This window comes from Hakea prostrata, chromosome 11, assembly GCF_041222555.1.
Source record: "Hakea prostrata isolate BN-2017 chromosome 11, UWA_Hpros_2, whole genome shotgun sequence".
Classification (NCBI taxonomy): domain Eukaryota; kingdom Viridiplantae; phylum Streptophyta; class Magnoliopsida; order Proteales; family Proteaceae; genus Hakea; species Hakea prostrata.
In genome coordinates, this window is record NC_142610.1 from 21098620 (window position 1) to 21170708 (window position 72089).

The 72089-nt window shown below is 36.9% G+C and overlaps 1 protein-coding gene and 1 pseudogene across 1 annotated transcript; both read left to right on the forward strand.

Annotated features, from left to right (window-relative positions):
* Window positions 1-23944: 23944 nt before the first annotated feature.
* Window positions 23945-24625, forward strand: LOC149000813 (UPF0481 protein At3g47200-like). Its single transcript, XM_089139223.1, has one exon. It carries the CDS (start codon window positions 23945-23947, stop codon window positions 24623-24625), a length of 681 nt encoding a protein of 226 aa, XP_088995349.1.
* Window positions 24626-31714: 7089 nt separating this feature from the next.
* On the forward strand, window positions 31715-32753 carry LOC149000814 (UPF0481 protein At3g47200-like; annotated as a pseudogene).
* Window positions 32754-72089: the final 39336 nt, after the last annotated feature.

Genomic DNA, 72089 nt, shown 5'->3' on the forward strand with positions numbered 1-72089 from the left:
CAACATTGAGTTGTCTGAGGTCCAGATATAAAGTGGTAGTTGAGATTGTTTTTTATTTATTTTTGGGTTTTGATAGTGTAGTTCAAAATATAAACAAAAAAATAAAAAATAAAATTATATTTATGTTAAAACGGACACGTACTATAATTGATCTGGACCATAGACAGCTCAGTGTTGCGCATTAATTAATTGCATCACTGAAGCTCAACCCCTCACACTCACATGAGGGAATGGTAACCACTTTATAGGTATCATGTCAAGACTAGTAGTGTGAACCTACACGTGTGAGATTATAAACATTAGGGTACAGGCATGTTAAGGGCAGAGAATCTAGACTCACAAAATAGACTAGAGATATGATTATTTTTCTTAAATGTATGATAGAGAAGTACGGAGGGGAACACAATTTTCTACACTTACAATCTTAATTTGTGAATTCGGAATAAACTGTAAATCCCTCCATTTATTCAATTATTCATATTTTATGAGACTTATTTACCACAATACCCTCCTAAATATTTTGATTTACGGTTTATTACAATTATGAGTGGTTGAAATGTTTATACCTGTCAACGTGTCGGTTAGATACTGGATAAATTAATTAGGTTTGGTAAGATGATGTCAGCCCTTTGTAAGTATGTGATGTCATTTTTATAATTTCTAAAAATTTATATCTTGAATTTATAAATTTAAGCTGTTCTAAGTAAACGTGGTGTCTCACTTTGTGGTCCGGAGGGATTCAAACATTATGCAACTTGACATTGAAAAAGAAATAAAAAAAAAAAAAAAAAATCTTTTTTCTTAATACGTTGGTTTGCACATAAATAGACCTTAGGGTCCCACATTTTCATATAAAATTTGAACTTTGTCGGAGTTTCTCATTTAATTAAATGTTTCTTTTAAAATCTAAAATCATTGGATAATGCAAATAGACGTATGAGTATTTATTAGACGTATGAGTATTTATTATTTGATTTGTGATCTTCACATGTTTGATTGTAACTAGAAATTCCCTTGAATGCATGTATCTGCATGACTTGCTTACCAATACATCAGAGGATATTCGATTAAGTTGGACCTTGACATTTAATAAGTAATAATTTAAATCATATTTTCCTTATTTAACAACCATAGTATGGATATCTTATCTACACACGTGGCAAAACATGCAGGAAGAAAAATTTAATCTCTATAATTTATAAGTTTACAGCTAAAATTGGGTTTAATAATCTATTTTTATATGATTAAAAAATAAAAAATGTCGCAGATGAGTTGGTGAATAACTTTTATTTTAAGAATCATTTGACCATCGGATATTGACAAATCTGTGGACCCATCAGATGCGTTCACACAAGGAAGATTGAGTTTTCAAGACTCTCAAGTCTCAACCCATGTGAAGGATTCTTGACTTTTCAATATTTTGACTTCAAAAGAATTCTTTGTCACATTGACAATTGATAATGTACTTGCACGTACACTAGAGAAGCAGTGTACTCGCTGTGTCAATTGGTTGACATATCCCCTCCACCTGGCCTACCCCTCTAAGGGTGTCAATATGGTATTGAAACTGTTTAACCATACTATACCGTATCATTTAAAACCGCACTGTACCGTACTGATTCAAATTCGGTACGGCATGTACCGAAACCGTTTTCTGAAATTTGGTACGGTACGGTTTCGATTTTAGAAGGTATAACGTCAATATATAGTGTATACTGTACAGAATTACCAAATACCTTTTTTGATACCGTTTTTAAGGGTAGTTTTGTAATTTTAATTTAATCTTTAAACCCAAATAGGTGAATAACCAAGGTGTATTTCTATTATTTGTTTCCTTACCAAACATGTTGCCTACTTGCCTAATAAGCATTAAACTCCCAGCAGCAAGAGCCAATAAAGCATAGCTTTTCATTTGTATTTGTAATTTTCCAAGCATTTCAAGTATGAAATTTACATGGGTGTTTCGTTATATTGGAAGTCTAAAAAATGTAGTCTTGTATAGAAGAAAACATACAAACATGTAAGCAAGTTTGAATTCCAAAATAGTTAATGTTGTCTCCATTTTTCTGTCTCATCCATGTCTTTCAGGCTGTCTTAAGGGTATGTTTTCCCCTGGCTGTTATTTGGCTTAATCAATCTCTTATCTTTCTTATCTATAATTCTTATTTGTGTTCTTCTCATGTGCTCTCAACTGTGTGAACATGTTGTGTTTGAGTATGCCAATGAGAGGCCAATTATCTTCTCAAGCTTCCAACCCGATGCAACAAGGTTCATTAGCAAAGTGACATGATTTTATACCGAATTCATACCGTACCATATACCGAACCGTTCCGTTTTTGTCGTATCGATTTCATACCAAAACCATACCGAACTATTTTTAAAATACCATTTTCATACCGCACCGAATTTATATGGTACGGTATGGTATTGGTTGGACGGTTTGAAATGTGGTACGGTCTATCGTACCGTATTGACACCCTTATCCACACTCACGCGCATAGAACAAAATTCCATCGAAACTTGCAAAATTTCCGCCGAAATTATCCATTTTGAAAAATGCGAAACGAAACTCATGAGGACTGAAAAAAAGTCCTCAGTTTTGATCGAATCTGTTGAAATTTCCGAAACTTGTCGAAACTTGTCAAAATTTTGTTCAACTCAGTTGGACCAGCTGCTTCATGAGGAAAAAAATTCTCAAATTTCTTGGGAAACTTGGGAAATTTCATTGGAAACTTAGAAAATTTCGTGGAAACTTGGAAAATTTCAAGAAAACTTGGGAAATTTCATGGAAACCTAGGAAATTTTGTGGAAACTTGGGACTTTTTCCTATAAATTTTGTAGCTTTCTCAAATTTTCAATTTTTTTTGTTTATTTCATATTTCCCCAAATACCCCCTCCATCAGGACTTCCCTATGCAAATGGCGTATTCCCTCAAGTTGGTTATCTTAAGTATATTATGATGACCAGACTCATAAAGTTACAATTGTCGATTAACTTGACAACCATAGGTATAAAATGTCATGGGATGTCTATGTTCGTTGGTTGGAGGAGAGGATGTTACATGCATAGTACTACTTAGCTTACAAGATAAATTCACTCTTGACACTCCTCTTAACACTAAGTTGTATTTTCCTTTTATTGTCAACTATTTTGAAGTTAGAAATTATATATTGAATGTTATGTGTTTAAGTAGTTAAGTTTATAATGTACTTGTTGGACAACTTTATATTGATGTTATGTACATTGAATGACATATCTACATTGATTTTTTTAGCAAAATACAACAAATGTATTATTTATACTTTAATTAGCTTAAATACAGGATCCCACCCTAAAATACTCTCTAAAACCTGTCAAAACTTGTACGGAAAAGTCCTCGGTTTCCTCGAAATTTCCCAAGTTTCCACCTAAGTCCCATTTTCACCCGATTGAAACTCGAGTTTTCCTCGAATTTTTTACCATGCTCACGCGTGTGTGACACCCACGCTGTCTTGCCTTACCTTATACAGACAAATCCATCTTTGGTCTACTTTGTTAAGAGTTTGGATCTCAGATTTATCCATCAGGGTAGAGATTTGTGCTATCCTCACACCTCTCTACCATGTATTAGCCGTGGAGCTCATGTTCGAGTGTTGACAAATGAACTAGAGATGGGTCATCACATGGGCTGCACTCTAATTGTACGAAAGAGGATGTGAGGAGAGTACAAACCTTTACCTTGACTAATAAAGGATCCTTGATCCCTTCGTAAGTACTGAAAAATAAGCTTCTCCCCTAGCCCTTCCCATTTTGGGTGGAACAGTCTACTAATTCTTTGAATTCAGTTATCAGATAAAAAGAAGACTCAACCAAAGAAATAAACCCTAGAAGCTTTAAAAAAAAGGTATCTTGAGCAATTGCAATAATTAGCTTAGTTGATAATCTAGTTGATGCCATCACACATAAAATCATAGTCAACTTGATTGAATTGGAATTGGTCATGGTCATGGTCTTGAAGTGAATGATCTTGTTTATATTTAGTTATTACTTATGACCGGGTCAAGATAGCTACAGTATAATTGGAGTACTAATTGACAAAGTTCCCTTAATTAAATAATGGAGACAATAGATGGCCAGATTTTAGTCATTCAGTTGGTCCATATTTGGCAACCGTGGACCAAGCCAGGAGTTGAACCTGACGCTTTTAATCATGGATGTAGCAAGGCCAAATTGGGCTGGGTTTGCAAGAAAACTCAAGCCCAGTCTAGGGTTTCCATTCTTTGGCCCATACTGAAATATCTTAAGTAAAAGACCACAAAAAAAAAAAAAAAAATCTTGTTCAAATCTTGGTCCTTACGTAGCTTTCCTCTCCTCTAGCTTATGGGCTCTTCTGATCTTTGTGGTTCTTACACTCATGTGAGTGTGGCTTTATAGGTGAAAGAATAGGTTGGGTGGAGAGGATCTAGATTCCGTGATAACATTTGAAAGTTTGTAGTAAGTTTTGTTTCATTTGATTTGTGATAGGGTGAGCAATAGTGTAGAATTATTGCAACGAATCAATTATGACCACGTGGAAAGCTAATATGAAAAATGGAAGGCTAATGGAAAATGCTTGGAAGTGTCCATGGCATGGATTCAAAGTTGGGTTTATGTTAAATCTAGACCGTTAATGTGAACGATCATGATTAAGTGAATGAATGTTAAATGACTCAGATGTGGACTGCTGGAAAAGTGCTGCTCCAAAGCAAAAGTCCAACGCTGATGTACCATGATGAACTACCAACCGTTGGATCTTATTGATGGAATTTCTCCCTTCATATTTGCATGAATTTTGCATTTTTTTTTGGGTAAAAAAGATATGTATTAAAGAGAGGAAGACGAAGCCAAGTCTACGGAAATAACTCCCCGCAGCCAAGGAGTAGAAATGGGCCATACAATTGAGTCTTCAATCAACTGGGCCCTTTGGGTTAGGATGTGCGCAATAGAATTTTCCGTCCTAGGTACATATTGAAATATTGAAAAGAGATAGAAGCAAATTTGATATTTCTACACAATGGCAGCAGCAGCCACCCAGATCACAAAAATCGTTCTAGTGAAGAGCACCACCACCGGCGGTGGCGTTGGAGCCGGAGCAGTGCCGCCACCACCATGTTCAACTCAATTGCCTCCAAAGAGAGGTGGAATTCTGAAAGGTATCCTGAAGAAGGCAATCTCAGCTTCCTGTTTGTTAGCATGATTAAAGGAGTTCATTCTTCAGCTCTTTCAGACTCCATGTACGTACGTATCTTTCTTCTTCTCTTCAGCTTCATTTCTTAGTCTTCGTGTCGTCGTTGTCTCTAGCTGTTATCATTATTGTAATCTTGTACCTTGTTTATAAGAGATCCAGTAAATGAGAGGTTCAGAACTGGTTCACAGCACTTTGTGATACTTAAATAAGACCACAAGAAGAAGCAAAACACTTTTTATCACCTGCTTGAGAACAGAGTAGATCCACTCAGGAGCTCCAGATCCTGTTGCAGGGATGTAAATTTCCCTTGTTAAGCGTATGTATGAAGATGGTGATACAATCTCCTGGATTTTGCTAGGCTAATGTATCCCGGACGGTGGTGCCTGTAGTGCCATGTCGGATGGTTAAACATAGTTTTCATTAAATCTCAACCGTAAAAACACAATTGGATAGATTACAAAGAAAAATCAGATTTTTTTTTCCACTTAAGTTAATTATATGTCTACGTGATGTTTTGAGTGGCTGAAATTTAATAAAAACTAAAGCAAATTGCACTGACACTCCAAAATAGAGGTGTTAATTCAAAATAGAGGTCTTAAAACATTAACACCTCATTTTATATTTGAAAAAATATAGACACATCAAAATTGAATTTTTATTAGACACATGAGTCAAATTTGTTAATGAAAACAATTCGACTATTTATTTATTTTTAATTAAAAAAATATCTCTATATATGAAAGAAACGAAGAAAAAAAATAGTATTTAGTTATAATTTAATTTGAACCACTGTGTTTAATAAAAAAATTAATTTTAAGTGTCCGTATTTTTAAAACACAAACAAGACCTCACTACTTACCTCCATTTTAGGTGCCAGTGCAATTTGAGTATCATGGCGTTGCAATACCAGTAGCAATACTCAAAGAACGGAAGTTTGCTGGGTATCGCCGGTTCGCTACTTTTGCCGGAATATCGGCGATGCGTTGAAGGGCTTTCGCCGGAAGCTTCCTTCCTTCCATCATTCTCTACAACTGCAAGTTCTTGAAAGCGGGTATCTCACATCCATCACTCAGATGATGAGAATATTAAAGCTTGGTTGTTCACACCCATCACCCATTCCAAACTTCTTTTGTAAGAGAAAGGGTAGCTCACACCCATCACTCAGAAGAAGAAGAAGATGAGGTTAAAAGAGTTAACAATTTTAGTTGGAATTTTAGTTAACATCGGTGCTGTCAGTGTAAGCTGTTCGTTTTTCAATGGAAACGTGTCAGTGGAACTTTTATAATTGATTGAAATTGTCAAAAAGTGATTTTTTGTCTTGTTAGGAAAGAAAGACCTAAAAGTGGTTGTGGATGTTGAAAAATGTGAGACGTGTGATTTCGTCTTGTGACTATAATTTGAATAATCTACAAGATTATGATTTAGTTTGTTATGATATCATTATCGATGATAACTGAAATTTGTATCTTACCATAAATGCGTGAATTGACAAAGGAGAAAAACAGAACAATCAAAAGTCGTATTGAACATTTTAGAATTGAAAGTTTGAGCCGAAAACATGTAGTCTTATTTAATCCAATTTAATCATGGATCACTAGAAAACTAGAAATTTAATCAAAATACTAAGGGTAAGAAAATTGTCAATTTTGATTAAACTAGCATGGAATTAGACGCCTTTTTCTATTCTTTAAGAAAACCTAAATGATCCACAATAAATTAGGGTTTAAAAATGCAACTGAAACATAGTTAATTACATATGAGCTGCCTATTTTGACTTCCTGACCATTAATTATTGAAATTTGAACTGTACATTTTGGAAACTCCTTAGTCAAAATCTAAATAAGAATGTAGATCAAATGGAATGGTGTAGATTAAAAGTTTTGTTAAGTGAGATTGATTGTAGATTTTTCTTTACAAGTAACAACTATAAGTGATCTAAATTTGATTTTTTTATTGTAGAGAACTAACTTTTATGCTTTTATTTCTAAATGCAAAAAGAAATTCAATAGAAACAAAACATAAAATAAATAGAGTCAAAATCTCTTTAGGTTTCAACTCCTCTAAATATAGAGTTTCAACAAGAATAAAAAAGGTGCACTTGAAGGTAAAAGAAAAATATCATTCAATTAGAAGAAATACCTAGCAAGACTCATAAATCAACATTATTTTGAATTTATACGGTAAAGGAATTAAGGAGTTGGTTTTTTAGAACATTCAATCTTTTTCTCTCATTGTTTTTCCTCCATCTTCAAGTGCTTCCTTGTCAAGTAAGTTCTTTGGAGAGCTAAGACTATGCATATCTGACCCTTAATTCCCAGATTTATGTAGTGACTAGTGACCTCTGATGGCCAAATTGTTAAAAGTTTAGGGTTGGCTAAGCCTCAGCAGTCAAATCTAATGAGGAGAAAGGAAAAGTTTTACGCGATGTTTTGAGCGTTTGAGATTTAATAAAAATTATAGCAAATTGCATTGACATCCCAAAATGGAGGCCTTAGAGTACTGACACCCTATTTTATGTTTAAAAAGCATAGAGACTCGAAAATGAATTTTCATTAGATATGTTTATCAAATTTATTATAGAAAATAGTTAAATCACTAAAAATTATCTGTTTTCTATTGAAAGCGTGTCACTGGAACGCTCGTAATTGATGGAATTGTCAAAAAGTGAATTTTTGTCTTGCTAGGAAAGGAAGAGGACCACATCATATTAAAGACTAAAAGTGGTCATGAATATTGAAAAAGGTGACAAGTTTGTTTTCGTCTTGTGACCTGATTTGCAATTTGACCAACAGAATTGGGGAAAAAGAAGAGAGCCTGAATTAAAAAAAAAAAAAGAAAGTAATTTATAATAAATAAAAAAATAAATCCAATGCAAACAAAGTTCGCGACCAATTTTCCTTGCATGAACAACAGTACAACACTCATACTCTTAAGAAAAGCATTGAGTGATTCAATCAAATAAACTCCACGTTTACCTAAAAAAGTTTCAAATAAATTTGTAAATAAATTCATATAATTTGAACAAGATTATGATTTAGTTTGCTATAATATCATCGTCGATGATAACTGAAATTTGTACTCCACCATGAAAGCGTGAATTGATAAAGAAAAAAAAATAGCACAATCAGAAGTCGTATTGAACATTTTAAAATTGAAAGTTTGAGTCTAAAACTTGTAGTTCTATTTAATCCAATTTAGTCACCAATACTAACGATAAGAAAATTATCAATTTTGATTCAGCTACCATGGAATTAGAAGCCTTTTTCTTTCTTTAAAAAACCTTAATGATTCTCAATTGAAATAAACCAATTCAAATTAAGGTTTAAAAATGGAACTGAAACATAATTAATTACATATGAGCTGCCTATTTTAACTTCTGATCATTAATTAAATTACATATGAGCTGCCCATTTTGGAAACCCCTTAGTCAAAATCTAATTAAAATCAATTAAAAACCTTGATTAAATGGAATGGTTTAGATTAAAAATTTTGTTGAATAAGACTGGTTATAGATTTCTCTTACAAAATAATAACAAGTGAACCAACTTAGAGTTTTTATTGTAGCAAACCAAGTTTTATGCTTTTATCTCTAAATGGAAAAAAGAAGTTCAATAATAAAAAAAATGAAAAAAACTCATAAAAGATCGAGTCAAAATCTCCGTAGGTTTCAATCTCTTCTAAATATAGGGTTTCATTCCATTTAGTTACCCAACAAGAATAAAATGGGTGCACTTGAAGGTAAAAGAATGGTATCCTTCAATTAGTGGAAAGACCTAGCTAGATTCATAAATCAATATTATTTTGAGTTTATATTGTAAAGGAATTAAGGAGTTACTTGTTTGGAACATAATATTCTATATTTTCCTCTTATTTTCCCCCTCCATCTTCCTTGTCGAGCAATTTCTTTGGTGAGGTCAGGATTATGAATATCTAAGCCTTAATTTCCAGTAAAATTGCTGGGATGTTGTGTAATTAATGCACCACACCTGCAAACGATTGGTCGAGATCGAGATTTCTACCAAGTTTTCGATTTCGATCGAAACCGTTGAAAGCATGGATTGCACAACACTGAAGTCGAGCTCAATTCCTAGACTTATGTAGTCATTAGTGACCTCTGCTGGCCTTGTTATAAATTTGGGGTTGGCTAAGCCTCGGCAGTCAAACCTAATGGGGAGAAAGGAAAAGGTCCCTGATGAAGAAGAAACAAACCTGCATTTAATGTTTTGGCAACCCTCATGAAACACCACCACATGATCAGGAAATCCGCAATAACCTGGACATCTTCTCCACCTGTTACGACTTTCATCAAAGTCTTCAAAGAGAACATCATTTTCATCTGTTTCTCTCTCCAATTTCGTCGCATCCGAGACCTCCATGTCATGGCAGCTAGTTTGCACTGAAAACAACCAAGTATATATGTTCTAATCTGGGCACTCCGATCTTGTGATGTTATCTTGATTCTTGACACTCATTCAGTATTAATGACCAGCAAGTGGAAATGAAGAAAAGTAGGTTCTTCCAGTGATTTCTGCTAGGCTAGAACCATTGCATTGGTCCACACGTTCTCTTTCATTTGAACTATATCGTCAACTGCAACTGCAACTGCAAGAGAGAGAGAGAGAGGCTTGTGGCTTGCAGGCATGGTTTATAGCTATAGGAAGCTTCGTGTATAAGATACATGGTTCAATTTCATTCGAAGATTAAGCGCGTGGAATTCATCGCATGGGGAGCCAAAGAATTACTGCCACGTAGGGATGACGAACCAGTAAATCATAGGATCTAATGGTGAGATTTCTCATCACTACATATTTGCATGAATTCTTGCGTAAAAGATTCAGCTAGAACTTGGACAAGGCAACCCTTCCCTTAACTTCGCGCACACTCATCTCTCTACGCAATGGCAGCTGCCGCCGCCCAGAATGCTAAAATTTTTCCGGTGAGAAAGAGCACCACCAACTGTGGTGGTGCTGGAGCAGGAGCGGTACCAGTGACACAGCCAGGACTAACACGCTTGCCTCCCAAGAGGGGTGGAATTCTTAAGGGCATCTTGAAGAAGGCAATCTCAGCTCTGTGTTTCTCAACATGAAGGAGAAGGAGAAGGATCTATTTCATCTGTTTCAGTTCTTACTTAGATTGGTTATATGATATCATTGTATTGTAATGTTACAGCTGCCACTATACATCTTTTTCTTGTAGTCTTGTTCCCTTATTTTCAGCTGCTTTGCTCCTACATCTTATATCTTCATGATATGTAAAACCACTGATTGTTATTCGTAAATTACTTTATTTTTGTTCTGTGTTTTGGTAATAAATTGTTCTCTGGTTATGAAAAATTCAATCAATGCCCAACAATTTGTCGGTGCCGGAATCCTCTAGCCGAACACGAAGACCAAAGAAGCATGACGGATGGTTTTGCTGGACCTGGGCTTCAGGTAACTCTGATTCTTAATTAAGACATATCAGTGAAACGAAACAGTTATACTCATGGAACTGGCCTGTTAGTGGAGAATCAACTCAAGAACCACAAATCCTCGTAGAGGTACAGGATTTTCAAAGTTCATATTGGATCTTCAAAGATCCGAGCTCTACTTTTTGTTGATAAGAAGAAAAGTTTCATTAAATCAAAAGCACTTACAGCCATAATTTTGAGTTGCATTAACTGTTCCTATTAGTTCGGAATCAGATAGTGCTAACTTTTCAAACAAACCTTAAAGCATTGGGGATGAGAATTTGTCAAATAGTACATGTTTGGTTGTCTTAGCAATCTTAATTAACATAGCTATATGGTGTAAAGGCCATGTCCCAAAATTTGGTTTTGGTAACAGATCCGAGCTCTACTTGGGTGCAAAATGCGTAGCACTGTGAAGTCTATGGTTCAGATCAAAATTTGTGGTTCAGACGAAATCTAGATCTCTTGTTTCTCAATTAAACTTTACCAAAAAAAAGAAAGAGAGATTACTTACGCCAAATGAGACAAAACGAGTGGTCAAGATTTTGTTTCGACCACAAATTTCAATTTGGTCCATAGGCTGCACGGTGTTGCCGCATGATTGTACCAATTTTGCAAAGATCTAGTTTGGAGAGACCAACATAAAAAAGATTTTCACTTTTTCAGTTCCTAAGCAGACCTTTGGGTTTCAATTTCTCACCGTGGCATTGGCTTGGTCAAAGAAAGCAAATTTTGAATGCAAAGTGGTTTAAAAAATTAAGGGTAATTTTCATATGGACTCTGAGGTTTAGTCTAAGTCACTTTTAATCCAATTTAAGTTTACTTTTGCATATGGTTCCCCTGTAGTTTCAAAAAATGATTAAATAAAGACAAGCTTAACAGAAATCGTTAGTTTAATAATTTTTATGACAAAAATACCCTTATTTTTTTCTTCCGTTTTTAATAAGTTTATTTCTTTTATTCAATATATTAAAACAAAAAAAAAAACAATTTAAAAAACACGTTAACAAATAACTCTCTTTCAAACGAAAGTGAATATCCTGGTTGAAGCTTTGAAGCCCTATTCTCTCCAACATCTCAAAACGAATAAATGGTCTACACGGCCGAATCCACATGTGAGACAGCCGGAGAGCTGCCGCTAATGCTTCTACACAAATCTACAAGAAGAGGAGATGAAGATGAAGACGAGCAGTCGGAGAAGAAGGAAAAGCATGAAGATGAAGAGAGAAAGTGGAAGCAGCAGTGGCAATTGCTAAAATGGAACAATTTCAAAATCACACAACTGAGCTAAGCAAAGAAGAGATATCTCCACCTCCTTCCTCCTCCAGTCCAAAAACCCTAGAATCTCTACATATTGATGAAAAAGAAAAAGAAATGCACTCTTACCTTCTCAAATGCATAAACTCCTTTCTTTCCCATTGAAATACATCTTAATAAATTCCGATTTTGGTTCTTTTTTTTTATTAATAGACTAAAGGGAAGGGCACACAGATGTTGCATCGAATCGGCTTCCATGAAATTCGAAGTCATGAATTGAGAATTCAGACTAGATGCACTCTCTCCACCCCCAGAAATCTCTGCAGCCACGACTGTCTCCTTTACTGGAGGAAAATTCCGATCCGGTCCTATTTGGAGAATCCTTCTTTGATGCCACTGCACACTTCTCCTTCCTCTCATCTTTGTTCATTTGCTGCTGCTGACACTCCGAGCTGCAAAAGACGTTGTCCCCTCTGCAAAATTCACGTCACCCACTTTTTTTTAAGTCACAAACACGATACCATTAAATGGGTTTTACGTTTTGAGTAATAGAGAATCAAGATTAAAAAAGAATTCAGATCTCAAGACAGTATTCTTCAAAGAAGCAGAGGCATGTAGGATTACATACGGACCTGTACATGTAAGCAGAGAAAATAAATAAATTGAAAAAAATAAAAAGGGTATTTTGGTCACAAAAAGTATTAAACTAACAGTTTCTGTTAAGTTTGTCCTTATTTAATCATTTATTGAAACCACAGGGGAGTCAGATGCAAAAGAAACTTGAACTGGACTAAAAGTGACCTGCACCAAACTTCAGGGGGTCCAGATGAAAATTACCCAAAAATTAATGTCATTCCAAAATTATCCAATATTGGTTAGGTTCCTCATTAGTAATGTTGTTAGTCTTGTCAATGTAGGGTTAGTAGAGTAGTAAAATCTATACTTCTTAGTGTAGAGATTATAAGTTCAACTCTTCTGGACGACAAAACTCTTTTAGTTATAATCAGGTCTACACCAAAAGAAAGTTGGTTATAATCGGGTCAGAATAAATAGACTATAATTGACTAACCTAAATAATCGAGCTATATATATCTTATATACGGTGCAATATGATATGATTAATACAGTTCGAAAACATGCATATTTTTTAATAAAAAATGTGTTAAAAATTTAAACCCTCTTGTATCAAAAAAATATATCAGCCAATGCATGTGAATATGCATTGAGCAATTTTAAAAAAATTCTGAAAACATAATGATATGTGCCAACCTATATCAAAATGTATCAATATATGTATAAATTAACATGTATAAGTATATATCAATCATAACACTAAATCCCAATTTTTTTTTGGCAAAATTGGAGATGGATACTAGCTTTTCCCTGGTGTCAAAAAACCAATTTTTAGATTTTTTATTTTTCTTACAAGTTTGTTAAGAGTTTCACACTTGGATTGGATTAAACTTTTCATTCACGTTAGTTAAAAATAACATAAATGAGTTTATATGAAATCCTCTTATTGTAACAATCCACCCTTTCCTACTACATGGTAGTATGTTATGAGATTGAAATTATTTATACTTTTAAGCTATTATAATAAATGCATAATACAATATCTTTTTAGGTTTTTATTCAATGCACTCCTAGATGATAAAAAGTGAAGGTTGGCAGCAGACATATTAAGCATGCAACCAAATAACCATATTTGGTTTGCTATTAAGTACAAGAATAATGAGATATATTAAAAGTTAAATATTGCATTTTTAGAAATCTAAGTCAAAGCGTGTCTGTTTCTTAAATCTGATCAAGAACCACTAATGAAAAATAACGAAACATTAAAATTGCTTTGGTGTTGTGCGATTAACACACAACACCTGTACCAAACAGTCGATACCGAGATTTCAATTGTTCGTAGTACAGTGCTGAGCATTAATTGCACAACATTGAAATGGAGCTGATAAAACATAGAAGGAAGATAGGGAAATGGATCCTTCTTGTTTCTTAAATCCACAATTGTTTCACTTAAGTTGACTATATGTGTACAAGATATTTTGAAAGGCAGAGATTTGATGAAAATTATATGACGACCATTCAACACTCACACCACAGGCACCACCATGTCAGAAGTACTAACCCTATCAAGATCTTATATGGTGTGTCGACGTCTTGTTATTCATGTAAGAGTTATCATTTTTCTATCAAGAAAGTGTGTATTTTTTGGTAGCAAAATACTCAATTTATTAATGAAGCACCTACGTAGAACTCCCATAACCAATAGGAGTGGATAAAAACCATTCAGTCATGCTCGCCAAAGACTCAATGGCATAAAGTCCCAGTTGGATGATCCTTTAAGATGAAGCCCCAGAGAGCCACTGCACCCATTTGTGCCATACATGCTGCTGCATGCATCTGAGTTAAGTTTAATATATGGCATAGAAGTCTCAGTTAGATGATCCTTCATAAGATGAAGCCCCAGCGGAGCCACCCTACAGCTTTGAGTCCTGAGCATTGGGCCTCCAAACCATCTAATTTCAATGCATGAAGCTCTCCCTGGATTGGCTCCCATGAGTGTCTTTGAAAGATATAATCAATTAATCATTACGTGTCTTCCATAATCCCCAACATATGTATTAGTCATGGATATTGAAAAATATGTAGAAGTGTGTTTTTGTCTCTTGATGTTTTGAAAAAAAAAAGTGTGAATTGTAATACGTGCATTGTCATTCTACTTGGTACAAAAAGGCGGAGCCCCTATTAAGGGGCTGAGAGGCCAAGCCCCCCTCCGTTTTTTTTTTTAAAACTTCTATATTCCTTTCATTTTTTTTTTCTTGACTTTCTCTTTGTATGATTGAAATACACTATTTGGCCCCCTTCCACCACTTTTCACGAATCTCTAAACTTTGTTTTAAATTTTTTATTCCTACTAATAGCAATTTAAATTTTGTTAGAATTTCAACCTTTGATTTTATCAGATCTAATCATAATTCATTGAATTTTTTTTTTACTTAATTTATGAAAATTAACTATTTTTCTCATATTTAGTTAATAGACTTCATATCTATCTTATCTCCTACAATGTCTTCCGCACATTCTCTGTTTCATGATTTTTCAAAGTTTTGAATGCTAACAAATCTAATCCTACAATTTTACCCCCCTATGCTTTATTTCAATATATTTTTTTGTAATTTACTTATAATTGTGTTATCTATATTTTATTCCTCTTATTAATTTATCAATGGTTTTTAATGTGGGCCCGACAATAGGTACCGCATGGGCCCACATGATTATATGTGTGGTGATAAGACGTTAGTGTTCACTTGACGAAGAGGTTAACTGAATTTAATATTTGCCACCCCCACCAATGTTCACTCCTGATTCCTCCCTTGTTGGCCTTGTTATAAGAGTTAGTAGTAAATTATAGTGTCTCTTTGAGTATAAATAAACTTGGGGTCGGCTAAGCCTGATCAGAAGTTATTGAGAAGTCAGCTGGAAGTCTGGAACACGTCAACCCTAATGGCCGGGGAGAAAGGAAAATGTCCATGAAGAAGAAACAAACGTGCATTTAATGTTTTGGTAACCCTCATGAAGCACGAATTGAAATATCTGCAATATAACCTGGACTTTCGTTGAAGTCTTCAAAAAGAGAAGAGATTTCGGCGCATCCGAGATCTGCATGTCATGGACATGGTAGCTTGTTTGAATTGAACTGAAAGTCATGCAGTATTAATGCCGATACAGTGGGAATGAAGAGACAGTTCATTCTAGCTACTTCTCTTTCATTTGGATTTTATCGTTGAGTAACTGCGAGACTCTGAGAGAGAGAGAGAGAGAGTTCCTGACTCATGCACGCCTCAATTTTGCTTCAGAATTGTGCATTAAATATCTTACGTACGGCCCACAAGACACGTCGTTCAAGGAAAAAAACAAAAGTATAAGGATTGTGGCTTTGCAGGAAACTTCGTGTACGTACGATACGGGATTAGGAAACTTCGTTCAATTTTTTCATTTGAAGATTAAGCGCGTGGAAGGCAAAGAATTAGTGGCACGTGAAGATGATATTATAGCATGAGGAACCAGTGACCTTTGAATGAATCTAATTGGTGAAGTTTCTCACTATAAGTAAACATTTGCATGAACTCAGAAACTCACTCAAGAACAGGTTTGTGCAGAACTCGATCGAGACAAGGCAACCCTTCCCTTCCTTCCCTTCACTTCAAGTGCACTCATCTCTGCGCAATGGCAGCCGCCGCCACCACCCAAAACGCTAAAAATTTTATGGTGAGAAGGAGCGCCACCCACGGGGGTGGTGCTGCAGCAGCAGCAGCAGCAGGAGCAGTGCCAGTGCCACAGCCACGACTATCACGCTTGCCTCCCAAGAGGGGTAGGATTCTTAAAGGCATCTTGAAGAAGGCAATCTCAGCTCTCTGTTTCTCAACCTGAAGGAGCTCATGTTTGATGTTTTTCGACTGCTACTTTGATTTTGTCATGTCACTGTATTGTAATATTGTTACATCTGCTCTTTTGTTCCCTTATTAATTTCCTCCCTTTGCTCCTTCATCTTTATGATGATGTCGTTGTAGCTAGTTAGTTTGTTGCTCGTAATGTACTTTGTTTTTGTTCTGTGTTGTGAATTTGTGATAATATATTATTCTCATTTCTCTGTTTATAAAGGAATCAACCAATGCCCAATAATGCCGGAATCCTATCGCCGCAGCTGAGCTGGGCTTCAGGTGACTCTGATTCTTGAGATATATCAGTGAAACAAAAACAGTAATACTCACCGGAACTGGCCGGTTACTAGAGATCGATCAACTCAGGAACTCCAAATCTTCGTAAAGGGACGAGATTTTCAAACTTCATAAGTCGATGTTGATCTTCAAAGATTCACTTTGGAGAGACTAGATTCTAGAGACTAGAGACTGATACCAAAACGAATTTCACATTTTTATCATTTTTGTCCATTTATGGCATTGTTCCTCGTCGATCTTAAAGTGGCTGATCGCGTTTATATATATATATATTTAGTCATTAGTCATAATAGTCTCTCTATACAAAATTAAAACAGAAAGTTGGTTAATCGGGTCAAGATAATTAGACTATAATTGACTAACTTAAATAATTAAGGTGGTCGATTTTTAATCATTCAATTGAACCTGGTTTGGTTCCATATCAGTGTGGAGGTTTGGTTCCATATGAGTGTGGGGGAGGGGTGGGGAGGATCTTTACTATTTAATTATAGATTATAATGATAGTTACACTATTGATTATGGATGTCAACGGTGCGATTTGGGGCGGTTTCGGGCTCAAAACACTCAGCCCAAACACGGTCCATTAGCAAAATAAAGGTTTCGGACCGGTTCGGTTTGATGCGGTTTGGGTTCGGGCTAACGATGTATACTCGGGTTGACTAATGGTTTGGGTTAATAATTTATGGTATGTAAGAAAAATATTTATCTAATTTAAACAAACTTTGTACATTCAATTGGACATTCATACTTAATCCTTCTAATTATGTCTTACAAGTAGTAGAATGACTGTTTGATCTTTGAATTTATGCTCAATTTTTCAGATAGTCTATATCAACTACCTAATGGTAATATGTTGATTCAAACAATATTTAATGTTAAACTATATAATGGGTTGTAAAACGGATTATAACGGGTGGCGGTTTGGGCCACTCTCAACCCAATTACGGCCCATTAAGGATCGGTTCGGGCTATAACGGGCTGGTTTGATTCGGTTTTAATGGTTCGGAGCTGCAAATTGACACCCCTACTATTAATTGAGAGTTTTTACCCAAAAAATAGAAAAAGAAGAAAATATTCGTCAATTATAGATTGATCCATAATATGATAGTTACACTATTGATTGAGAGTTTACCCAAAAAATAGAAAAAGAAGAAAGTATTGGTTAAGACGAGAGCATAAAAGCCAATAAGTCTCAGTATTACAAGCCATTGATATATACCAACAGTTTCCTATAATTTTAAAATTGGGTAGTGTATCTTATGTATATAATTATATCGATCGATACATTGTGAAAACATGCATTTTTTTGGTGAAAAATTTAAACCCTATCGTATCACAAAAATGTATCAATCAATGCATGTGAATATATATTGAACAATTTCAAAAAATTCCAAAAGCATAATGATATGTACTAACTTGTGTCTGTGTTTTTTTGGTACAAGTACTAACTTGTATCAATATATTATATAAATCGACGTGTATCAGTGTATATCAATCATAACACTAACAATCCATTTTTTTGTGTGAAGTGGAGATAAAAATGAGCTTCGTTGGTGTAAGAACATTCAATTTTTAAGCCTTTAATTTATTGTTCATTTCTCTTATAGATTTGTTAGAGTTTCACACTTAGACAGGATTAAACTTTTTATTCATGTTAGGTAAAAATTACATAAATGAGTTGGATAAGATTATATTTTTATATGTTCAGATATCTCTTGTACAGACCAGCCTAACACTCGTCTGGTCATGGTTCCTATATCCAACACTTCCACAATAATATGCTTTACATGAGAATTAATACTCCATCGTTACTGAAGAATGTAAACTCATCAATCTTCTCCCCATTACCCTGTAAGTCCTACAAAATACATGTAATAAAAACACATAAATTGATGCACCACCTAAGATGTGGAGGCAGCTTTTAACCTTCATGCACAGCCTAAGAAACATTGGCCTATCCACTTAATCCTGGTTTTGTTTGACATTAAGTCTATACTTTTTAATGCCTCGTTTTTGTAATTAAATCCCCTACACTCCTGGAAAATTTCATTAATATGACAAGTAAGGCTATTAGTACTGTCGGGTTTCACAATATATATCCAATATATATGGGAAAAACAATATGATGAATCGAATCGAGCACACCACAATTGTCAACATGGAATTGAGAAGGCAAAGATCTTACCTGGATGTGCTTATCCCAAACAAAGTGCAACGGAAATAAAAACAAATCAACAAATCAACGTAGTTGTTATTAATGCTAGAGAGAGAGGATGAAATGGAAGGGAGAGAGAAAAAGAGAGGATGAAATTTAGACTATTGATTAATGCAAGAGAGAGAGAAATAGAGAGGATGAAATGCAAGAGAGAGAGAGAGGAAAAAACAAAATGAAATTTAGACTATTGATTGTTGCAAGAGAGAGAAAAAGATAAGATGAAAGTTAGAATCCTGATTGATACAATAGACAAAGAAAAAGAGAAGATGAAATATTTTTAGAATCTTGATTGAAGCAAAATTTGTAGAAAAAAGAGAAGATGAAATTAGAATCTTGATTTGCAAGAGATAGGATGCAACAAAAGTGAGAGAGAGAAAAAGAGAGAGGATGGAATTTAGCCTATTGATTAATGAATGAGAGAGAGAGGATGAAATTTGGACTCTTGTATGTCTACTGTAAGAGAGAGAGAGAGAAGGGGGGGGGGGGCAGAGAAGATTAAATTTGGAAGATTGTTTATTGAAAGAGAGAGAGACGGTGAATTTTGCATTCTAAGTTTCTTTAAATTGAGAATCTAAAGTTCCAATCCCACGGTCCTCAAGGCATGTCATTCAAGGAGAGAGGAAAGGGCTTGTGGCTTTGGTTTATGGCCTTACATAGGAAGCTTCGCGCATGAGATAAGGAAACTTTGTTCAATTTCATTTGAAGAGATCAAGCGAGTGGAATTCCCATGACGAATAGCATGACGAATACATGACGAACTGGTGACGTTAGCATCTGTAGAAGTATATTATAAGTATTTGCATGAGATCTCACAAGTCAAGTCAGAACACTAACGAATAGGGTTGGGTACGTTGGCTAGAACCCTTCCCTTCCCTTCTCTTCTCTTCTCTTCTCTTCTCCATTCGCATTATTCATTTGCATCATAATGGCAACCGCCGGCACCCAGATGGCTAAAATCGTTCCAGTGAAGAGCACCACCACCGGTGGTGGCAGTGGTGTTGGAGCAGTATCGGTGCAACAGCCACGATTAACACGCTTGCCTCCCAAGAGGGGTAGAATTCTTAAGGGCATCTTGAAGAAGGCAATCTCAGCTCTCTGTTTCTCAACATGATGAAGGAGTAGTTCTACTGTTTGAACTTTTTCACTCTGTATCTCTCTTTCTCTCTTGTTCTCTTAGTTTCCACTTTGCTCCTTGATCTTCATCATGATTTGTAAAACCACTAATTGTTATTTGTAAAGTACTGTGTTTTTGTTCTGTCTTGTGGTAATATATTTGTGTCTGATTGTCTGATTATAGATTAAAGATTCAACCATTAATGCACAATAATCTGTTGCTGCCGGCCGGAATCCTATATTCCTATTGCCGCCGTTTAATACTTACGGAACTGGCCGGTTACTGGAGATCAACTCACGAACCCCAAATCTCCGTAAATTAAGGGTCAAAATTCGTAAAGTTCACTAGTGATCGAGTCTTCAAGGATTCACCTGGAAGAGACCAACATGAAAAAGAAGTTCACTTTTCTCAGTTCCTAAAGTAACTTTGAATTTCACTTTTTATTCACCGCAGTGGCATTGGCTCTGTTGACACAAACAAACAAGACTAACATGAAAAAGAATTTCACTTTTTTCAGTTCCCAAAGTGAACCTTTGAATTTCACTGTCTTGACCATGAAAAGAATCTCACTTGCCCAATTGAAAAGAATCTCACTTGCTCAATTGGTTGGGTTCTAATGCATTGGAAAACTGCTAGATCGACGACGAAAGCCTGTAAAATAGAGTTAGATGTGAGCCAACCACAATAGTCGAAAGTAGGAATGTCCTTGTGATTCGGAGGCAGTTTCTCGACTACCATACGCGTTTAATTATGGGTTATACAAAGTATTGATTGAGACAAAAGGATACATGCCAATACATATCAGTATCACAAGCCATCGATATATACAGATAATTCTCTATAATTTTTTAAAATTCTTTGGTGTATCTTAAGTATCTCATTATATCAGTCGATACGGTGCAATATGATACGGTCAAAATACATTGTGATACATCATACGTGCCTTTAAAATTTTTTTAAACCCTATTGTTTCACAAAATAATGTTTTAGCCCATTTCAAAAAACATAATGATACGTAGAGCTGTATCAACATGTATCAATTTATTATATAAATCGACAGTATATGTTACAAGTATGGGTTTAGGGGTTGGTCTATATTGCAAGAGATAGAGGAATGGGAATGCCACCGTAAGGTGTAAGGTGTAAGTCAGTGATTAGGGAATATTAGAAAGCATTAGAGTATGATGGTCATATGACTAGAGGAATAACCTTCGTCAATAAATGTAACAGGACAAAGCAATTGCAAAGTAATGAAGAGAATTATTCCCCAACTCTTAATCCTCTTCTTTGAGTTTCATCTTCTTCCCAATTCCCTGTCTTTTAATTACTGTAGTTGTTCCCTCCTTTGAATTTCTTCTTTAAGCATGAGATACGGATTCGGATAAGTGTATGTCAATCATAACACGAAATTCCAATTCTTTTGTGAAATTTCTTATTAAATTCGATGGAGATGAAAACTAGTTTCCTTAATTGGTACCACAAATTCAATTTGTTCACTTCTCTTACAAATTTGTTAGATTTTCACACATGGACTGGATTAAACTTTTTATTCACTTCGGGTTAAAATTTCACAAATGAGTTTGGTAAGATAAATTCTTGTATGAGATCCTTTTATTGTAACGATCCACTGGCAGCAGTCACACTAAGCGCGCAAGCAACCAGGTAATCTACCTTGCTATTAACTACAAGAATAATGAGAACCCTAGGCATTGAAAGTAAAATGTTTTTAGTTAGAAATATATTCAGAAAGCAGTGTTTGTTTCTTAAATGCGATAAAGAACCACTAATGAAAAGCAAATGAAACATAAAAGCATAAATTCTTATTTCATTTTTTTTTTTTTTTTTTTTTTTGGGGTGCAAAAATTCTTATTTCATCTTAAAGATAGAAATAAAGTGGTAATAATTAACATAGACAATTCATCAGTGGCTGCATGCAAGCATTTTGCTTGTTTATTTTCTTTTTGGGAGGGAGGGGTTAAAAAGAAAATTTATTTTTAATTAACAACAGAACTGTAGGGAAATCAGATCTACACAGAGAATTTAGATTTTGTGTTTGACAAGGAATGCATGCGCAAATTTGGCCATTGGATGTCCTGTCTGTTGTATCAAGCAGCCAAACCGAATGCTAGGGGCATGGTATCTAGTAGAACACAGAAGATCCATGGGCTTGAATACATATGTTACACACATATATCTTAGTTTAATGCTTCTCAAAAGTGAGAGTTGCCCCATTCTCAATATAATAAGCATCAAGTAGTGTTTTGGAATTCTCTAATTAAAACAATTCTCTTATGTTTTTGTACATACACTATCCGTTTGGTGTCAATCCTCTCCTTGTGTTCTTGTTTTAGATGTTCACATATCTCTTGTACTGACCAGCCCGGCACTTGTATGGTCATGGCTTCTGTATCCAACACTTCCACGATAATGGTTTGCAACAGAAATGAGTGACCATGGGTTATACACTCTTTAGCTACAATATTCAATAGCAAATACCTCACTATATGCTACACAATCTAATTTTTGTATACCTCACTATATAGGCTACGGATTTCTTTTTCGGTAGCAAATACCTCACCATATGTAGGTCCCATCCAACCTAATAACTTTTGCTACGGAAATTTATTATGGTCACAAAGAATAAAAAATAATTTCCCCTATCTAAAAGAACATTGTTGAGATTTCAAATATATTCTTGTAAATAATACATTGACTTGAATCGCAATATAGCGTTGATAAAATTTTCTTTATTAAGTACAATTGTATCATTGAATAATTTCCAAAGAATTTTCAGAGTTATAGCACGCAGCTCCACATATGTTTCCAGAATTTTCGAAAGAATTTTTTTCTTCTAAAACAAACCTTGGAATCCGAGGTCTATGAATGTGATTTCTCAATTTCAGAGCCCATCACTAGAAGGGGAGAGGTCATCCCTCACATTGCTATTCAAGCCTATTTGATATGGCTTACACCTACACCTATTCACATTGATGTATCCGATTCATGAACAAACCAGCTTGGCACCAATTATCACAAGGTAAGCATGGATGCCCAAGGCTACCTATCTAAGTTTAAGGCTTTTACATGCTTGTCTTGAGCTGAAACCCAGAAAGTGAGGTGCTGCCATGACCACTATAACCAGTATGGGGAGCAAAGCATAACCAAAGCTTGTTGTAGCTAGGGGCAGCACCAATCTAATCAATCGATGGTTGTGACCAACAAACACCGCTTGTCAAATGATAAGAACATCGGATTGATGGAAGCATCTGATAATTGACTAAAACTCAACAGACACTATCAGTTACCTTGACAGAATTAAGCTCTATTTCCAAGAAGATTTATCATTCCCATTTCAGATTTTTGAGGAGCAACTGCCTCTAAGTTAATGGAACCCCACACAACGACGCTTTTGTATTGTACATTTTGGAGCAACCTGATTATAAGCCTCACTTGTTATATGCCAAAAAATTATCTCAGGCACATCATAAGATCAACCCAAATCAAACAAAACTTGCGTTAACATCTAAACTGACCTGGTTGTAAACCACCCAGTACTCCATTTTTGGTTTGATCTGGCTCAACCCATCTAAGCTTGGACCTTTGATTTTGAAAACCTAGCCCTTCACCTATATAGAGTATGTTGTGCCTGATTAAATATCACCTAACAGTTCGTGGTGGGATTGATTAAACATCATCCAATCCATTTACATGGAAAATTCATTGCAATGAGAGTAAATCCTACCTCATTACTAAGACCAGGAATTCAAGAGTAAACTTCATAGCCTCGTAAGTCCCATAAACAGCACCTGGATGAGAAGCATAAACTTCAATCCTTATGCGTGACTTGATATTGTTTGAAAACCAAATACCCTTTTCAGTTCTTGAAACGTTTTTTTTTTTTTTTTTTTTAAATCTTAGTAAGGATCCTATGCATGACTCTTTCCCACAAATCAAAATGTCTCTCCAATTCTTCAATGGGTTAATTCCCCAAGCCATGAACAAGTATCTCAAAAATGAGAACCACATTAACGTAGAACACAAACATTTACTGGATCTCTTGACCATATATTCTCTTCGGATGGTCGAGATGCCATGCAAAAGAACAACATTACCAGAATCTCTACCATGTGTGACTGAGCTAATTCCTTCAAGAAGAGCAGCGGATATTAATTATACTAGCTTGGTCGATATAAAATACGGTGAAGGTGTTTTAGAAATCCCTCAATTATGTGTTGATGACACTACAGAAACCTTTTTTCGGAACCTTATGGCTTACGAGCAATACCGTGTAGGAGTTGAGCCCTACATAACATCATATGCCATGTTGATGGATTATCTCATTAACTCTACTGGTGATGTAGCAGTGCTCCGTGATGCTGGAATTGTTGTTAATCAACTTGGAGATGATAATAAGGTTTTCATCTCTTTGTTTAGTGATCTTTGCCGTGAAGTTGTCAATAATGACTTCTATTACAATCAGCTCTGTGACCAAGTGAATGAATATTATAAGAGTCACAAATGGAAAGCAACACTGAAGAGGGATTATTGTGACATTCCATGGAAGATCATTTCAGTGGTTGCAGCAGTAGTGTTACTCCTTCTCACAGCTTGGTTGGTTTGGGTCCATTTTTGGTAATTAGTCCTGTTATTTTTGGATCTAGCTCATATTATGTACGTTTGCCATTTTAACACGTACAGTACTCATCTTATGCAACCTATGGACTTATACCTCTTACTTGAAAACTATTATTTGGTTTGATACCCATCAACTTGAACCATTTCCATACACACACACGTTGAGAACACTTCAAAAACCATCCATATGGAACTAAAAACAATTTGAGAGTTCAGTGTATGGTTTAAAAAATGAACCCACTTTTTTTTTTTTTTTTTTTTTGTACAAACCTCCAAGGAGTTTATGCTTCTTAACAAGAAATTGCCTCCCAATGGACTAGAAGTGCACTCACACGATCCACCCATATCTTACTTTCTGCTCAAGCACTAACTGCTAATTATCCCATTAATCAATACCTAAGTAAGAATCTAGACCAAATGGAATGGTATCCAAAAACGTTAAAAAATAGTAGTGTCAATGGGCAAGGTTGGGTCAAGTCAACCTAAAGTCAACTTTACTTTAGGTTGGATTAGCTTGAGGGCTAAACCTAAATTTTACCAAACCCTACTAGCATTATTTATTTATTTATTTATTTTGGTGAAGAGCATTAGTTATTTTATATTCTACATTATTCTTCAGATTGAAAAGTCTGTTGGACTTTAGACAAACTTGTACTGATTCCAAGCGACAAGATCTTATAAGCATGCATCTAAGCGATTTTTTCATCACCCCTCATTCACATTTGGAGGGATATATGGAAAAGATCCGGGTTTGGTGTCTTACAAGATGCCTGTTCTTACTTGTAACTTTGGAAGATAATAGCTAGAGAGAAAAATAAAAACTTAATTAAAGAACATGTTTTAGCTTTTGTCAGAAATTATGCTCATGTTCAGTCATTCATTGAGACTAGGACCATATCTAGCTATGAATTAGCTTTACAAGAGAAGATCAAGTGTCTAATAAATTGTTACTTCACATTCCATTCAAGTGCTCACTAGCTAAGTTACGTATTTAGAAAGTGAGGGAAGAGTATGTACATCTTGACCCTCCTTTAGACAGTATTAAAATGGAAACTTTTATATAGTAGGTATGTACAATCATTTTTGTAATAATAATAAAAAGATTCTAAATATCATTAGACACTTGGGGTATTTTTTTTTTTGTATCAAATTTTCATTTTCATTTTTTAATATATATATATATATATATATATATATATTGCTCATAGATTTATTTATTTATTTATATTTATATATATAAAACATAAATTGCTCAAAGATTTATTTTATAATTAGTACCTCTACCTTGTTATAAGTTTCTATATTATAGTGTATGTGAGTATAGATTTGGAGCACATTGGTAAGCCTCAACAAGTCAATCACACTCTAATAAGAAGAAACAGAAAGGACGACCAAACAAAACGTTGGTCCAACAAGCTCTCCAAGGTGGTGATTTATATTGATTTCTTCTAGAATGATGGCAATATTGGTCCACACGTTCTCTACTGTTGTCGAGAGAAAGGGGATGAAATTTGTGGATTCTTGTCTACTTCAACAGCGAGAGAAATTTGGATTCTTGTCAATTGTTCACTGCAAAAGCAAAAGAGAGAGAGAGAGAGAAAAAGAAAGATGTTGCATTTGAAGAAGAGAGGAAAGGGTCGTGGTGTATAAGATTAGGAAATTAACATTTGTTCAATTTCCATTTGAAGAAGATTTAGTCCGTGGAAGTCATTGCACGGGAGCCAGCAAAGAGTCACTGCTCTATACGTGGTGATGATATAAGCATGACGATAGAACCACTAAGAATCTGATGGCGATGTATATTTGCATGAAATCTTAGAGGTGAAATGGAAGAGAGAGAGAAAGAAATCGCCCAGCCCACTAGAGAAACCAGCTAATCCAGGCGTAAGAACAGTTTGGTAGAGGGAGAGACAGAAAAATCTAACGCAAGAGATGAAATTGAATGGAGGATACATATGGCATTTCTTTAGGGACCTTATAGGAAGCTTCGCAGTCGAGAATTAGGAAACTTTGTTCAATGGGAGCCAAATATAAGTGTCACAACCGATGACCTCAGCATGACCATTAATTGGTTCATGGGGATCTCCAAGAATATGATATCAGCATGACGACAGAAGTTTCTCACAACGCCAATATTAAGTATTTCCATGCATCGATCAGAACACTAAAGTTGGCTAGAACTTGAGGGACGGCAGCATCCCTTCCCTTATCTTCTCCATTCGCTTTCATTTACATCATAATGGAAGCCGCCGGCACCCAGATTGCTAAAATCGTTCCAGTGAAGAGCACCACCTCCGGGGCAGTGGCAGTGGTGTTGGAGCAGGATCGGTGCCACAACCACGATTACCACGCTTGCCTCCCAAGAGGGGTAGAATTCTCAAGGGCATCTTGAAGAAGGCAATCTCAGCTCTCAGCTGTTTCTCATCATGAGCGAGGGCATCTTGAATTATTGTATTGTAATGTTACATTATTACAGCTGCCACCCACTCTCTCTCTTTCGGTCTTTCCCTCCCTTAGTTTCTGCTTTGCTCCTTGATCTTCATGATATGTACAACTTAAACCACTAGTTGTTATTAGTAAAGTATATGTTCTCTCTCTCTCTCTTGTTCCCTTAGTTTCCGTTTTGCTCCCTTGATCTTCATAATATGTAAAACCACTAAGTAGTCTGTTTTTGTTCTCTCTTGTGATAATATATTGTTCTCCGGTTATAAAAGATTCATCCAATGCACAATAAACTGTTGCTGCCGGAATCCTATTGCCGCCGTGTAATACTTACGGAACTGGCTGGTCACTGGAGATCAACTCAGGAACTCCAAATCTCCCTAAAGGGAAAAAAATTTCAAAGTTCACTGGGGTCTTCAAAGAGACTAACATGAGGCGAACTGCTTGGGAGCAGCGCCATGAAAAGACATTCACTTTGAAGAGACTAACATGAAAAAGACTTTCACTTTTTTTAAGGTCCTAAACTGAACCTTTGAATTTCACTTTGTATTACCCAAAATGAGAACTTCACTTTGTCACCGTGGGGTGGGGGGTTGGTTTGGCACAAACAAGGTAAAATTTTGAGTTGCCCGTAAAATTAATGCCATGGAGTTATCACATAAATCAGTCAGATTTTTCATTATATACAGTAAGTTTAGTTTTTAATCTATTTATTTTTAATATAGTCCTTATATATCCTAAGGAAGAAGATAAAAGAAAAAACAAACTTTTGGAAAAATAAAAATTATGTAGAAGATGCAAGAGTTGAAGAAAAAGAATGGTCTTACACCCTAGAGGAAGATAAAGATAGTAGGGGCGATTGTGTCAATGGGTTGGGTTCTAATGCATTGGAAAACTGCTATTAACTACAAGAATAATGAGAAGCCTAGGCATTGAAAGTAAAATGTTTTTAGTTAGAAATCTATTCAGAAAACAGTATTTGTTTCTTAAATCTGATAAAGAACCACTAATGAAAAGCAAATGAAACATAAAGATAATAAATTCTTATTTCATCCTAAAGATAGAAATAAAGTGGAAATAATTAATATAGACAATTTATCAGTGGTTGCGTGCAATGCATTTTGCTAGTTTATTTTCTTTTTGGGAGGGAGGGGTAAAAAAGAAAATTCATTTTTAAACAATAGACTTGTAGCGAAATCAGATCTACAAAGAGAATTTAGATTTTTTGTATTTGGACAAGGAATGCATCTGCGAGTTTGGCCGCTGGATACCCTGCCTGTTGTATCAAGCAGCCAAACCAAATGCTAGGGGCATGGTATCTGGTAGTCAAACACAGAAGATCCATGTACTTGAACAAGTATGCTATGTACATATATCTTAGTTGAATGCTTCTCAAAAGTGAGAGTTGCCCCATCCTCAACAATAATCATCAAGTGTTCTGGAATTCGCTAAAAATATTCCGTTATGTTCGAGTACATACACTATTCGTTTGGTGTCGATCCTTTACTTGTGTTCTTGTTTTATATGTTCACATATCTTTTGTACAAACCAGCCCGGCACTTGTATAGTCATGTGGCTCCTATATCCAACACTTCCACAATAACATGCTTTCTTTTTTTTTTTTTTTTCCTTTTTTGGTCAACACAATAATATGCTTTACATGAGAATACTCAATCCCTAAGAACTCTGTCAGTTAATGATGAGAATAATGAGAACTCCATCATTGGTGAAGGACATGGGCTCATTCTTCCTGCTTTCATTACATTGTATGTCCTACAAAATACATAAAAGAAGCACCGACAATAATTTAGAGTTTTTGCTACAAAAAATTTCCATAGAAAAAGCCCGAAGCTATAGTAAATAGTTCTCTCACGACGATCACAATCCCATCGGCTTTCCATTAGTAAGAAAGCCGTTGTAAAGGTTTGCAACAGAAATGGGTGACCGTTGATTATACACTCTTTAGCTATAGTATTCAATAGCAAATACCTCACAATATGCTACGCAATCTAATTGTTGTATACCTGATCACTATAGGCTACGGATTTCTTTTTCCGTAGCAAATACCTCACCATATGTAGGTCCTGTCCAACCTAATAACTTTTACTACGAAAATTTATTACCACCACAAAAAATAAAAAATAATTCCCCCTATCTAAAAGAATATTGTTTAGATTTCTAATATATTCTTGTAAATAATACATAGATTTGAATAGTAATATAGCGTAGATAAAATTTTCTTTATTAAGTACAAATTAGAAAATTTTATCATTGAGTAATTTCCAAAGAATTTTCAGAGTTTTAGCACACAGCTTCACATATGTGTTCAGAATTTTCGAAAGAATTTTATTTTTCCTTCTAAAACAAACCTCGGAATCCCAGGTCTATGAATGTGATTTCTCAATTTTAGAGCCCATCACTAGAAGGGGAGAGGTCATCCCTCACATTGCTATTCAAGCCTGATTGATATGCTTACACCTATTCACATTGATGTATCCGATTCATGAACAAACCAGCTTGGCACCAAGTATCACTAGGTAAGCATGGATGCCCAGGGCTACCTATCTAATTTTGAGGCTTTTAACATGCTTGTCTTGAGTTGAAACTCAGAAAGTGAGGTGCTGCCATGACCATCATAACCAATATGGGGAGCAAAGCATAACCAAAGCTTGTTGTAGGGGAGCACCAATCTAATCAACCAATGGTTGTGACCAACAAACACTACCTGTCAAATGAAGAGAGAAAAAAGAACATCAGATTGATGGAAGCATCTGATAATTTACTAAAACTCAACAGACACTTTTTATCAGTTACCTTGACAGAAGCTTTATTTCTAAGAAGATCCATCATTCCCATTTCAAATTTTTGAGGAGCAACTGCCTCTAAGTTAATGGAACCCCGCACAGCAACGCTTTTGTATTGTAGACTTTGAAGCAACCTGATTATAAGCCTCACTTCGTATATGCCAAAAGAGTTATCTCAAGCACACTGTAAGATCAACCCAAATCAAACAAAACCTGCATTAACATTTAAACTGAACCGGTTATAAACCACCCAGTACTCCATTTTTTGTTGATCTAGTTCAACCCATCTAATCTTGGACCTTTGATTTTGAAAACCTAGCCCTTCACCTATACAGAGTATGTTGTGACTGATTAAATATCACCCAACAGTTCATGGTGTGAGCGATTAAACATCATCCAATCCAAAGATGATCGACATGCTTCATTGCAGCCTATATATATGCTAAAATCAATTGATATCATCTACAAGAAAGCGTTGGCTTCTACAACACAACAAACCAAAAGAACTACCACTAATTAAAAACACAAAGGAATCCTTTGGCCTTTGTGTTCCAGAACAAACATTAATTTATAACCGTATTAAAATGGAGTTCCATTTACATGGAAAGTTCATTACAATGAGAGTAAATCATACCTCATTACTAAGACCAGGAATTCAAGAGTAAACTTGACAGCCTCGTAAGTCTCATAAACAGCACCTGGATGAGAAGTATAATAATCAGATAACCAATAACCACTGGACCCAAAATACCCGGACTCAGACTAGTCGATCACCAAAAAGCACAGAAACTTCATAAATTAACAAGGCTATAAGCTGAAGCTAGAGTTCTTGGTTTAGATTTTATTTGGAAAACGACAACAATGGGAGAAAGAAAAAGGTGAGATAGAGATTGAAACAGATCTGCTGAACAGATCTTGTTTTCTGGTCCATTTCAGATTGCAACTTCCGTTGATTATGGTTGGTTTTCCTAATAAATTTATGAATACTCTCACCCCTCCCCCCTTTTTTTTTCTTTCTAAAGGTAAGCCTTTAGAATCCATGAAAACTCTTTCTTATTTTTTGGGTTCTTGTCTTTCATTTGCATTAAATTCATCTGACTGAACACATCACCATAGCTTGTTGTTAATCAGAGTTGTGAAATGTTACTGAAATGCATTCCCCCTTTTTTTAAGTCTTTACACTCTGTGTCAGCTTCATTCATCTCAGCACTTTCTCACGCTGGTCTTGAAGAGCCCAAAACTAGTTCCATCTATGCCTTGCTTTCCATGACTCCACATATCACATGTTCCAGCCCTAGCTTATCTGTTCGTTGACTCTTTTTTTTGCCAATACGCTAACCAATTCTCTTCAGAGACATAATTAAAGGATCATAATTTTAAAGGGATATATTTCCTGGATCTCAAACGTCGAGCATAAACATTCCACAGTATTATGAGGCACACAACAAGAAAAACTGAGTTACAAACATGAAAATGTTTACTCAGCATTCTCACATCCTAGACTTCCCAAAATTAAGGTCTTCAAGTACTTGATTTTCTGACATGCTTCAATTTACCTTAATAGAGGTTGTCGATGTATTTAGGGATTGTAAAGCCTCAATGATTTTGGATGACACTTCACATAGACTCAAAACACAGTTTGCGTGAAAAATGTACATTAAAATGCATGAGATCAACCCTGTTCAGTAGTTGGTTAGATCTGCATGAAAGAAGCCTCTCTACCCATGGAAATTCCAATGAATTTTTGGAATCTGCAGTAAAGGTATGTATCATAAGCTTCCTTTTCAATTCCACATATCTCTAACTGATGGGTTTTTGAATTTGTCAATGGAATGACTAGAAGGATGGATGAGAAGAGTCATATTGTTGTTACAAGTTCTTCACAAGATTCATCAGGAGACTTAGATCCCCATGCTTATTCTAAAGAAATTAATGAATCTATCACAAGAAAGCTTTCTCAAAGAAGATCCGATATATTGTCCTCAGGACAAATTTCTTCTATTTGCAGAGTCCATAGAGGAATTCGAAAAATTAATGAAGATGCCTACACACCAGATATAGTCTCTATAGGTCCTTATCATCGTGGTCTTGAAACCTTGAAAGCCATGGAAGTTCTTAAGTTGCAATACCTGCAGGGTTTGGTTCGATCGTACAAAAGGGAAAACCTGTTTGGAAGAATATATGGAAGCTCTAAGACAGACAGAAAGTGAAGCTCGTGGGTGTTACTCAGAGTCCATCAAGTAAACTAGCAAAGATTTCATTGAAATGATGCTCTTTGATGGTTTCTTCATCATTGATTGTTCCGGAAATATTTTAATCCAAAGTATTTTCTGATCGATGATAATGATCCTCTATTCTTCTCCAAATCTAGAGGTGCAATCCTTATGCGTGACTTGATATTACTTGAAAACCAAATACCCTTTTCAGTTCTTGAAACGTTATTTGACGTTAGTAAGGATCCTAAGCATGATTCTCTCCCACTAATCAAAATGTCTCTCCATTTCTTCAGTGGGTTGATCCATGCACAAGTATCTCAAAAAAGAGAACCACATCAATGTAAAACACAAACATTTACTAGATATCTTAACGTATACACTTGATGGTTCTCTTCGGATGGTCGAGATACCAAGCAAAAGAACAACATTATCAGAATCTCTACCATGTGTGACTGAGCTAATTCGTTCAAGAGTTAAATTCAAGAAGAGCAGCGGATATTATACTAGCTTGGTCGATATAAAATACGGTGAAGGTGTTTTAGAAATCCCTCAATCAATAACCCTTCTATCCAAGGGGGAGGGTGTAAGAATCCAAGTCTTGTTTGCAGGGAGAGCATTAAACTCATTGTCCATAGCAAGTCGCCATATGGAAAATTTAGAAGCTTGACTATAGCAAGTAGGCTCCAAATCAGAAGATCCGACCTGGAGCCAAAGGAAGTGGGTATCTAATGGCATAGAAGGTCTTAGGAATTTTAGGGATATGGGCCCATCCTAAGATCGAGTTACCATTGGATGAGACATAGGCAAAACAATCTGATGATGAGTAGATTGACTTATTGGGTGAAGTGGCAACTCGTTGGGCAAAATATGATTATCAACCGGATCATGTGTAGGAGGTAAATTTAACTGATTTAAATGATACCCAGGTGTAGTCTGTCCATGTAAATAAGTTTGACTAAAAGTGTTATCATTGAAATCCCCTTGTGTAGGAGCAGCATGCCCATTGAAAACACTAGTAGCATGCCCATTTAAAACATTAAGTAGTAGCAGGCCCATGTAAAACACTAGGAGCAGCAAACCCTTTTAAAACACTAGTAGCAGGCCCATTAGTGTTACTTAAATCCATAGAAACTAATGGCCCATTTAAACGATTTAAACACTCAGCTAAATCAAACAATCCAGAGTCCTTATTAGTTACAATACCAAAATGAGTCAAAATTTGTGTTGCAAAAATACATTTTATCCTGAATAGGTGCACGAGCAATTACAGCATTAGGAACAACAGTAGTTGGACCTAAATGAATGTTTTGATTGATGCTTTGAGAATCAGCAGGAAGAGCAGTAGCTGAATCAAGAGGAACAACAATAGGTGCATCAATGCTAACACCCGAACAACCATCCAATACCTCCATGGAACCGCTGGAACCTATATTTGGAACACCAAAATTGGTAGACATGTAGTTGGTAATAACAAAGGAAAATTAGGAGAATATGGAGAGGGAGAAGCAGGAACCAAAGAAGCAGACCGGAAGCAAAACAAAATCTCATCAAAGACTACATGACGAGATACAAATATCTTCTCAGTAGAAAGCTGCAAACACCTATACCCATGATGGCGTGTACTATATCCAATAAACACACAAGCATCTGAACGAAAATCTAATTTATGTTTATGGAACGGCCTCAACAATGGGTAACAACAACAGCCAAATGTACGTCTTAAGAAAAGTATAGTCAGGATGGCGGTTAAACAAACAGGAAAAAGGAGAGGCAAAATTCAAAGCTGCAGTTGGTAGCCTATTTAGAATAAAAACAGCAGTAGAGAATGCATCCACCCAAAAATGCATAGAGTGAGCAAGCAAAGATAAACCCATTTCAACAATTTGATGATGTTTTTGCTCAACCCTACCATTCTGTTCAGATGTATGTGGATAAGACAAACGATGAGAAATCCTACAACTTTTAAGGAATGTAGAAAAAGTGCAATACTCCCCACCCCAATTAGAGTGAAAAGCAAGAATGAGAGTAGAAAATTGTTTTTCAACAAAGAGTTTAAACATTTGAAAAACTTGCAAAGCCTGAGATTTACAAGAAAGTGGATATAACCATGTAAATCTAGTAAAGTCATCCGCAAATGAAACATAAAATCGATGCACATCATTAGAAACCTCATGGGCAGGACCCCACAAATCAGAAAATACAAGTTGAAGATGTGCATTTGTATATGTATACATGAAAAAAATGGTAGTTTATGACACTTTCCATATTGACAAGGTGCACCCAATAGAAAGAAGATTAAATTGAGATAAAACTCTACTAACAGTATCTATACTAGCATGCCCTAAACCCATATGTCATACATCATGAGAAGCTTTAACAGCAGTTAAAGCAGAAGTAGAAGAAGAAGCATCAACATAACTGTCTATAGGAAGCATCAACATAACTGTCTACAGGAAGCTTGTACACACCATTTCTAAGGGGCCTAGTCACTAGGATATTGCCCGAGGAGCAATCCTTGATATGAAAACAAATATCATGAAATTCAAAAAATACAGGATTATCATATGTGAATTTACTCACAGATAAAAGATTATATGAAGCAAAGGGAACATGTAAGATGTCAGACAAATGAATGACTAAACATGTGTTTATTCAATGATTTCTCTTTTTCACAAAGAATTGATTTGTATTCACATAAAATCCTTTAATATTGTATGGATCTCACTTGAGATTCTTAATTGAAAAATAATTTGGTTGCATCATCGAGGGCTCACACTAGAAAATTAGCAAAACAACTCATTCAACTTCCTTCATTTATTGTTTGTTGTCATTATTGTTATTATTGGTTATTTTCTGATATAATCCGCCATGTTCACGATTGTTTAAGGAAGTATCAGTTCTCTTGTTGATTGAGCATTTGGATGGGTTTATTAAGCCATCAAATCTCCATCACCAAAGACCCACGACACTCCCAACAACTCGCCTATTACCTTGCTTAGAATAGGACATAGCAATTGAAAGAATTTACCTACAAAGAGAGCGGTTTCTTTTATGGCTCTGTTTTGTATCAATTATCATTCTCAATTATGAGAATTTTTCATTATTTTAAATTGTTTGGCATCTATTATCAGTTTTACTTTTATTTAAAATAATAGAAAAACCTCCAAAATCCATAATACACTTTTTGTCTATTATGGATTATGGTGAGAATTTCATTCTCTTCATTTATGTGCATGTTTACTTAAAATGTTATAGTTAAGATGAAGGTAAAATAGTCAATACATATTTTTTTTATAAAATTTTATTTTTTTCCTCTTTTTAAATAGTCAATACACATTTTTTTTTATAAAACTTTATTTTTTCCCCTCTTATCTCACTTGTTTATTTTCATTTTCCAACAAATTTTTTTATTTTGACACGAAACTTATTTTTCAGTCCATAATTTATTTTTGACAAAATTTACCAAATCATTTTTCATTATTGACAAATAATGAATTCTTATACTTATTTCTTTTAAATATGCATAATAGAGAATGAGAATTGATAAAAAAAGAGCCTAAATCTAAGGCTTGCACAAGCTATCTAGGTTCATGGATTCAACTATTGTAGACATGATCTGATGAAGCTTTCCCTTGTAGATATTTATTTGTTTTTGTTTGATTTATTTTTCTTACTTGTTTTTATAATTTTCTTCTTCTTTTGATGGCATGTTTGATTATCTTATTGGTACACTTCTCTAGGAAAGAGCTAATAAATTAGGCAAGTACATACAACAGCTTAAATATTTATGATGGTGAGTATTTATTTGCTATTATTGGTTGATTATGACCAACATCTATAAATTTTTTGTGTGAAATGAAAACATTCCTTTGTTTCTTATTGGAATTAAGGGGGGAGGGGGAGAGAATGATGGTTAATATTTCAGAGGAAAATTCTTTTAACTTTTCAGAATTACAACAAAAAGCAGATACTTGCCTATTAGATAACCAACTTGCAGAGTTGGATGCGAAATATTGAATAGAGATGGCAAAATAGCAATACAAAGTAATTTCCATAAGGATAGCTGAATCTTCTACCAAACTATGTGCTAAATGATAATTATTTTTAATATACTAAGTTTAGTTATAAATATAAAATAAATTTCAAATTATTGACAATTGATAATGGAATTAAGTAGAATGTTGCTAAATTACTAGAGGCACGACTCCATCAGAAGGTGTTTATGGGTTTCTTTTGGTAAAAATAGGGTGTTTATACTGATTAACTATGAAAAATTACAATCCATATGTCTAAGGATTTATTTTATTATTATTTTTTAAATTTTTTTTAGGGTTCAAATACAAGACACATATAGCGATATACTGGTAAATTATTAATATCATAAATACATAAATTTTGATACAATCATCAATCATTATCATACCTTGATCAAATAACAACTTTCTAAGACAAAGATTTAAATTTCAAAATGTGTTAGCTTCATTTTTAGAGATTACTACACTCTAAATTTGGACGACAAGAAGTAGTATCCTTCAAAATGTGTACCTGTAGCAAACAAAATTCTACCTCATTGTTGAAAAACCAATTTGGTTTTAAAATATTCAATAGCTTTATTTTTTTTCTACACGTTAAGAAATATATGAGATCATGTGCAATTTGTAAGACTAAAGACCTAATAACATCGACTTCTGGTGTTAAGTTGACCTCTGGTGACTAACATATGTATGGAACCCTACCTGCCATATGTTCCGAAATTGTGAACCATCAAATATATTAAAATAAATATGATGACTAACAAAGACAACTCATATCTGATATACTCAATATATGTAGAATTGGCATAGGATTTCTTCAACTGTAGACCAATTGATTAACTACCATTTAAAATAGTAGAGACAACGACGTGATATATATATATATATATATATATATATATATATATATATATATATATATATATATATATATATATATATATATATATATATATATATATATATATATATATATATATATATATATATATATATATATATATATAAAGAAAATATATAATAACATAATGTATTAAATAACCTAAAGGACATTTTGGTCCTTCCACGTTTGAAATTTAAATATACTTAATGGCGGTTAGTCTGGTTAGGACCCACATGTAATATATTACACTTAAGGGACCCAACATTAATTTGTGGTCCACTAAGGGGACCCACACGTGTAAACTCTGAGAAGAATCCAAAATCTTATCTATTCTTAGGTTTTGTTTGTGTTTTGCAAAATTTGGGAGAAAAAAAACTTTGAGTTGGGCTTCTTTGTATTCTGAGAGACGATTCGTCGGTAGCTCATAGCACGTTTGGTAGGGGGCAAATTTCGTCTTAAGTATAGCGAACCTAGAAGTTCCAGCTTTCACATTGTGATCTCATGCTCCTGATACTTGTCACACTATGATCTTGTGCTCCTAATACTTATAAACTTTTACAGATAATTTAAAACTAGGTGCGGGGGAGAGAAATGATTTCACGGCTGCAACTACTAATACTACGAAAATCCAAAACCGTGGTATAAACCAAACTATATACCACCGCAATAACTGTGGCATATAGCAGAATGTATACTGGGCTTCTTAACCTCCGTATCAAACAATTCGTAATAGTAAGAATTTTGGAGGGTAGTGCGTCTTGTGGGGCAAAACTAATACGACGGAATCAACCAACAGTAGCGTCCCGTGGACTTGTTGCTACACTTTCCAAGTACCGTAACAAGTAGTTGCCAGTAATTCTAAGAGTAGAAGTGTAGAACTGTAGAATAGATCAATAGAGTACTAAAGAAGTTAAATAACGGAAATACCTAACCGTTGTATTAAGTACAGTTGTCACTACGGCTTACAAATACCATGGAAAATACTCCGTAATACTCTAAGTATCAAACATGGTAGAAATGGAGGAACTTATATATAGAACTGACGTACCGATCCTAGTATCCGTAATCTGATGGCGATGTATATTTGCATGAAATCTCAGAAACTCAAAAACAGTGCTGGGTAGACCTCCAAACAAGGCAACCCACCGTCTAATACTTACTAAAATTTAAACTATTGATTAATCCAAGTGATGAAATGGAAGAGTGAGAAAAAAAGAAATGGAAAGAAAGAAAAATGTAAACTATATATTGATTAATCTGAGAGAGAGAGAAAAAGAAATGGGAAAACAAAGAAAAATTTAAACTATTGATTAATCGACAGAGACAACAAAAACAAAAAGGAGAGAGAAAACAATGGTAGGGAAAGAAAAGCGAGTATGAAACTGGATTGTCCCTTTTAGCTTTGCCTTATGGGAGTTTAGACCAAATCTGAACGGTTGAGTAAAAGTATTCATCCAATGATCCAAATTTGCTCTGAACCTTAACCCTAAAATTTAAAGAGACTTTCATGCGGATATAGTTTTGGGATTTGACTTGTGCTATAGAGAGAGACAGAGAGAGAAGGAATCCAAACTCAAAAGGTTTTGTGGGTATCGTGAGATGAGAAGGATCCAAGCGTGAGACCTGGAACCAACATGAGAGAGAGAAGGAATCCAAACTCAAAAGGTTTTGTGGGTCCCGTGAGATGAGAAGGATCCAAGCGTGAGACCTGGAACCAACATGAACTATTTTATCTCTTTCTATTTCAAACCCTGCATCACCTCTACCCCATCTCTCATTCTAACACTACCGCTGCCACAATCTCCGCCACCGGCAACCAGACGGAGAAGGAGTGGAACATTTCATACCGTAGAAAGCAAGGAAAATGGTTTAACCAAATCGGGTTAACGATTCGTTGAGAAATAAACATTTAAAAATTCAGTGGCTAAGATTTTATTTATTAACACGTGGCGTCCATCCAGCGCGGCCGCTGGATGGCCGCTGGGTTTTGGGCCGCAGGAGATCATTGCGCCTGATAGGAAATTTCGAAAAGGTGAACCAGGGGAGAAGGAGTGGAAGATTTCATACTGTAGAAAACAAGGAAAAGACAGAAAGGTCAAACGGTTTAACCAAATCGGTTTATTATTCAGGTTAACGATTCGTTGAGAAATAAACATTTAAAAATTCAGTGGTTAAGATTTTATTTATTGACACGTGGCGTCCATCCAGCGCAGCCACTGGATGTCCGCTGGTTTTTGGGCCGTAGGAGATCATTGCGCCTGATAGGAAATTTCGTAAAGGTGAACCAGGGGGAGAAGGAGGGAAACATTTCATAGAAAGCAAGGAAAAAGACAAAAAGTTCAAATGGTTTAACCAAATCGGTTTATTATTGAGAAATAAACGGCCAAGATTTTATTTATTGACAAGTGGCGTCCATCCAGCGCGGCCGCTGGATGGCCGCTTGGTTTTGGGCCTCAGGAGATCATTGCGCCTGATAGGAAATTTCGAAAAAGTGGAGCAAAATGGACACGTGGCAGTTGGCAGTTGATGTCTTCATGATTAAAAGGTTTCCTCGCAACTTGTATATATATATCTGTTTGCAGGCTTGCAGCATCTCAAAACACTGGCAAGAACTTGAGACAAGGCAACCCTTCCATTCTCTTCCTTTCCCTTATCCATTCGCTTTCATTTCCATCATAATGGAAGCCGCCGGCACCCAGATTGCTAAAATCGTTCCAGTGAAGAGCACCACCACCGGCGGTACCGGTGGCAGTGGTGTTGGAGCTGGATCGGTGTCACAGCCACGATTGCCTCCGAAGAGGGGTAGAATTCTTAAGGGCATCTTGAAGAAGGCAATCTCAGCTCTCTGTTTCACAGCATGATGAAGAAGCTCTCTGTTCCATCTTTTTCAGTTCTTACTTGAATTTGGTAATGTTTTTGTTCTTTCTTGTGGTGGTGGTCTCTCTCTCTCTAGTTTCTGCTTTTGCTCCTTGATCTTAATGATATGTACGACTTTAAATGTTTTTGTTCTTTCTTGTGGTAGTTCTCTCTCTCTCTCTCTCTCTCTCTCTCTAGTTTCTGCTTTTGCTCCTTGATCTTAATGATATGTACAACTTAAAATGTTTTTGTTCTTTCTTGTGGTGGTGCTCTCTCTCTCTCTCTCTCTCTCTCTATAGTTTCTGCTTTTGCTCCTTGATCTTAATGATATGTACAACTTAAGATGTTTTTGTTCTTTCTTTTGGTGGTGGTCTCTCTCTTCTCTCTCTCTTCTCTCGTTCCCTTAGTCTCTGGTTTGCTCCTTGATCTTCATGATATGTACAACTTAAACCACTAGTTGTTATTACTAAAGTACTATATTTTTGTTCTTTCTTGTGGTGGTGCAGGAGCAAGAGCAGGAGCGGTGTAGTGTTATCTCTCTCTCTCTCTCTCTCTCTTGTTCCCTTAGTTTCCGCTTTGCTCCTTGATCTTCAAGATATGTAAAACCACTAAGTGGTCTGTTTTTGTTCAGTCTTGTGATAATAAATTGTTCTCTGATTATAAAAGATCCATCCAACGCACAATAATCTGTTGCTGCCGGAATCCTATTTCCGCCGTCTAATACTTACGGAACTGGCCGCTTACAAGTGGATCTTAGTAGATTCACTTTGAAGAGACAAACATGAAAATTAATTTCACCTTTTGCAGTCATGTTCCTACTGTCCGTAGAAGCCTTTTATTGTTCTGCTAAAAACGTTAATGCTTCACAATTAATTGAGATAAAATATACAAATTAAAGGTGTTACAAGTTCTTCACAAGATTCATCAGGAGACGTAGATCCGCATGCTCATTCTATAGGAATTAATGAATCTATCAGAAGAAAGCTTTCTCAAAGAAGATCGGATATATTGTCCATAGGACAAATTTTTTCTATTTACAGAGTCCATAGAGGAATTCAAAAAATTAACGAAGATGCCTACACACCAGATACAGTCTCTATAGGTCCCTGTCATCGTGGTCTTGAAACCTTGGAAGCCATTGAAGTTCTTGAGTTGCAATACCTGCAGGATTTGCTTTATCGTACAAAAGGGAAAAGCTGTTTGGAAGAATATGTGGAAGCTCCAAGACAGACAGAAAGTGAAACTCGTGGGTGTTACTCAGAACCCATCATGTTAACTAGCAAAGATTTCATTGAAATGATGCTCCTTGATGGTTTCTTCATCATTGATTGTTCCGGGAAAATTTTAATCCAAAGTATTTTCTGATCGATGATAATGATCTTCTATTCTTCTCCAAATCTAGAGGTGCAATCCTTATGCGCGCGTGACTTGATATTGCAAGAAAACCAAATACCCTTTTCAGTTCTTGAAACGTTATTTGATGTTAGTAAGGATCCTGAGCATGATTCTCTCCCACTCATCAAAATCAAAATGTCTCTCCATTTCTTCAGTGGGTTGATCCATGCACAAGTATCTCAAAAATGAGAACCACAATAATGTAAAACACAAACATTTACTAGATTTCTTAACCTATACACTTGATGGTTCTCTTCGGATGGTCGAGATACCAAGCAAAAGAACAACATTATCAGAATCTCTGCCATGTGTGACTGAGCTAATTCGTTCAGGAGTTCAATTTAAGAAGAGCAGCGGATATTATACCAGCTTGATCTACATAAAATACAGTGAAGGTCTTTAAGAAATCTCTGAATTATGTGTTGATGACTCAACAGAAACCTTTTCTTGGGAACCGTATGGCTCTTAAGAGCAATACCGTGTTGGAGGTAAGCCCTACGTAACATCATATGCTTATGTTGATGGATTATCTCATTAACTCCACTGATGATGTAGCAGTGCTCCGTGATGCTGGAATTATTGTTAATCAACTTGGAGATGATAATAAGGTTTTTCTCTTTGTTTAGTGATCTCTGCAGTGAGGTTGTCAACAATGACTCCTATTACAATCAGCTCTGTGACCACGTGAATGAATATTATAGGAGTCGTATCCACAAATGGAAACCATTCATTTTGATTTTAGGCTCAAACACTAACTGTTAATTATTCCATTAATCAATATCTAAGTAAGAATCTAGACCAAATGGAATAGTATCTAATCTAAAAACGTAAAAGATAGTAGTGTCCATGAGTAAGGTTGGGTCAAGTCAACCTAAATTCAACTCTACTTTAAGCTGGATTAGCTCAAGGGCTAAACCTAAATTCAACCCTACCTTGCTAAGATTAGTTATTTTATAGTCCACATTATTCTTCAGATTGAAAAGTTGTTGGATTTGGGCAAACTTGAACTGATTCCAAGTGCCAAGATCTTATAAGCATCTAAGCGATTTTTTTCATCACCCCCTCATTCGCATTTGGAGGGATGGGAAAGATCCGGGTTTGGTGTCTTACAAGATGCCTGTTCCAAATTGTAATTTTGGAAGTTAAAACTCGTGTTTTAGCTTTAGTAAGAAGTTATGCATATGGTCAGTCATTCTTTGAGACTAGGACCATATCTATGAATTAACTTTCCAAGAGTAGGCTATGTACATGATGTGTCTAATAAATTGTTAGTTCACATTTCATTCAAGTTACGTATTTAGAAAGTGAGGGAAGAGTATGTACATTTGACCCTCTTTAGACAATATTAAAATGGAAACCTTTATATAGTAGGTACAATCATTTTGTACTTGTTTTTCAAAAAAAAAAAAAAAAAAAATCTAAATATGTTAAACACTTGGGGTATTTTTTGTATCAATTTTCGTTCTCATTTTTTTATAATTTTTTATTTTTAAAAACAATATATTGCTCAAAGAATTAATTAGTTATTTATTCACTTATTTTATAATTAGTACCCTCTATTATGAGTTTCTATAAATTATAGTGTATGTGAGTATAGATTTGGAGCACGTTGGTAAGCCTCAACAGTCAATCATACCCTAATGAGAAGAAACGAAAAGGATGAAGAAACAAAACCTGGGTCCAACGAGCTCTCCAAAGAGGACATCATTTCATCCGTTTTCTCTCCAATGTTATAACATCCCAAACTTTCATGCATGCCATGGTAGTTAGTTTGCACTGAAAACAAACAAGTTCCATGCAATTTAGACACTCCGATTGACCTTGTGTGATGTTGTCTCTTACCGAAAAAGATCCTGTAATGTTGTCTCTTAGACACTCAATTCCATGTTCATGCCCAACAAGTCTAAGAAAATTTTATTGTTCAACAGGAGGAGCCGAGGGAGGTGAACGTAAGTGTACCAACCAAGGAGTGGATACAAGCCAAACAGTCATGTCCTCAATTGACTGGGCCTTTCGGGCTAGAAAGTTCGCAACAAAGTTGACATTCCTAGGAATAAAAGAAAAAATAAATTGTGAATAGAATACTTGAAGATGCAGAATATCCGCAATAATGGGCTCGATCGCCATGGGTTTGGGGCGATCTAGGTGAAGAAGTAGGTGTACTAGCTCCTTGCAATCTAGCTCTACAAGAACATTCTATAAGTCTTCCCCCAATTCAAGAAGCATGCCTAATCATACAGCGAGAGCCTCCCCACCAATGCAGAATGTCCCATTGTCTTCTCAAAGGCTGCAGTGATATTTTGTCCCCCATTAGCTCTAATAATTAAGCCCAACCCTGCCATGGGCTTCTCTTTGGTAAAAGTGGCATCTGTACTGTTGATTTTTTACCATCCTGGATGTGTTTCTTTCCAAACAAATTCCTTTGTGGGCCTTATTGAAGCTGGTGGGCCATTTGCAACGTCTATCCCTTGTGCTTGATCTTCAGTTTCCATAACCAAAGATGAAATGGGCCTATTTGCTGTTCAAAATTCTTCATGGGCTTCTTTAGCTCTTAAAGCTACTTCTATTGGTGTCCATGACTTTCTTTTAAGAACACATTCATTTCTTGCAATCCAGAGAAACCAGCAAATGAAAGTGCATAAGCTAACAAACTTTCTAGCTTCTTCTTTATTTGCAGGAGCAACCAAGTATAGGTTTATAAACCATTCAGTGAAGTTAATCCTTTGTCCAACTGGAGGAGTAATGCAGATCGCTCGCAAACCATACAGCTCTTGCAAAGTTACAATCCAACATAATATGAGTTGCATCTTCATTTTTCTCACACCCTCTACAACAGGTTGAGTCTAGTGGTACTTTTTTTTTTTTTTTTTTCTTATTCAAACAAGCAATAGTAGGTAGTCCTTCTGCACATATTCTCCATATAAAGTGGTGGATTTTTGATAGGGTATGCAATTTCTAAATCTCTTTCCATACCGATCTAGCTACCAATTTCCATTTGGGAATGGAAGAAGAGGATGCAAGCAATTCCAACTTTGCAAAGTGCGCATGTGATAAAATATGATAGACTGAAATAACAGAGAAAATACCTGTTTTTGTTGCTCCCCAGATTTGCATATCCTCCCATGGAAATAAGCTTAATCTTATGTTCCTGATGTGCTCCACATCCAATGGTTGAAAATAAGTTAGTAGCCTATCTTCTCTCCATTTTATGTTTTTAGCATCTCTGAAATCCGCCACCATATAAGTTCACAGCCATTCGGCCTGGGGTGTTGTAACTTCCCACCAAGTAAGCTTGGCACCCATCTGTCATTCTAGATTTGAATTTTTTCACTTGTTTCATCCCTGCAGATTAAGTGATCTAGCAAGACCTTTGTCACACCCCGCCCGCCAGGCCCGGGTTACCCGCCCGACAACCCGTGGGTGCGATCCGTCACAGGATCCATGGTTTTAGTCCATCAATAATAATAAATACAAATACATGAATCAAGAGCAAGAATAGTACAATAATCAATAAAAAGGTTACAGGAGTCCAAATACTCAAATAAAAATCCAAGAACGAACGAAAGAAGGAAGTTCAAGAATCAAAAGTAATATCGAGTTCAGCGGAAGCAAAATAAGTAACTAAATAGTCTTCATCTTCAGGAGGCTTCATGCTCTGCAAGTTCATGTATCACTGTCTGTGCCACATCAGCTTCAAACGAGAAGGCTCTTTCATACGAATCATCTCCAACTTCTGACGTTGTGCAACCATCTGTACAGTTTATATAATACATACAATGAAAGGAATGAGTTCCAACGAACTCAGTAAGGAACAAGCAATTCTCATATATATGTCAATACAATCCACGAATGCACATATGAAATGATATGGATGATATGCGAGAAATATGAATGCTACTAAGATCTAACTATGCAAGTCTCTAATGGCTGACATGCTTTAAGATATACACCAGCCCTCCTCTGGGTAAGTCTCATCACTCTGATCCGGCAAGGACTGGTTACCTCTGTAGGGATCCTGGGCAAAGGGGTAAGTCCACACTGGCTCTCAAACCATGGTGGGGGTTAAGTCAACACTCTCTCACCACGACCATTGGCAATGAGTATCTGGCGCATGTCGGGGTTTCTAATCCAATGCAAGGTCATAATGGTAACATACTATATGAAGTCCGAGATACTTCCCCTATGGCACCAACCAACTCGGTTCGGTATCCTTCGCAACCTAGGAGTGAGAATCCTCACGGACTGGATACCTCTGTTGGACTCCACTCCTTAACCCTATGGTCATCCACATATTATTGGGGCGGATGCTCTCATGACTCCTCGCGACACCCGGTCCGCTCCTTGGACGTCCATGAGCCCAACCCTAACATATGCAACCCTACCATTACATGACCAATAGTGGACCACCGAGTCTCCGCACGGACTGGTTACCGCTGTTGGATGAAACATAGTCACGTCACCATTGTCACGGGTCACCCGGCTTCAATTCCCCTGCCGAAAGGGTAATAGCATGTGGGGTACCTAGCCATGCAATTCTAGACTCCTTAAGTATGTCATCAAGTAATCATGATAGTCTTTGGAGACATCAGCAGGGCATGTGTCCCATTCCACTGACCTTCGATATCCCAAGCCAAGATATCCCAATGGAATACCCCTTCCATCACAATCACACTACAACACTCTTTATCATACCATGAACAGTTGTGCAATATCATGAAAGATGAAGTACATCAAGGAATACCACAAACAACAAGTGTACAATAAGATTCACATACTTTATACAATTACTGACAAGTTACATGATCAAAGAATAGTAAATAGAACAACGAGAATCATCATGTATATGTAATTGCATATAAATAAGAATGCATGTCCTTACCTGTAATTTAGTAGAAGTCCTCTAACTTGCAATCCAAAAACTATTATAAGACTTTTATTTGAAACAGAGAACACCTAGGCATAGGGTTACAAGAATGTATAAGTCACATAAACCAAATTGAATCAAAACCGAAATCTATTTGGTCATCTTGTTTACCGACCGGTCGCTTGTGCCGGTCGCTTAGGTTAAGCGACCGCCACTAGTGACCGCCCCAAAAACGAGTGAGCTTCAATCCGAAACTCGGGCTTCGATTACTCGATTTCAATCCGGTTTTCGAGTAATCTCATCCTAAGTCTCGAATTAAACACTCCCAAAGACAAAAGGGTAAGAGAAAGCAATCCCCTATCATCGGTGGATTATCCCTAACCCTCTCCTTTATTGAATTTTCCATCTCACGAAGCGGGGTTCCGTTTATGGTTATTCCATCTCACGCGAGATAAAAAAAAGGGTAAAGAATAACCAAGGGGTAATCACAGTGACGAGGAAAAAGGGTAAAACCAAACTAACGGAGATAAAAGAGTAGAGAACGAAGGGTTAGTTCAATACCTCACACCAGAAAGCCAGAGAAGAAGAGAACTGATCCTCCAAACCACTGTCAGTACTCCAGAGACTCTTTCGGATCTTCCCCGCAGCCGTCTTAACTCCCAAATAAGAAATAACGAATAAAGTAATCGTTAATGAGACGGAGGTTGCCTTTTATAGAAGTCTGGGGGCAAAATAGGGCAAAATCCCCGAAAACAGACCGGGCGGTCGCTTGGGCCGGTCGCTTAGGTTAAGCGACCGCCACTAGTAACCGCCCCCATGAAATTTGTCATACAAGGGTGCTTTGCTCATGGGGTTGAAGACCAAGTACAACCAAACCCAAATGAAGACATGGGGGAGATCATAGTCCGAAAAATCAATCATAATAGGTTTGTAATAAAGGGGTTAGGGTTTCATCATAACATATGGCTCATGAAAAGGTTATGATCACGGAAAGAGAGGGAATGATTGTTATCAAGAAAATAACAAGAAATCATAGGAAATCTAGTTTATGTTAACAGAAACATTACCCATGAGGTTTCCCTCACATGGAAGGTTACAAGAGGTTTCCAGAAAGATCATTCAAGGTTTATGGTTTCAAAGAATTTATTAGCTAGGGTTAAGATCATGATGATGATCATAGATCTCAAAGAATAGAATGAGATCATGGAATAGATGGTTGCAAGAATGCATCATCTTCTTCCTGATCTCAAAAAGAACAAGAACGAAGAAAGAATAATTAGAAATCCTAATTAGGTTAAACATGGATCATGAAGAAAATATAGTGTGATCAAGGATAAACAATTAGAGAATGATAGGTTACAATTTTAGTAAAGAAAACACATTGATTGGCTGTTAACAAGATCAAACTAAGGGTTCTTGGTTTGATCCAAGAGGTTAGGATTTCACCCTTTTTTGGCTCCCAATGAAAAGGTTGAGAGCACCGGATGAAGGGAAATAAATTGATAGCCAATAAAACAAGAAAACATAGATGATCAAGTTTAGGTTAACAGAAATATTACCCAAGGGAAAGAGAAACAAAGGATCAAGATTCACCCATGGGAAAGAGAAACAAAGAATTTACAATCAAGAAAGGTTTTGGGGAGGGTCCAATGAATTAATAGAAAATAAAAGGGTTGCCAATTGTTCCAAGGAAAAACAAGGATCAACTCCTCAATCATGAGGACACAAGGGAAGGTCATGGTAATAATATGAGACCTTCCCCACAATAATAAAGATAGGTAGGAAATTAGGGAAAGTATCATTAAGAGCTTTGGTGGAATCAAATTCAAGGATCATCGCCATATGGCTTCAAGATCATAGAGTGAATTGGGGGATTCACTCTAGGGCTAAAAGAATTAAAGAAGAGGTCATTACAGCAGTGTAATACCCTTCTCATGATCAGAAAATCAGAAGTAGAGAAGAAAGAATGAATTAAAGAAGAAAGCGAATTGAATACCAACCTTTTAGAAGAGAAACCGATGAAGAAATCTGAAGAGATGCTTGAGGATCTTCCTTGGCTTCGAAGGAGAGGATCTAGGGATCTTCCCACGTTCTCCCAAGGCTTAGAAACAGATTGAGAGTGAAACACATGGAGTTCCCCCTTTTAAATAGCACAAAGAGTTCAAGAGTTACTAGGGTTTCACCAAACTGACCAAACTGACCCTGTTGGTTGATTGGTCGCCAAAGAAGAAGTTCAAAGGTCGATCCCACGCTATCAAGAGGTTTAGAAACATGGTGGGAATAGTTTACCACGAAATTAAAAGAAATAAAGCTTTTGAAAACCTTCAAAACAGATATTTACCAAAATGCCACTGTCTGGACAGCTTATTCAAAACAAAGGATTTAATGGGCCAAACTTCAATATTTTTGGATGGGCTTCTTTCAATACATCGTACTACTTACCTAGTATGGAGGGAAGTCCTCAAACCAGGTCCAACTAAGCTTTAGGTCCATCAATCAAGTTCTTCTTCACAAATAAATAGTTCAACACCAAATCAAGTAAGGTTTCCATAAGGAAACACCATCATCAATATCCATGGGTTTTGGGTCAAACACCATATCTTCTACTGAGATGGCCCACAAAGACATCTTCCTAAGATTTTCAAAGATAGAAAACTGAAATCACGGTCAAACTTCAAAGTCAACATTAAATAAAACCCGACTTCACGCAAAACAGATCGGGTTTCCGGGCTAGATTTGGGCTGGGTGTCACATTCTCCCCCCCTTAAAATAATTTCGTCCTCGAAATTCGAAGAGTACTAGTCTTCCAAAGAGATAGAGATACATCGCTTTTATCTTGACTTTCTTCTCCCAAAAACAACGGAAAACAAATAACAAAAAAGTTTTTTTTTTTTTTTTTTTTTTTTTTGGTAAGAAAATAATCGGAGAAAATCTAACATGCTCTGAAATCAAATCGAAAGTAAAATCATGGCTTCATGAAGATTCCACAAGGATCATGGCGAAGATCAATATGAAGATCATAAAACCATAAGAATGAAAGGAGGTTGTAGAAGAGATGGTTGCAAGGATGCGGCATCTTCTTCATAGCCTCAACCACAAGGAATAAAACATAGTAAGAGTAGATCAATACAATACAAGAGAGATTATTAATCTTTGATTGAAGAATAGGAGATGAAAAATTTTGAAGTCTTGAAACAATTAGAAGGAATAACAATTCATGAAGATCACACTTGATTTCTCTTCGAAATCATCATGTGGAGAATTTATAAGGTTATAGAGTATACGGAGATCCACTTTAGAACAGCAAGGATAGAAGGATCAGTCATGGGAATGATTTAAAATTACCCTCCTATCAAAGGGAGATAGAAGGCACTAGAAAAATCGAAGAAAGAATAGGTAAGCTTCGGGGTAAACTTCTACCAAACGAAACTAGGTAACTTCATACGGCAGAGAATAAATCAAACAATGCATATGGTATGTATGCATTTGGCACAAGGTTAGGATTAGTTGGGTTAGGATTAGGGATGGAACAACGTGATCTTGGCAACTGACTTGGCTGACTTCTTAAATAGCAAAGAAGAATTCAAAACAAAGCAGATGATAAGAATGCGAGAGATGTACAGGTGACAAATCGAACAAAGATAGGAACAAAGGCTACTAGTAACAAACCTGAAGAAAAGTTTTCTAGGCTTCCCAAAAGATTCAAGGGTTTCCAAGGTCTTCTACATCGAGAACACACAAGCGAGAGATTATACGAGGATAAGAAGACAACGGTTAAAACTTCAGACTAGATTTAGGCTCAGGATGAAAGATGATGATTGATGAGGGTAATGATGATAAGGATGAGGATATTGAGGAAAAGAATGAGCACTAGGATGAGGTTCAAGCTCAGGATGAGACTCAGGATTAGGAGATTCAGGAAGATGAGGAGGAAACTATTCCAGCTCGACAGTTTGAGGTGAGAGGTCCATCAAATTCAACTTTCGAGGCATCGGGTGTGGTTTCTCAGTTGTCAACGATAACTTCCACACAAGAAAGGATAGAGACTCAACAGGAGAGGATAGAGACACACATATACATTATAGAAGATTGACTGACACAACTAGAAGAGGAGTCTCAAACTATGAAAGATCAGCTTGATTCTCAGAAACGATTACCTAGACAGGCAGTTCTAGGAATTCCTTTTATGTCAACACAGATGTATTCACTTTCAGAATTGTAAACCTAAGTGATTAGTGAAGTTAAATTTGTATCACTTGTGTTATTGTATATTATGCTTTTCTTTTGTTGCTTTAGTAATTGAATATGTTTAGTTATGACTCATAACGACCACTCACAACCATTACACCCAACAACAACTCCCGACTCGGACTCGTATGACAACACATGACGACAACACGACTCAGACTCATACGACAACACATGACGACAACATGACTCAGACTCATATGACGACTTACTCCCAACAATATCTCACAACAAAACTCACTCACAAGGACAACTCATGACTCGACACATACAATAACTTAAAACTGACAACTAAACTTTAACCCATGACTACTACCCAAGTACAAGTCATAAATTGTAATTATTGTGCATTATTCAAACTTGTGTATTATGCTTCATTTGTTCAAGTTTCTAATCCAATGTTCTCTATTATTCACCTCTAAGACAGCTTGAGTCACTTCTGGATCTATGACTCAGATTGCTCATCTAATACTTGTATTAACTATTATTGACTTCGTAAAACCAGGGCTCTGATACCACTCTGTCACACCCCGCCCGCCAGGCCCGGGTTACCCGCCCGACAACCCGTGGGTGCGATCCGTCACAGGATCCATGGTTTTAGTCCATCAATAATAATAAATACAAATACATGAATCAAGAGCAAGAATAGTACAATAATCAATAAAAAGGTTACAGGAGTCCAAATACTCAAATAAAAATCCAAGAACGAACGAAAGAAGGAAGTTCAAGAATCAAAAGTAATATCGAGTTCAGCGGAAGCAAAATAAGTAACTAAATAGTCTTCATCTTCAGGAGGCTTCATGCTCGCAAGTTCATGTATCACTGTCTGTGCCACATCGGCTTCAAACGAGAAGGCTCTTTCATACGAATCATCTCCAACTTCCGACGTTGTGCAACCATCTCGTACAGTTTATATAATACATACAATGAAAGGAATGAGTTCCAACGAACTCAGTAAGGAACAAGCAATTCTCATATATATGTCAATACAATCCACGAATGCACATATGAAATGATATGGATGATATGCAGAAATATGAATGCTACTAAGATCTAACTATGCAAGTCTCTAATGGCTGACATGCTTTAAGATATACACCAGCCCTCCTCTGGGTAAGTCTCATCACTCGATCCGGCAAGGACCGGTTACCTCTGTAGGGATCCTGGGCAAAGGGGTAAGTCCACACCGGCTCTCAAAACCATGGTCGGGGGTTAAGTCAACACTCTCTCACCACGACCATTGGCAATGAGTACCGGCGCATGTCGGGGTTTCTAATCCAATGCAAGGTCATAATGGTAACATACTATATGAAGTCCAGATACTTCCCCTATGGCACCAACCAACTCGGTTCAGTATCCTTCGCAACCTAGGAGTGAGAATCCTCACGGGATGGATACCTCTGTTGGACTCCACTCCTTAACCCTATGGTCATCCACATATTATTGGGGCGGATGCTCTCATGACTCCTCGCGACACCCGGTCCGCTCCTTGGACGTCCATGAGCCCAACCCTAACATATGCAACCCTACCATTACATGACCAATAGTGGACCACTGAGTCTCCGCACGGACTGGTTACCGCTGTTGGATGAAACATAGTCACGTCACCATTGTCACGGGTCACCCGGCTTCAATTCCCCCGCCGAAAGGGTAATAGCATGTGGGGTACCTAGCCATGCAATTCTAGACTCCTTAAGTATGTCATCAAGTAATCATGATAGTGCTGGAGACATCAGCAGGCATGTGTCCCATTCCACACAACCTTCGATATCCCAAGCCAAGATATCCCAATGGAATACCCCTTCCATCACAATCACACTACAACACTCTTTATCATACCATGAACAGTTGTGCAATATCATGAAAGATGAAGTACATCAAGGAATACCACAAACAACAAGTGTACAATAAGATTCACATACTTTATACAATTACAGCAAGTTACATGATCAAAGAATAGTAAATAGAACAACAGAAACATCATGTATATGTAATTGCATATAAATAAGAATGCATGTCCTTACCTGTAATTTAGTAGAAGTCCTCTAACTTGCAATCCAAAAACTATTATAAGACTTTTATTTGAAACAGAGAACACCTAGGCATAGGGTTACAAGAATGTATAAGTCACATAAACCAAATTGAATCAAAACCGAAATCTATTTGGTCATTTGTTTACCAGCCGGTCGCTTGTGCCGGTCGCTTAGGTTAAGCGACCGCCACTAGTGACCGCCCAAAAACAAATGAGCTTCAATCCGAAACTCAGGCTTCTGATTACTCGATTTCAATCCGGTTTTCGAGTAATCTCATCCTAAGTCTCGAATTAAACACTCCCAAAGACAAAAGGGTAAGAGAAAGCAATCCCCTATCATCAGTGGATTATCCCTAACCCTCTCCTTTATTGAATTTTCCATCTCACGTACGTGGTTCTGTTTATGGTTATTCCATCTCACGCAGATAAAAAAAAGGGTAAAGAATAACCAAGGGGTAATCACAGTGACGAGGAAAAAGGGTAAAACCAAACTAACGGAGATAAAAGAGTAGAGAACGAAGGGTTAGTTCAATACCTCACACCGTAAAGCCGAGAAGAAGAGAACCTGATCCTCCAAACCACCGTCAGTACTCCAGAGACTCTTTCGGATCTTCCCCGCAGCCGTCTTAACTCCCAAATAAGAAATAACGAATAAAGTAATCGTTAATGAGACGGAGGTTGCCTTTTATAGAAGTCTGGGGGCAAAATAGGGCAAAATCCCCGAAACAGACCGGGCGGGTCGCTTGGGCCGGTCGCTTAGGTTAAGCGACCGCCACTAGTAACCGCCCCCATGAAATTTGTCATACAAGGGTGCTTTGCTCATGGGGTTGAAGACCAAGTACAACCAAACCCAAATGAAGACATGGGGGAGATCATAGTCCGAAAAATCAATCATAATAGGTTTGTAATAAAGAGGTTAGGGTTTCATCATAACATATGGCTCATGAAAAGGTTATGATCACGGAAAGAGAGGGAATGATTGTTATCAAGAAAATAACAAGAAATCATAGGAAATCTAGTTTATGTTAACAGAAACATTACCCATGAGGTTTCCCTCACATGGAAGGTTACAAGAGGTTTCCGTAAAGATCATTCAAGGTTTATGGTTTCAAAGAATTTATTTGGCTAGGGTTAAGATCATGATGATGATCATAGATCTCAAAGAATAGAATGAGATCATGGAATAGATGGTTGCAAGAATGCATCATCTTCTTCCTGATCTCAAAAAGAACAAGAACGAAGAAAGAATAATTAGAAATCCTAATTAGGTTAAACATGGATCATGAAGAAAATATAGTGTGATCAAGGATAAACAATTAGAGAATGATAGGTTACAATTTTAGTAAAGAAAACACATTGATTGGCTGTTAACAAGATCAAACTAAGGGTTCTTGGTTTGATCCAAGAGGTTAGGATTTCACCCTTTTTTGGCTCCCAATGAAAAGGTTGAGAGCACCGGATGAAGGGAAATAAATTGATAGCCAATAAAACAAGAAAACATAGATGATCAAGTTTAGGTTAACAGAAATATCACCCAAGGGAAAGAGAAACAAAGGATCAAGATTCACCCATGGGAAAGAGAAACAAAGAATTTACAATCAAGAAAGGTTTTGGGGAGGGTCCAATGAATTAATAGAAAATAAAAGGGTTGCCAATTGTTCCAAGGAAAAACAAGGATCAACTCCTCAATCATGAGGACACAAGGGAAGGTCATGGTAATAATATGAGACCTTCCCCACAATAATAAAGATAGGTAGGAAATTAGGGAAAGTATCATTAAGAGCTTTGGTGGAATCAAATTCAAGGATCATCGCCATATGGCTTCAAGATCATAGAGTGAATTGGGGGATTCACTCTAGGGCTAAAAGAATTAAAGAAGAGGTTATTACAGCAGTGTAATACCCTTCTCATGATCAGAAAATCAGAAGTAGAGAAGAAAGAATGAATTAAAGAAGAAACGAATTGCATACCAACCTTTTAGAAGAGAAACCGATGAAGAAACCCCGAAGAGATGCTTGAGGATCTTCCTTGGCTTCGAAGGAGAGGATCTAGGGATCTTCCCACGTTCTCCCAAGGCTTAGAAACAGATTGAGAGTGAAACACATGGAGTTCCCCCTTTTAAATAGCACAAAGAGTTCAAGAGTTACTAGGGTTTCACCAAACTGACCAAACTGACCTTGTTGGTTGATTGGTCGCCAAAGAAGAAGTTCAAAGGTCGATCCCATGCTATCAAGAGGTTTAGAAACATGGTGGGAATAGTTTACCACGAAATTAAAAGAAATAAAGCTTTTGAAAACCTTCAAAACAGATATTTACCAAAATGCCACTGCCTGGACAGCTTATTCAAAACAAAGGATTTAATGGGCCAAACTTCAATATTTTTGGATGGGCTTCTTTCAATACATCGTACTACTTACCTAGTATGGAGGGAAGTCCTCAAACCAGGTCCAACTAAGCTTTAGGTCCATCAACCAAGTTCTTCTTCACAAATAAATAGTTCAACACCAAATCAAGTAAGGTTTCCATAAGGAAACACCATCATCAATATCCATGGGTTTTGGGTCAAACACCATATCTTCTACTGAGATGGCCCACAAAGACATCTTCCTAAGATTTTCAAAGATAGAAAACTGAAATCACGGTCAAACTTCAAAGTCAACATTAAATAAAACCCGACTTCACGCAAAAGGGGGGGGGTTGGGGGGGGTGGGGGGGGGGGGGGCCCCCCCCCCCCCCCCCTTTGGGAGCCCCCCCCCCCCGGAAGGGGGGGGGGGGGGGGGGGGGGGGGGGGGGGGGGGGGGGGGGAAGGGGATGGGTTAGAGGAATGGGCGTAGAAGAAAGGGGGGGGAGCGGGGGGGGAGGGGGGCCACCTTTGTGAGTAGGGCTAAGTTCTGTCTACTTGGGTCTCGAAAACCAAGTCCACCCCTCTCTTTAGATAAACATAATCTATCCCAAGATACCCAATGAATCTTTGCTTTTCCTCCTTCTTCTCCCCAATAAAATTTTGTTGAGTTTTTCCTCACCTCATTGTGCACCGCCTTCGGTATTTTAAAGTAGAGGCCTGCAAATTGGGGGAGAACAAAGGCTACTGATTTGAGCATGGTATCTCTTCCTGCATGAGATAGAAGTCTAAATTTCCAGCTTTCCATTCTTGATTGTACTCTGTCCTTCAAGTATGAAAATGTCTTTATTGTAGACACTCCTATTTCAGGGGGAAGACCCAAATATTTTGCAGGCTCTTTCTTGTAGGAGACTTTTAATAGTTTTGAGAACCACCATTTGAATTTGGATGGAGTGTTTGAGCTAAAGACAATACTTGAATTGTCGAGGTTGATATCTTGACCACTATGCCTGCAGTAAACCTGTAATGTGTCTTTGAAATTGTGCACAACCTCTAAATTTACTTCAGAAAATAGCAAAGTATCGTCTGCAAATAGCAAGTGGGCAATGGGAGGGACCCTATTTTTCACCTTAATCCCTCTGTTATTCCCAAATTGACACTGAGAGGGGGGGGGGGTGAATCAGTGTCTTCAAAAATTCACCACAATGTGGCTGGGTCTACCAGACAATGTACCACCACTCTGCAATCAAGGCACTCCAATATGTGCAACAAAGAAAAATAAACAAAAACGCAATGCACCAAGGTTTACGTGGTTCGGCCAAATTTCCTACATCCACGGAATAATACCCAACCTAGGGTTTCGTATATTACTCAATACACTCTTAGATATTTTGACTGCTACAACAGTCCAGGAACACCAATCCCTGTCGTAGTCTAAAATGCAATTCAGACAAGGGCACCAACCCCAACCCCCTAGACAAGCTCCAACTTGCTAGGTCACATTATTTTGATTGCTACAACAAGTCCGGGAACACCAATCCCTGCTATAGTCTAAAATGCAATTCAGACAAGGGCACCAACCCCAACCCCAACCCCCTAGACAAGCTCCAACTTGCTAGGTCACAATGTAAACCAATAATTCAAGTTCCCCAAATTACATTCATGAGCTAGATTCTTCATCACTAAACATAACCTAGAAAATAATAGACAATCACTTGTGAATACGGGTTACCTCAACTTGTGTAAGATGCATGGTAACAATACTTGTTTCTCTTTTTCTCCAACTCTTTTTTTTTTTTTTTTTTTCTCTTTTCAATCTTTTTCAGTTTTCTCTCTTTAAAAAAGCCATACAACCATGTTCCCTTCTTTTCTTCTGTTGCTTCTTTTTTCTTCTCTTTCACTTTCTTTCTTGTTCAGCAAAACAAAAGACTTCTTATTCCCAAGCTTCAGATCTCCATAGCCAACCAACGTCTTCTGGTTCGACCTTCACGCTTTTCCCAAGCTCCTCAAAACGTCCTCTCTTTTGCTGGAGTTTGCTCTCCTTTTATAGATTAATTTAACTCAGAGTTTGAATCAAACTCAGAGTTCCTATCTGACTTAAACAAGGAGTGTTTTAACGTACAAATCGGACTAACTTCTAGATCTCCAATGAACAATCCCACCGTTGGATTTGAAGATCAAGAAGTCGTGAAGCTCTCCTCCAAAAATCGGCTCAATCGGACACTGGATGACCATCCGATGAAGATGTTGATCAAAACTGGACTCAAGAGTTTGAATCAAACTCAGAGTTCCTATCTGACTTAAACAAGGAGTGTTTTGACGTACCAACCGGACTAACTTAGAGATCTCCAATGAACAATCCCACCGTTGGATTTGAAGATCAAGAAGTCGTGAAGCTCTCCTCCAAAAATCGGTTCAATCGGACACTGTATGACCGTCCGATGAAAGGGTTGATCAACGCTGGACAGAGACCCTCAAAAACGGGATTCTTGAGTTTTCTTTATTTGAATTGGATTCTTTCTCTAGAGACCCTCAAAAACGGGATTCTTGAGTTTTCTTTATTTGAATTGGATTCTTTCTCTCAAATCTAATTTCCATATCAAAGCCCACTTAAGTTGCCAACAATGACAACACCTTCATTTTAGGCCAATGGAACAACACCCTCTAATGTTGCATTTTTTTCTTCCTCCTTTCTGATTAGGGCACTCAACCCTTGAGCACATAATATAAAGAGGGTGGGGGAGAGAGGGTCTCCTTGCCGGATTCCCCTAGATGGGGTGATTGAGCTACTAATGTTCCCATTAACCAATAGTTTATATGATACTGCGGTGATACCGCAATACATTATGTCGTCGAAATATCACGACATTTTGGCGAAAAATCGGCATGTCGCTCAAGGCTGACACAAAACCAAGCATCGAAATGACAGCAACCAAAAATCACTGGAAAGTCGTTGAAAAATTGTCGAATCGGCAAAATATCGGCAAAAATCGAAACTTTCATTGCTGGCTCTTCACCTTCTCCGACTCCAACAACGGAAAAACCTCACAGCCCTCAACGATACAACTCTTCTCCAGGCTACAACCTCTTTTCTTCGACCGATGATATCTATCCTGAGTCTTCTCGGGTCTCTCTCTTTAGTTTTAGGTGAAGCAGTGGGCTTGCAGCAGATTTCCAGCCGTCGAGTTATGGAGTTCCATTCTTCCATCGCCACTCTCTCTCGTTTCAGATGAAGCATTAGGATTTCCTACAGCGCCGATCGTTCTTTAGTTGCACGTGAGAACACGAATTGTATCTGATTGTATATCTCAGATGCCATGGTTGACATTGAATCATTCTTCTCCACCATTCTGCTTATCGATTATCGATTGTTGATTGTTCACCAATTCTCCAGAAATATTTCCTTCCGGCCGGAAACTCCTTTGCTTTCGTATCTTCTTATCCTCTTTGCCACAAGTCGCCTAAATATCAGCAAAATATCGTCGTGTCAGTGGTGTCCCCAGCACCGTCACACAAGTTTTGACTGATATTTTTAACCTTGGGTAATACTACTCATAACCATTGATACCCAATGATTGTCAAAACCAAATTTTAGTAAAATGGCTTTAATATAGGACCATTCTAATTTGACATAAGCCATTTTCATATCCAACTTGAGTCCCAACAGCTTCTTTTTTCCTTTCTTCGTTTTTTTGATGTAGTGAGAAAGTTCATGGACCATGAAGATATCGTCCAATATGTGTCAATATGAGTCTGGATGGAATAAAGACTGATTGAACTGCATGGGCAGTAACAGCACAGATTGCATGGGAAGTGAGGAAGAAGAAGGAATAGAACAGAGTTGAGCCAAATGAAATCTGAAACCAATTACATCTTAACCCCAAACATGAACAAAAAACAATATATATAACATAGCCTGAACCGGTTGATTTGGTGTTGGTTCGGGTCCAAACCATGCTTAAGTCACTACTCAAGTAACCAGGGGTTGAGAAACTACAGATGAACCCTTAATAATTAACTGTGAATCTAAATTTCCAATCCTACGGTCCACTAGGTATGCCATTCAAGGAGAGAGGAAAGGCTCGTGGTTTGCACGCATGCTTAGAAAGCTTCGTGTATAAGCAGACTAGGAAACTTTGTTCAATTTCGTTTGAAGAATTCATTGCATGGGAGACACCAAAGAATCACTGCCACGTGGCTATGATTTTAACAGGACGATGGAATCACCGATCTCAGAATCTGATGGGGATGTATATTTGCATGAAATCTCTGGAACTCACGAATTAACAAGGCTGGGTAGACCTCCAAACAAGGCAATCTCTGAAGAGAAAGAAAAATCTAATGCAAGAGATGAAATGGAATGGAGCGGAACGGCGGATTAACACCAAACAGGCCTTATAACTTGTAGCCGGTCCGCCAAAACCTTTTTAGTCGCACGCCACGTGTCAGTGATTCTTTGGCTCCCATTGAATAAAGTTCCCCAGTTCCCAATTCTTTTCTGAGAAGCTTCCTACTGGACAGATGAGTTCTTATTTTGAATGGCTGCCACGTGTCAAGAGCTGAATCTTAGCTGTCTGACATTCTTTGAGATTTATGTGTAAAATGTCAGTCCTTGTCAAACACGATTGATGGACCCATTTTTACTTTCCCCCGAGCGGCTGAGTCACACGAGTCACACGAATCACACCACAGCACACACACGTGCAGTAGGAAGCTTCGCGGAAGAGATTAGGGAATTGGAGAATTTTGTTCAATGGGAGCCAAAGAATCACTGACACGTGGCGGATCGACTAAAAAGCTTTCCGCTCGCAGGTAATATATATGCACATGTGCCATGAGATCTCAGAACACGAAAGATTTGGGTTGGCTAGAACTTGAGACAAGCTAGGCAACCCTTCCCTTCCCTTCCCTTCTCCATTCGCATTCGTTTCCATCATCATGGAAGGCACCGGCATCCAGATCGCTAAAATGGTTCCAGTGAAGAGCACCACCACCGGCGGTGGCAGTGGTGTTGGAGCAGGATCGGTGTCACAGCCACAATTAACACTCTTGCCTCCCAAGAGGGGTAGAATTCTGAAGGGCATCTTGAAGAAGGCAATCTCAGCTCTCTGTTTCTCAACATGATGAACGAGCTCTACTGTTTCATCTTTTTCAGTTCTTACTTGGATTTGGTAATGTTTTTGTTCTTTCTTGTGGTGGTGGTGTTGGGAGCAGGAGAGGTGTGATGTTATCTCTATCTCGCTTTGTTCCCTTAGTTTCTGCTTTGCTCCTTGATCTTCATGATATGTATGTACAACTTAAACCACTAGTTGTTATTAGTAAAGTAGTCTATGTTTTTGTTCTTTCTTGTGGTGGTGCTGGAGCAGGAGCCGTGTAATGTTATACCTCTCTCTTTTGTTCTTTCTTGTGGTGGTGCTAGAGCAGGAGCAGTTTTATGTAATTATGTTATCTCTCTCTCTCTCTCTCTCTCTCGTTCTTTCTTGTGGTGCTGCTGGAGCAGGAGTCATATCTCTCTCTCTCTCTCTCTTTCTTGTTCCTTTAGTTTCCGCTTTGCTCCTTGATCTTCATGATATGTAAAACCACTAAGTATTCTGTTTCTGTTCTTGTCTTGTGATACTAAATTCTTCTCCGGTTATAAAAGATTCATCCAACGCACAATAATCTGTTGCTGCCGGAATCCTATTGCCGCCGTCTAATACTTACAGAACTGGCCGGTTACTGGGGGTCAACTCAGGAACTCCAAATCTCCGTAAAGGAAGAAAAAAAAAAAAGAAGAAAAATTTAAGGTTCACAAGTGGATCTTAGTAGCAGATTCAGTTTGAAGCTAGAGACTAACATGAAAAATAATTTCACCTTTCTTTTTCAGTTCCTAACACTGAACCTTTGAATTTCACTTTGTCACTGCGGTGGCACTGAATGATCCCTTTCTGTCTTTAGTTTGTGGTGGTTTTTCTTAAAAACCCTTTTGTCCTATTACGCTTTTTTGTCATAAACATAAATATACTCATAGCCAAAATAACATGGTGGTGGTACGCAACCGTACTCTGTAAGTGCAGATGGTTCTGTTAGTCTTCAAGAATGTCAGCCTTTTATTTCTTATCTCCAAGACGCGTTAATTTTGGTTTTAGAGAATGAATTTTTTGTTTTTTGAAGGAAGCCCTGAGCCCCTGAGTCCCTGACTGGTTGACTCATTATTTTTTCTTGATATCAAGAATGATAAATTTTTAGTTTTAGGGAATGAAATTATTTTTTTTTGGGGCCCAACAAGAGGATGAAAATTAAACATATGAAGAAAGCCCTGACTGATTGATTCATTATTTTATCTTGATATCTAAGAATGAAAATTTTGGTTTTAGAGAATGAAAAATTTTTTTTTGGGACCAACAAGAGAATGAAAATTAAACCTATGAAGCAAGCCCGACTGGTTGACTCATTATTTTATCTTGAAATAAAAAATATGAGAAGCACTTCTGACACAACTTGAATTTAGGATTTAAATACAGTGTTGGTTTCTTTGCCTTACATTCTTAATGAGGATGCATAAGGTGTCTATCACCTGAAATACGCGTACAACGTCCAAGTTTGGTCTGGGATCATTTCTGTTGATATCCATCCATGGTCTGGGATATGTTTGATTTTTTAGCTAGAATGAGCTTTCATCCTTTTTTTTGTCTTGATTTATTTTACATTTTGTACACATCGTTGTCTTTTTCGTATAAGTCTTTTATTGTTATGCTAAAAACCTTGATAGCTTCACAACTAAGATAAAATATAAAAATTAAAAATGTTAATCATTGGTTGGTTTAGGTGCATAATTGTCTTTTAATTACTCCTATTACTTTTGGATCTCAAATCATGGTTTGGCCATTTGAACGGAAAATGCTTAGAGCAGCACTGCCCCTAGCAAATGGAACACAGTCATCATATGCCAGCCGTGACTAATACTCTTTACTTCCAACCAAAAAACAAAAAACGACTTATACTCTTACTTGAAAACTATTTATTGGTTTTAATACCTATGAACTTGAATCATACACATGTACAAATTAAGACGTCCAGAATACTTCAAAAACCGTTGATATGGAATCACAAACAATTTGAGAGTTCAGTTTGCGACCTACCCATTTTGACTTTATACTAAGCACTAATTGCTAACTTTTCCCATCAATCAATATTATCAAACCAAGAATCTAGACCAAATGGAATGGTATCTAAAGAGATAAAAGATAGGAGTGTCAATGGGCAAGGTGTTGGGTCAAGTCAATCTAAATGCAACTCTACTTTAAGGACTTAAAGAGTTAAAATGATAGGGTCGGATAGGGTGGGCTGGGTTAGCTCAAGGGCTGAACCCTAAACCCTAAACCCAAAATCTATCCGACCCTGCTAGGGTTTCTACTTGTAATTTCGGAAGATAATAAAGAGATAAATAGAAACTTAAAAACATGGTTTTGCTTTGGTAAGAACTTAAGTACATGTTTAACCATATCTATGAATTAACTTTACGTGAAAAGAAGAAAAAAAGAGGCTTTGTAACAAGTTGTTAGTTCACATTCCATTCAACTGCTCATTAGCTGAGCAACTTCTTTAAGAATAGAGGTAAGACTATGAATGGAAACCTTAAGGCCTGCTGCCTATTCTCAAAATTGAAGCTTGATTCGGTGAGTAATCTTTAGGCCTGTGTGGATATATATTGCCGTGCTAGTGGTCAAGCTGTAAACCTCAAGAATCCGTCTTGGTGTTTAGTCTAATATCCATAAGAAGTTTATAAGATGGGTCACTAGAGTGCTTAAAGTTCTCTATGGAGAGGGTCCATCCAAGTACCTTGGCCTACCCACAGAATTTGATATTTCAAAGAAAAAAATCTTCAAAAAATTGTGGACTGTGTAGAGAAGAAATTTCTGAGGTGGAAGAACCTTCTTCTCTCCCAGGCAGGCTGGGAAACTCTGAAATCAATAGCCTTTACCATCCTGAGTTATCAAAGTTCACACTTTAAACTACCTGTGGCAACACATGAAGAGATTAGAAAGAGGGCTACACATTTCTGTTGGGGATTGAAGGAGAAAGGGTCCAAGACCCATTGGGTATCTTGGGAAATGTTAAGCAAGCCCAAGTCAAAGTGTGGGTTGGGCTTTAAGAATTTCCTTATTCAAAATATGGCTTTGTTGTGTAAAGTTGCATGGGGGATTCTTACCCAACCCAGTCTATGGGCCAAGGTTATGAAAAACACCTATTTTCTCAATGTTGGGTTTTTTGAAGCAAAGTTGTGCCTAGCATTAGACCTGTAAATGGATCGGATTCGGCTTGCATACACCAGTATCCGAATTCGAATCCGATTAGCAAAACCGCTATCCGAATCCTACAGAAATTTAAAGAAGGCATCTGAACTCAAATCCGGAACTTTATCGAATATCCGATAATAATTCAATCCAATATACTATCTCTTTTTTTTTTTATTTTTTTTTTTTTTTTTTTTTTTTTTCCTTTTCCCAATTTTTCCCCCCCCCCCCCCCCTTTCCTTTTCCCATAATAATTATTTTTTTTTTTTTTAAGTGTTTAATAGTTTCCTCTAATCGGATAATTTCCGATAAGAAAATTTTCGGATACGGATACCCTTAAACGAATACGAATGCGAATTCAGAAGTAGATTTTGGCTATCCATTTACAAATCTACCTGACATAGTTTGGTCAAGGGGAGAGATCATTTGAAGAATGGAATTTGCTAGAGGGTGGATGATGGTACTCCCAACGAGAATTTTGGGCTTGCATCCACAAGGTTTCTCGAGCTTGGGCCTAGGAACCTTGCTTAAGGCGGAGATTCGGAAGGTAGTTGCTTACCACTTGGACCTTTCTTGCCCGTTAGGCCAAGGTAATATTTTGAGTTTCTGGGGGATTTGAATTACATCTTTCCTTTATTTGGTGATTTATTTTTAGAGGGGAAAAAAAATCACGGATTTTTTCTTCCCTTTATTTGAGTGGATGCCTCTTTCAAAAAAGAAAAGTGAAATTAAAGTTAGTTAATGTTTTTCTTATATAAGTTGGTATGTTATTATAACTACTGAATCTAAAAGAGCAAATAAGATATCAAAAGATAATTCATTCGGGGTTATATTTTGGGATAGTTTGAAAAAATATATCTCAAATGGCAAAGAGATGCCACATCATACAAGATATTAGAAAAACTCCATCGCCTCTTGAGCTCTCTTAGATTGGTAGAGGGCACTCTAGTTAAAAAATTACAGATTTATGATCAAAAGGATTAAAGGTTGCTTAGTTGGTAATAGTAACCTTTTGATAAAAAAGTTACATGGGTTTACTTTCTGACAAATATTAGCCCCCCAATAAAACTAGTAATAAAATCAAAATATATTATAGAATTATTTACAATTACTTATAAGAAAATTCATTCTATAATTCATCTTGGACAATAGTTAAAAATAAAATTTATTTTTATAAAATTTTAATTTCTTTCAATTGAGAAAAATTAGGATGAAAATTGATACTAGAGTGCGAGTCAATCATCAATGCTGTATAGGAAAAGGCATTAGAATAATTTTAAAAATAATAAATTGTTTAAAGAATTATTTTTTATTTATTTCTATTTTAATTAGTACCCTTATCGGTAAGCCTCAACAGTCAACAGTCAACCAAACCCAAATGAGAAGAAAGGAAAAGGATGAAGAAACAAAACCTGCATTTAATGTTTTGATAGTCTTCATGAAGCTCTTGCTAGTTGCTACCCTGGGTCCAACAAGCTCGATCGCCAATTACATTGCATATCCAAAACCTGCATGCATGCATGGCATGGCATGGCATGGCATGGCATGGCATGGAAGCTAATATATTTGCACTGAAAACAAACAAGTTAGTTCCTTGCAATTTGGGCACACCGATCTTGTGATGTTGTCTCTTACCAAAAGAAGATCACTTTTTTTTGTGATGTTGTTAATGCTCAGCAAGTCAGGAAGGGAACAGACGTGCTCCTTGGTGGTGACTTATACAGTGATTCCTAGCGACATTGGTCCACACGTTTCTCTGAAATTTGGACTATTGTCTACTGCAATAGTGAAAGAAAGAGAGAGAGAGAGAGAGAGGGGATGAAACTTGCAATTCGAATCTCATGCTTCAATTCTAGCATTCAGTAAAAATCTAAAATTTTAATCCTATGGCCCATATGTTGGATTTCTCAGTTGATAAGACTTACGCGTTATGGGTTTGATTCTCCCTTGAAACAAAGAGAGAAAAAGAAAGGAAGAGAAAGGTTCATGGCTTAACCGAGGGATGGTTCAGTAAAGATCAGCAATTAATCCAATTCATAGGAGTTACAGGAAACTTTGTTCCATTTCGTTAGAAGATTAAGCGCGTGGAATTTGTTGCATGGAAGCCAAAGAATTACTACCACTTGGCTAGAATTTTAACCAGTGATCTTAGAATCTAACGGTGAAATTTCCCATTGTATATATATATTTATATATATAAATTTGCATGAATTCAGAAACTCACGATCGAACCGGGTTAAGTAGAACTCCAGACAAGGCAACCCTTCCCTACGTAATGATGGCAGCCGCCGCCACTCAGAAAACTAAAATTGTTCCGGTGAGAAGGATCACCACCAACGGTGGTGGTGGTGGTGGTGGTGGTGGAGCAGGAGCGATGCCAGTGCCACAGTCACGACTAACACGCTTTCCTCCCAAGAGGGGTAGAATTCTTAAGAGCATCTTGAAGAAGGCAATCTCAGCTCTCTGTTTCTCAACATGAAGGACCTCTCAGCTCCGTTTCATTTTTTTCAGTTCTTACTTGGATTGGTTATATCGTTCATATCATTGTATTGTAATGTTAAAGCTGCCACTCTGTACCTCTCTCTCTCTCTGTTGTTCCTTTTCCGCTTTGGTTCTTCATCTTCATGATATGTAAAATCACTAATTGTTGTTTGTAATGTATTCTGTTTTTGTTGTGTCTTGTGGTAATATTTTGTTCTATGGTTATAAGAGATTCGACCAATGCCCAATAATCTGCAGCTGCTGCTGCCGGAATCCTATGGCCGCCGACTGATTCCGTGAGGATAACGGTGGCGGCCTGGAGCTGGTTTCAGGTGACTCTCTTTCTTAAGACATGTTGGCCAAAATGATAAAAGACGGAAAGATATACGGAGAAAAGAAGAAACAATCAAAGAAATATCAAAACTAATAACAAGGAAAACAAAAACACCAAACGGAACCCGAACCGGAAGCAAGAAGGAAGGAATTAGAATCGCGAGGCACGCGACGCCCGGCCCCCAGTGCGAGGACAACGGACCGCCCCCGATACAACGCAACAACGAGCGCACAAAGTAACGCAACCACGAACGACAGGCCTCCTCTATCACCCACGATCAAACCGAAACCAAACCGAAACCAAACCAAAACAAACCACAAACGAAGAAAACTCAAACACACAACACTCTTGAAAACACACCACAACCACCACTCACCAAGGGGGACCCATTTATAGAGGAACATGCTCTTTAACAGCTAAAGATGAAAAGCCATAGCATTATTCCCCAAACTTAATGAATTAAGTTATGGAAATGAAAACTTAATAATAATCAAGCTAGAAATGAGAAGTCCTGAAAACAAGAGTCCCCAAAACCCCCAAATTATCTTGGGAAATGAGAAGTTTGTTGTTAGGAAATGAAGGTCCCATAACCCCATTCATGAACTCACCTTGGGAGATGAAACACCCAAAGTCCATATTTATTCCATACATTTATTTCCACAAATGCATGTATTTCCACAAACTCTCCATATGAATGGTTTTTCATTCACATTCACATATGCTCAAAGAGCATATTCCAACAAGACATGTCAATGAAACAAAACAAGTAATAATTATGGAACTGGTTGCTGAACACCAAATCTTCGTACGGGGACAGGGATTCAATGTTTTTAAGTGGATCTGGAAATTCAAAGATACCCTTTGAAGAAAAAAGGATTTCACTTCTTCAGTTCATGAGGAATTGTGGACCTTCAAATCAGGGAGGGGGAACGGATCAACATAGGACCACAATGACCTTCCTAGTGGGGAAAAAAAAAAAGGGAAGGAAGAGGAATTTGGATCCTCTCCACCACCTAGTAAGTGATTTTGCTTGGGAACAACATTGCTCCCAGCAGCGCACAGTCTAGATGTATTTTGGAGTTCAGAGCAAATCAAGTTCGTTGAGTAAAGTGTTCATTCAACAGTCTAGATTTTTTCTAGACCCCTAATTGAATATGGACCGTCTGCTAAGAGTAGTTGTATAGATATCCTAGATAGAGAAGTTCTGGACTCAAAAAGGAGGGCCAAATGGAGAAATTCAACAGTCTAGATTTTCTCTAGACCCCTAATTGAATCTGGACTGTCCGCTGCTGGGAGTTGTATACTTGTATGGGTATCTTGGATAGAGAAGTTCTAGACTCAAAAAGGAGGGCCAAATGGAGAAATTTAAAAAAGAAAGGGCGCGGGGGGAGGGGGGTGGCCTTATGTTCCCCCGATGCTTTTTTCACCACAAATTTTGTTATTATTATTTGGATGTAGGCCCCATAGCAAATTTACGGCGAAAAAAGCGACAGGAAGCAGCATGTGCTACCAACTCTAGCCCTCTGGTCTAGGAAAGCTCCATCTCTACTTCTTTGAATTTCACTTCTTCATCGCAAACATTGGATTAATTGGCAAAGACAAACACCTTAAGAGGAAAGACTTCAAGTCTCATTGGGATCGCGGCAGAGCCTCATGTATGTAAAATAATTATCCCTTCTTATATATGAAAGAGTCTTTTAGATGTACACTCGGATCACTTTTCCATTAAGGGAGAAAAATGTGCTCCCATGAGAGATTTTTTTACATGTAGATAAAGGTGAGGACCACTTGCTAAATATTAAAAAGTAGTACGCAATGAAAACCCAATTGACCCCACCTGTAATTATATGATAAAAACCATCATGAGAACACATTATTCTCCCTGTACAAAAAAAATGATCTAAATTCCAGATTCTATTACTAAACTCATGACACACCTCTAAATATCCAAAAATTACAAATAGTTGTACTCCATTAAAGAACCTAATCCAATTCATGACTAAAATTCAAAACATTTTTCAAACATGATAAAAATATCTCATCAAATTAGCCACTCTCTTTTTTTTTATTTTTGTGTGTTTGTGTGTGAAAACCTTGTTTCTAACCAAGAAAGACTGATGCAAAAATAGAGTCTTTATCGAGGTCTTCTGTCATAGCAAGGTGTGGCGGATTTAATCTGTGTTTGTGTGAAACACCTACTCTTCCAGTGGATTTTCTAAGAAAGCTCTGATGATACATGTTTGTTAAAACATAGAAATATACCTGCACTTGCTCATTCTTACTCTTGTCCCCCAGTTCTCTATGTCACTCTTATCAGCTCACCCATAAAATGCTAGATTATTCAGGTGATTGAGAGAAATCCAGTGGTGGAAGAAAATAAAGAAATCTTCCTTCACCCACCTAATATGGGTAACTTTTTTTTTAGAAAAATTAGTTAAGATTAAGGTTTTAATGATAATTGTATAATATCTTTGTATTTTTGTTTTTTAATTGTGTGTAAAATGGTAATTCCTGTCTGTCATTGCTAGCCAAGTGATGTTGTTAGCTTTTGCGTGAGGCTTGCATCTAGATGATAATAATAAAAAATTAAAATATAAGTCCCAAAAAGTTCCACATGAGCCTCCACAGAAGTGACAAAAAAAAAAAAAAAAAACCTTTTTTGTGTCTTGTTTGGAAAGAATCAAGGTTTATTCGATCGGATACTACTTGAGGGCAAGGTTTAAAATATCTTATGAAACCATACGATACTAGCCGATACGTATCCATATTTGACCCAACTGATACAATACATCTCGATATGTCTCTCCATTAAATTATACTAAAATACATTAGCCAAAGGGAACAAACCGACGAAAAAAAACCCCAAAAAAACCCGGAAAAAGACCAACTTTCCGGGGGGGGGAAACCCCCCCCCCCCCCCCCCCCCCCAACAAAAAAAAAAAAAAAAAAACCCCCCATGAAAGTAATTTGAAAATTTGATGAGAAAGAAACACATTAGACAATTATTACATTTATCATTATCATTCTCATTACCAAATATAACTTAAAAGGTGATAGGACCATATATTTGATCATCAGTTGGTCGGTGTGAGTAGGCCCTGACAATTATTCCATGAACCAATTAATACTCAAGACAAAATATATTTATTTATGGGTTCAAATTTAACAGACTATGATTGGCTAACTCTTAATGTCACACAACCAACCATATTTAGGGTTACATGCATGTATCTCATGGGAGATAAAAAGGAAAGGGCCTGAAACTGCTGAATTGGTAATTTAAGATTTGATGATTTTGGGGGGAAAATTGCAATAGATTTCATCATTTGTTTCCATTGGTTAGTTTGAAATGTGAAATTTGAAGGTAAGGTTAGAAATTCATAATGAGTGGGAAATAGATTAATGCATGCATGGTAATCGTTTTACCAAGGAAATAAAAAATAGTAATACATGACAATAAACAACTGTTTACTCCTTACCAGTATGAACGCAAGCATAGAAGTTAAAGTTACTATTAAGGAAAAGAATACACGTACATTTGGGTTTGCAAGATTTATGAAAATATATTTAGATATTCAACGTTAACGAAATATTATGGATGTGTGCTTCTAACACAGTGGTGGTAGCCTATGTCGTAAAGACAGTAATTCTAAGGAGGTCATGGGTTTTAACCTCTGCCTTTAATAATTTTGTAACCGAAGCCCGCCATTCAAGTTGAAAAAAGAGTGTTGGATCCCGAGAGCTAAACCCAAACCCAACCCTATCATGGCTAATTATTTTGTAATCCAAATCCGCCCTTCAAGTTGAAAAAAGAGGATGGATCGGCCAGACTCAGGGCAGTTTAGGCCGGTTCCTCATCGTCACAATCTAAGCCTCAAAGTTTGATGTTATTTCCTAAAGGGACTACAAACACTCACCATCATCATCGTCAAGAGGTTGTTACAGGCCAAATGGTGGAATTAACAAATTGGACAAAATAGGTTTTTGTAATTTTCCATTGTTAAGTAATCCTTGCAGATACACACAAGATCAATGAGAAGATGTATAAGAACACTCCCACCAAAAAAAAGACACAAGCATAGATGGGGATCTTAGTTTTAAGCAGAAATTAAGAGTAGAAAGAATGCATGAAGTAGGGATATTTATTTCTCTTTTGTTGGATTAGACATCAGCACAATGAGATTATGCTTTTGTCTTATTTTTATTACACAAAGCAACATCAGTCATCAACCACAAATACTAATGCTGCTCTTCCTCAGGGCCCCAATCATACACTATAGTTGCTTCACCAGTTTTGGCATCTACATCATAGAGCCCATCCATCCTTGCAGACCACCAACACTGACCACAACGAAATCGATCTCGCTTGGCGTCATAAGCATCGAAAGTCAATTTCGCATATTTCCATTCCACATAGCAGAAGAACAGTGTTGTTTCCCAAAAATTGTCATGAAAACCCCACTCAAAATAATGCTTATAATGGACATCTTGGGGACCCAGATCATCATCTCTCGACTTACAATGAACGAAAAAATTATATTCTGGACTCAATTCGTTTATGATGCGAACATGCCTCTTAGCTTCCACACTGCATGACATCACGACTAGCAGTGTGATCATCAAGAAAAACCTCAATGCCTGATGCTCCTTCCCCTTCATGGTGCTGCTGAAACCTCTCATCATGCTCTCTTCTTCTTCTTCAGAAATTCTTCTTCTCTAGTTTCTGCAGTTGAGACTGCATATTTATTGCATGGGAGATGAAAAGGAAAACGCCTGAAACTGCCGTATTGGCGGTTTTGGCGAAAAATTTGCGATAGATTTCGCATTTGGTTGGTTTGAAATTTGAAGGCAAGTTCAGAAAATAATAACGAGTGGGAAATAGATTGATGCATGCATGGTAATGGCTTTACTAAAAAGGAAAATTAGTAATCGATGATAATTATGGAACTTTTCTTTTTTCTGTTTTGGAAAGTGGAAATATTTTTTTTCTCTACATCACTCTACGTTATTCTTTTCTCTTTTCTCTTTTCTCTTTTCTTGGGTTAACATTTAGGGTAAGAAACGGTGGAGTTTTAGTTTTTTTGATGTTATCTCTGTCACCAAAAGAAAAATATATGAGTCTTTTTTCTTCTACCCAATGTATGGCTGCAGTATGTAGTAAGGAAAGAAGCAACAGCGTTGTTATTAAGAAACAATCTCAATGGGAAAAATAGTTGAATGATTTCATATGAGAGAACCTCAAATATATAGGCAGCATACATCTCATGCTGTTAGGCAACTATGAACAATAAAAGAAAGATATAAAACATAGAAATACAATACATGTAAATGTTTGCATGTAAATATAATACATGGAAATGATTTAATAGAGAAACCTAATCAAGCCAAAACCAAATTAGGATATTGATGAAATGGAAGGATGAGATGGTATGGAAATAATTCAAATGTAAAGAATGATGAATGGAAGGAATTCAAATGAGAGGAGTGATGAATGAAAAGAATTCAAATGAAAAAAATGAAATGATATGGAAAGAATTCAAATGAGAGGATGAAATGATATGGAAATAATTCAAATTAGAGACAATAAGGGAAAGGATGAAAAATCATCCTTATCATGCCTAATAACTTGAGCAGCACTAGTGGTGGAGGTGGGTTGAATAAGACCATGTCGAACCTGATCACGAACCACATGACAATCAATCTCAATGTGTTTGGTGCGCTCGTGAAAGACTGGGTTTGCAGCAATATATAAAGCAGTTTGATTGTCACAAAATAAAGGTATTGGTCGAGGGACCATGACGCCAAGATCTTTTAGCAATGTAACTAACCACATCAGTTCACAAATGGTGACAGCCATAGCATGATATTTAGCCTCAGCAGATGAGCGGGACACAGTAACTTGTTTTTTAGATTTCCAAGATAAAGGGCTGGAACCAAGAAATACACAATATCCAGTGGTAGATCTTCGAGTCATAGGGCAACTCGCCCAATCTGTATCACAATAAGCACGAAGAGATAATTCACTATCAGCAGATAAAAGAATCCCTTGTCCTGGAGTGCCATGGAGGTAACGAAGTAAACGATTAGCAGCATCCATATGAAGTTTACAAGGCTCATGCATGAATTGACTAAGAACATTCACAGTGTGAACAATATTTGGACGAGTAGTTGTGAGATAAATAAGTCTTCCCAATAACCGACGGTATGGTGTTGGATCAGGTAAGGGATCACCATCAGAAGTAGTTAACTTGAGGTGTTC

Bases quoted from the DNA above. Each gene is read 5' to 3' on its own strand.
- LOC149000813 (XM_089139223.1), top strand. From the start codon at position 23,945: ATGTCTCTCCAATTCTTCAATGGGTTAATTCCCCAAGCCATGAACAAG.